This window comes from Salmo trutta, chromosome 13, assembly GCF_901001165.1.
Source record: "Salmo trutta chromosome 13, fSalTru1.1, whole genome shotgun sequence".
Taxonomy (NCBI): Eukaryota; Metazoa; Chordata; class Actinopteri; order Salmoniformes; family Salmonidae; genus Salmo; species Salmo trutta.
The window spans coordinates 75091028-75142293 of record NC_042969.1 but is presented as its reverse complement, the minus strand read 5'-3'; the positions used below and the strand labels follow the sequence as shown (position 1 = coordinate 75142293).

Below are 51266 nucleotides of genomic sequence, written 5' to 3'. Positions count from 1 at the left end.
AGCTTTTATCTCAATAACATGTTGTTGTCAACTTTGTCCACACGATGTCAGTATTGTCAGGAGGATATTCAAAATCGAATCGTATTTGTCACATGCCCCAAATACAACGGGTACTTAACCATGAAACGTTTGCTTACGAGCCCTTCCCAATGATGCAGGCAGGGGCGAAAATCTGATATCAACTTTGGAGGGGACAATTACATGAAATTTTCTCAAGAGCAATTCCTGAGGGGGACACCAAAAGTAGTGCTGTAACACATAGCCTACATTGTAATATGGTAAATGTATATTGAGGAACCAAAGAAGTAAGGTGTTTGCCGTACTCCTAACTACCGGTACCCAGAACTACACAACTAATCACAACAGCAATACCACTGCCTTTAACAAATCTTAGTTCAGTCACCAGTTTAAGTTGAGAGTGGGGGTATCCATGGCATTTTCCAATTATGTTCCTATTTTACAAGTCAAAAAAATTGAGAACCTTTCATAATGTTGCCAAACAAAGACTCAACAAACTTACCTGAGACTCCCTGTCTCTGCCAGTCTGTCCCTGCATATCTGTCCCCAACTCTGCTGTCTGTGTGCCATCTGTTGCCTGCTCTGCCTAATGACATCATTGTGAAACATTTCCATTAGAATTTCATTTCTTTCTTATGAACATTTTATCAACTAGTCTTTGAGATATTAGGCTACTAGGGTTCTTACTATGCGTTTTGGTGTATTGAAAAATACTCTGATGTCCGTCTTTTATTTTTCTGCCATTTTTCTACCTGGCTGGCTGGCTGGTTTACACACACACACAATGTGTAGGTTATTTACAGGCTTCTATCATCTTCAATCATTCAATTTGGGCTTCGATCTAAAAGGTAACTAGCAAATGTGAAACGGATTAAAATGACAAGAGTTGACAGCTGTATGAGTTCACCATTTACACAACATATGCTGCAACCTTTTGTAATTGTAATAGTTTGTTTCATATTGGCTGGCTTCCAACAATAGCTGAATTTGCAAAGCTAGCGAGCACCAATTCAGTTTCAGTGGTGTTTGCTATAATCTTTGCTACCCGGGTTAAATAAAGGTGAAATAAAATAAATAAATAAGTTTCCTTGCGACAATTTAGCTTTTGCAACGAGACCATTAAATATATTTAAGACAATGGTAGAAGAGAGTGTAGTTCTGTTCAGTTTGGACTTCAGTTTATCGCTAACCTTATCACAGGGACTTTGAAGCACTAACTTACATCATCTGCATGCTGAACTTGGAATAAATTGACAATAGCAAAGATTCCATCTTTGACGACGCCACATAAATGGAATAGGTACTAGCTAGCTTAATAGTTAATATTTGCGCGCTAGCTCTGCATATTCAGCTAGTGTGTGTGCGCGATTGACTGGATTAACCTCACGTCAGTTACGTGCATTGAGTGCCTTTCAGACAGTAGATACAACCTCTCTGTTACCTAGCAAGCTAAGGAACTGGCAGTGGATCAAACCATTATGAGGCAAAGGGTGGGGGGGTCGCAATCTTTTGAAACTTAAAAACGCGCTATTAAGTGTCTATAATCAGCACAATTGCTTTCATTGCGTATTATTAATATTATTTAAATTACATAGTTATGTTTCAGTGATATATTGGGGGGGACAAATCATATTTTTCCCAGGATGGGGGGTCGTGTCCCCCCGTCCCCCCCGGGATTTCCGCCCCTGGATGCAGGGTAAAAAATTACGATGTAGTGTATGTGAATGTGTGTGGAATAAATTACACAAGAATGGAGCTATATACAGGGAATACCAATACCAGATCAATGTGGAGCTATATACAGGGAATACCAATACCAGATCAATGTGCTTGGGTATGAGATATTTGAGGTAGATATGTACATGAAAGCAGGGTTAAGTGACAAGGCATCAGGATAGATAATACGAGTAAAATAAAGAACAGAGCAACAGCATCATATGATGAGTGTAAAAGTATATGTGTGTGCGTGTGTTTGTGTTGATGCTGGTATGCGCGAGTGCGCGTGTGTATGCATATGTAGTGTATGTGAATGTGTGTGAATTTGTGTGTGTGAGTTTGTGTGTGTTCATTTCTAACAACTTCCCAGCATTCTCTTCTACCCTTGAGGTTCTTGCTGCTTTTCTTCTCCCCCTCTCACCTGTCTTCACTTCCCTCCTTTCTTCATCAGCCAGGGGGATCACCTCTTCTACATCATCATCATCAAAATCATTGACTGATTTTTAGGACTAGTATAAGTAGATACATGTGGCGGGAAAATGAACGCGCCAGCTGTTTCTCTGCAAAATCATTCCTATTTTGATGCAATGGTGTAACTTTTTTTAAAATCAAAACATCATATCGGTTGATCGCCATAGAATAATGTTGATGACAGGTTAACCTGGCGGTCCTCCACGTCTCACGCCACAATTGTGGAGATGCGAGACAAAAGAAGAGGGATGCAATCGAATGCATTGCGAAGGTTTTCCGGGAGACGGCGCAGCGAGCCATTACATTTCAGTAGCATATGAAACCGGGAGGCTAGGACAGCACAGTGGCTAGGACAGCACAGTGGAGTCAGCCGGCAGGACGCAGGACAGCCAGCACGACAGCACAGCCAGCACGACAGCACATCGCGACGGAGTCTACAAGAGTACAACTTCTGATTGAGACTACCGGGTAAGATGATCCGAGATAAACGACCAGCAAGCAATATGTTAGTTAGTCAGTTTAGCTACTTAGCGTGTTCCCACGATTTTGTCTTGAATAGGTACAATTGTAAACAAAGGCTTCGCGTTTTGTAATAACGACGTTATTAAGGTAGATTCCGCGAGAAAAAAAACACGTTTATTACCGCATATTTAGCTTTACAAGCTGTAACTTTAACTGTTATACCGGTAGTATTGATGCAGAAATCTAGACGCTACTATAGTGCATGTGTTCGCTATAACAAGATTATCTAGCTACAGTTAGCCAGTTCGCTAGCTACCAAATCATTCCTTCCCTTGCAGCTGGTCAGCATAGAAATGTAGCCGAGGCGAACAGACAAACGGTCACAATGCGTCAACGTTGTTTTAATTAGTGCAATCATCATGAAACAGTATCTCCTCTCCAGTAGCCTACTACAATGCAGCAGTAAGCACTACAGGAGTTGTACAGACGAGTTTCACCACTTTAACATACTGTACATACAGGCTGGTTACATATAAAACATTTATACATTGAAAAGCAAAAAGATTTTGGAGGCAGTTTAGTTTACCACGTTTTGAACTCCCTATGTCCACATATAAACCTTATAATGAACATGACTTGACAGAACATCTCAGTCATGTAGGCAATTTCTGAGAGGTGATTGAGGATTCTGATTGAGGATTCTGATTGAGGATTCTGATTCTGATTGAGGATTCTGATTGAGGCTTCTGATTGAGGATTCTGATTGAGGATTCTGATTGAGGATTCTGATTTCCTCATTGAGGATTCTGATTGAGGATTCTGATTGAGGATTCGGATTGAGGATTCTGATTTCCTCATTGAGGATTCTGATTGAGGATTCTGATTGAGGATTCTGATTCTGATTGAGGATTCTGATTGAGGCTTCTGATTGAGGATTCTGATTGAGGATTCTGATTGAGGCTTCTGATTGAGAATTCTGATTGAGGATTCTGATTTCCTCATTGAGGATTCTGATTGAGGATTCTGATTGAGGATTCTGATTGAGGATTCTGATTTCCTCATTGAGGATTCTGATTGAGGATTCTGATTGAGGCTTCTGATTGAGGATTCTGATTGAGGATTCTGATTGAGGATTCTGATTTCCTCATTGAGGATTCTGATTGAGGATTCTGATTGAGGATTCTGATTGAGGATTCTGATTTCCTCATTGAGGATTCTGATTGAGGATTCTGATTGAGGATTCTGATTGAGGATTCGGATTGAGGATTCTGATTCTGATTGAGGATTCTGATTGAGGCTTCTGATTGAGGATTCTGATTGAGGATTCTGATTTCCTCATTGAGGATTCTGATTGAGGATTCTGATTGAGGATTCGGATTGAGGCACCCTTTTACCTCATCTAGCCATGCTCTTATTTTTAGTCTGTCTAATAGCAGGGTTGCGTTGTGTATAACTGACCTAAATGGTAGGTTTTTTACATTTTCTTTCTTCCTTTCCCTCCCTGATGGTTCCTAGATCCATGCTCTCTCATATGTCTATTCATAGAAGGCAGGATGTATAGTGGAAAATGGTACAAACTTGTTTACCATTGTGTGCAGCAACGTTTTTTCTATTTCTTCTATTGGTTTAGAGGCGTGTTATAGGCATGTTTGTTTCATGATGTTGCTTGTCTTTGTTGTGTCTATTTAGACAGCAGGAATGGGGCAAGGTGTGGGTGGCTGACTGACAGGGAGACGGACCAATCACATGTCAGGATGCTGGCTAGAAACCTCTTCATCCTCCTGGTGGTGGTGGGGGCAGCGCTGGCCATCGTGAGCCTCAGCCTCCAATTCTGTAAGTTTGTGTACTGTCTCTACCTCTGCCATTATTTGTGGTTGTAATTTGTGTACGAGCACTTGGTGTGTATATCCAGGTGTGTTTGTGTATGATCACGTGGTGTGTGTGTGTATTATATCTGGCCACTTGTGTTTTGTTCTCCAAGGGACCCAGTGACATGGAAACAAAGACACGTCCTCTAGAGACATTCTCTATGTAGACTAGACCTGTCCACTATGATACCCTGATATACTTTTAAGTGTTCTTCCTATGACGTGTCTGCTGTGGAATGGCAGGCGCTGCCGGTAGAAATGGCCTCCGCCACCGTTAGGTCATTGTACACCATCTCCCCTATGCATAGTCCAGATACAGTGTCCTCGATGCCAGTGAGTACAAGGAAACCGGCCCTGTCGATTAGATACGGAAGACTCTTACTGTCGGTGGAGGGGAAGAAGAGTTCTTTAGCTGTTATGTGAAAAGAATATCATTCAAATGTAGGCTAGACTGGAGGATATTATTGAGCTGCAAAAGTAACACCCATATTTGGTGGAAAAAATCCTAGTCCCAGATTATGTTGATTATTCTGGGTTCCTGAAACCCATGTCAGACTGTGATGAAGTGTTTTTCACTAGTATTAGTTCTTATCTGGACAAACATGTATTATCAGCTCAAATATGGACTCAATATCCATCTTGCTCTCCCTCCCTCCCTCCAGCACACACACACACACACACACACACACACACACACACACACACACACACACACACACACACACACACACACACACACACACACACACACACACACACACACCGGATTACTGTGCAACCCAGTGCTGCAGAGATAGCGTTTTGGGCTGTGCATTTGCCAGAAAATCCCCCCGGCTCCGTCCCAACGCCCCTTTTAGGCTCCTTCCCCCTGTATTACTTATTGAACTGTGGCCATATAGTACAGTACAGCTACACAGGTTCAATATGTAAACTCATATTATAACATATATGTGAAATATGCTGTGCAGTGCATACCTTTCTCTCTCACTCTGTACCCTGCTTTCTACCCTCAAGTCTTTACAGGTTGGAATTCTGAAGAGGTTGGAATTCTGTGACTGTGAGTGTGTGTCTTAACTGCATTGAGAATGTGTGAACTCTGGAACCCTGCTGCCATAACTCCTCTCCATCTCTCTCTCCCTCAAAGGCAGATGTGTCTCTGAGGGGGATTGTAGGCTGAAGTAACTTTAATGCCACTACTTAAAACCATTCTCCGCTCCTGCCCTCCAATCTTCTCCTTTAGCAAAAACAAAAGGCAATAAAACATTAAATCCCACTGTAATTGTTACCATAGTGTGTGTACACGCGTGTGGTGTGTGTGTGTGTGCAAGCCACTCATGCACATGCATATGCTAGGCTTTTTACGGGTCCCTTACTTTGTCATTGAGCATGTGTCTTGACTCTTGATGTAGTTGTCAATCACTTGAGAGAACATGATATTTACGTAATCAAAGTATGGTCTGTGTTCGCGTCCTCTCCTTCCCTGTCATGTGATCTGTAGGTTGTCTGTGTGTTGGAGAGAGGCTGTCATAACTTATTCATCAGCCTGCAGGTCATTATCCTCTAGTACAGCCAAGGAGCCAGGGGAAGGCCCAGTGGGACACCAGCGCTTCATGTTTCATTGATTGTCATCCCTCTTTCTCCACCACTTTTCCTCCCTCTCATCTCTCTCTTTTTCTATTTTAGTCTCTGACTCTTATCTTTCTGTTTTGGTCTGTTCTTTCATATGCTACTTCTCTCACTGTTCCTCTTCCTCCTGCCGTCCCTGACTCACTCCCTCCATATTTCTTTTCTTTATTTGAACATTGGGGAAACAAGCCAGTGTATTGAAGCATGGCTTTCAATTTGTTTTCTGAAACCTGATTGATTATGGTGTGTGATCCAGACAGACGATGACAGATGGTTTGCCGTGACTCTGACACTGCCTGGACTGGGGTCACCATGGCAGCAGAGGCGTGACAACTGTTTGACAAGCGGCCGGGAGTCCCACAGGAAGAGAGGTGTGATGCATAGCGAAACAGAGGATGGAGAAGGAGGGGAACAAAAACAGCTGGAGAGAGAGATAGAAGAGAAGAACGACAGGAGACGACAGAAGAGGGAATGGAAGAGGAGATAAAGTCATGGAGAGAGGGGGACGCGATAACATCAGCAGTGATATAGGAAAGTATAGACTACAGGAATATAGGAAAGTATAGACTACAGGAATATAGGAAAGTATAGACTACAGGAGTATAGGAAAGTATAGACTACAGGAATATAGGAAAGTATAGACTACAGGAATATAGGAAAGTATGGACTACAGGAATATAGGAAAATATGGACTACAGGAATATAGGAAAGTATAGACTACAGGAATATAGGAAAGTATAGACAACAGGAATATAGGAAAGTATAGACTACAGGAATATAGGAAAGTATAGACTACAGGAATATAGGAAAGTATAGACTACAGGAATATAGGAAAGTATAGATACAGGAATATAGGAAAGTATAGACTACAGGAATATAGGAAAGTATAGACAACAGGAATATAGGAAAGTATAGACTACAGGAATATAGGAAAGTATAGACTACAGGAATATAGGAAAGTATAGACTACAGGAAAATAGGAAAGTATAGACTACAGGAATATAGGAAAGTATAGACTACAGGAATATAGGAAAGTATAGACTACAGGAATATAGGAAAGTATAGACTACAGGAATATAGGAAAGTATAGACTACAGGAATATAGGAAAGTATAGACTACAGGAATATAGGAAAGTATAGATACAGGAATATAGGAAAGTATAGAGACTACAGGAATATAGGAAAGTATAGACTACAGGAATATAGGAAAGTATAGACAACAGGAATATAGGAAAGTATAGACTACAGGAATATAGAAAAGTATAGACTACAGGAATATAGGAAAGTATAGACTACAGGAATATAGGAAAGTATAGACTACAGGAATATAGGAAAGTATAGACTACAGGAATATAGGAAAGTATAGACTACAGGAGTATAGGAAAGTATAGACTACAGGAATATAGGAAAGTATAGACTACAGGAATATAGGAAAGTATGGACTACAGGAATATAGGAAAATATGGACTACAGGAATATAGGAAAGTATAGACTACAGGAATATAGGAAAGTATAGACAACAGGAATATAGGAAAGTATAGACTACAGGAATATAGGAAAGTATAGACTACAGGAATATAGGAAAGTATAGACTACAGGAATATAGGAAAGTATAGATACAGGAATATAGGAAAGTATAGACTACAGGAATATAGGAAAGTATAGACAACAGGAATATAGGAAAGTATAGACTACAGGAATATAGGAAAGTATAGACTACAGGAATATAGGAAAGTATAGACTACAGGAAAATAGGAAAGTATAGACTACAGGAATATAGGAAAGTATAGACTACAGGAATATAGGAAAGTATAGACTACAGGAATATAGGAAAGTATAGACTACAGGAATATAGGAAAGTATAGACTACAGGAATATAGGAAAGTATAGACTACAGGAATATAGGAAAGTATAGATACAGGAATATAGGAAAGTATAGAGACTACAGGAATATAGGAAAGTATAGACTACAGGAATATAGGAAAGTATAGACTACAGGAATATAGGAAAGTATGGACTACAGGAATATAGGAAAGTATAGACAACAGGAATATAGGAAAGTATAGACTACAGGAATATAGGAAAGTATGGACTACAGGAATATAGGAAAGTATAGACTACAGGAATATAGGAAAGTATGGACTACAGGAATATAGGAAAGTATAGACTACAGGAGTATAGGAAAGTATAGACAACAGGAATATAGGAAAGTATAGACTACAGGAATATAGGAAAGTATAGATACAGGAATATAGGAAAGTATAGACTACAGGAATATAGGAAAGTATAGATACAGGAATATAGGAAAGTATAGATACAGGAATTTAGGAAAGTATAGACAACAGGAATGTATGAAAGTATAGATATAGGAAAGTATGTGGTATTGGTGGTATTGGTGGTGGCAGTAGTGTGTGGTATTGGTTGTGGCAGTAGTGTGTGGTATTGGTCGTGTCAGTAGTGTGTGGTGTTGGTCTTGGCAGTAGTGTGTGGTATTGGTCGTGGCAGTAGTGTGTGGTGCTGGTCGTGGCAGTAGTGTGTGGTATTGGTCGTGGCAGTAGTGTGTGGTGCTGGTCGTGGCAGTAGTGTGTGGTATTGGTCGTGGCATTAGTGTGTGGTGTTGGTCTTGGCAGTAGTGTGTGGTATTGGTTGTGGCAGTGGTGTTGGTCTTGGCAGTAGTGTGTGGTATTGGTCGTGGCAGTAGTGTTGGTCTTGGCAGTAGTGTGTGGTATTGGTCGTGGCAGTGGTGTTGGTCTTGGCAGTAGTGTGTGGTATTGGTCGTGGCAGTAGTGTGTGGTATTGGTTGTGGCAGTTGTGTGTGGTGCTGGTCGTGGCAGTAGTGTGTGGTATTGCTCGTGGCAGTAGTGTGTGGTGTTGGTCGTGGCAGTAGTGTGTGGTGTTGGTCGTGTCAGTAGTGTGTGGCGTTGGTCGTGGCAGTAGTGTGTGGTGCTGGTCGTGGCAGTAGTGTGTGGTATTAGTCTTGGCAGTGGTATTGGTCGTGGCAGTAGTGTGTGGTATTGGTCGTGACAGTGGTGTTGGTCTTGGCAGTAGTGTGTGGTATTAGTCGTGGCAGTGGTGTTGGTTGTGGCAGTAGTGTGTGGTGTTGGTCGTAGCAGTAGTGTGTGGTATTGGTCGTGGCAGTAGTGTGTGGTGCTGGTCGTAGCAGTAGTGTGTGGTATTGGTCGTGGCAGTAGTGTGTGGTGTTAGTTGTGGCAGAAGTGTGTGGTATTGGTCGTGGCAGTAGTGTGTGGTGTTGGTCGTGGCAGTAGTGTGTGGTATTGGTTGTGGCAGTAGTGTGTGATATTGGTTGTTGTGTTAGTTGTGGCAGTAGTTTGTGGTATTGGTCGTGGCAGTAGTGTGTGGTATTGGTCGTGGCAGTAGTGTGTGGTATTGGTCGTGGCAGTAGTGTGTGGTATTGGTCGTGGCAGTAGTGTGTGGTGTTCGTTGTGGCAGAAGTGTGTGGTATTGGTCGAGGCAGTAGTGTGTGGTGTTGGTCGTGGCAGTAGTGTGTGGTATTGGTTGTGGCAGTAGTGTGTGATATTGGTCGTGGTGTTAGTTGTGGCAGTAGTTTGTGGTATTGGTCGTGGCAGTAGTGTGTGGTATTGGTCGTGGCAGTAGTGTGTTTTGTTGGTCGTGGATGTAGTGTGTGGTTTTGGTCGTGGCAGTAGTGTGTGGTATTGGTCGTGGCAGTAGTGTGTGGTGTTCATCGTGGCAGTAGTGTGTGGTGTTGGTTGTGGCAGTAGTGTGTGATATTGGTCGTGGCAGTAGTGTGTGGTGTTGGTCGTGGCTGTAGTGTGTGGTATTGGTCGTGGCAGTAGTGTGTGGTGCTGGTCGTGGCAGTAGTGTGTGGTGTTGGTCGTGGCTGTAGTGTGTGGTGTTCGTCATGGCAGTAGTGTGTGATATTGGTTGTGGCAGTAGTGTGTGGTATTGGTCGTGGCAGTAGTGTGTGATATTGGCCGTGGTGTTAGTTGTGGCAGAAGTGTGTGGTATTGGTCGTGGCAGTAGTGTGTGGTATTGGTTGTGGCAGTAGTGTGTGATATTGGCCGTGGTGTTAGTTGTGGCAGAAGTGTGTGGTATTGGTCGTGACAGTAGTGTGTGGTTTTGGTCTTGGCAGTTGTGTGTGGTGTTGGTCGTGGCAGTAGTGTGTGGTGCTGGTCGTGGCAGTAGTGTGTGGTGTTCGTGTTGGCAGTAGTGTGTGGTGTTGGTCGTGGCAGCAGTGTGTGGTGTTGGTCGTGGCAGTAGTGTGTGGTGTTGGTCGTGGCAGTAGTGTGTGGTATTCGTCTTGGCAGTAGTGTGTGGTGTTGGTCGTGGCAGTAGTGTGTGGTGTTGGTCGTGGCAGTAGTGTGTGGTGTTGGTCGTGGCAGTAGTGTGTGGTGTTGGTCGTGGCAGTAGTGTGTGGTATTCGTCGTGGCAGTGGTGTGTGGTATTATAAAAGTATGTTTTGTAATGTTAATTTGAAATGCATGCAGTCCAAGTCTAGTAGGCTGAGAGGAATTGCAGTTTGTGAACTAACACCTTGCTGATACTGACTATGACTGAGATGTGATAGTGCCACCTAGCTATCTTAAAATGATTTTCTCCTCTGAATTGCAGTATATCTGGTGTTGTTTTAGCACGGTATCACTAACACTGGGGCTTAATTAAATGTGTGGGTTGAGCATTAGGATGCTACTCTTCTCCAGGATGGATGGCTTTGCCTGCCAAGGCCACACATTATGTTTATTCTAGATACCTTTCTCCCTCTTTCTCTCCCTCCCTCTTTCTCTATCCCTCACCATTTGGAAACGGCCCTGTTTTATTTCTCTGGTGGGAGAGTTGGAGGGGAGGAAGAGAAGGAGGAAGGTCATTCACGGTCCATCCTGTGTGTTTAAGGTTTACTGTAGCAGCTGACTCTTTACCACAGTACAGGCTAGTAAAACACTGAGGTGTAAGGCTGGAAGGAAGCTCTCACCTTTTTCAACTCTCAGCCAATGCATACAGTCAGAACTACCTGCTCTTCCCCTAATTACTGGCCCTGCTGTACGTTTCTTTATGTACGTTTCTTAAGGCTAGCTAGTTGTTACTTAGACATGGCCCCCTGATGTCGTGTACGTACTGTAGGCTTGCATGTGTGTTGCTTTGGTACCCTGTGTGTGTGTGTGTGTGTGTGTGTGTGTGTGTGTGTGTGTGTGTGTGTGTGTGTGTGTGTGTGTGTGTGTGTGTGTGTGTGTGTGTTCATGCTCCAAGCTTGAACACAACTCTGTGTGTTTGCGGGTGTGTGAGTTGGCGTTGATGACCTGGGATTGTGTGGCTTGCGTGTTTCTTCAGTATGTGTGCTCTTACATAGTCTGGGCAGTCCGTTACAAGACCAGGGCAGTGAGCAGGCCTGTAATAGGGCCATGGGTCTGCCTAGTGCGCTGTCATGTGTGTTTGTCGGTGAGTGTGTGTGTGCGGGGAGAGGGGACCAGTTCAGTGAATGGGTTCCAGTGTGTGTCTTCCCCTCTACCCAGTGAGCAGATCTCAGAATACACTTCCTCCTCCTTTCTCTCATCAACGGTGAGTCTATACTGATACTAACTGACTGCCTATACTGATGCTAACCGATCAGTGAGTCTATACTGATACTAACTGACCGGTGAGTCTATACTGATTTTAACTGACTGTCTATACTGGTGCTAACCGACCAGAGAGTCTATACTGATACTAACTGACCAGTGAGTCTATACTGATACTAACTGACTGTCTATACTGATGCTAACTGACTGTCTATACTGATGCTAACCGATCAGTGAGTCTATACTGATACTAACCGACCAGAGAGTCTATACTGATACTAACTGACCGGTGAGTCTATACTGATACTAACTGACTGGTGAGTCTATACTGATGCTAACTGACTGGTGAGTCTATACTGATACTAACTGACTGTCTATACTGATGCTAACCAATCAGTGACTCTATACTGATGCTAACCGATCAGTGAGTCTATACTGATACTAACTGACTGTCTATACTGATGCTAACCAATCAGTGACTCTATACTGATGCTAACCGATCAGTGAGTCTATAGTGATACTAACTGACCGGTGAGTCTATACTGATACTAACTGACTGTCTATACTGATGCTAACTGACTGTCTATACTGATGCTAACCGATCAGTGAGTCTATACTGATACTAACCGACCAGAGAGTCTATACTGATACTAACTGACCGGTGAGTCTATACTGATACTAACTGACTGGTGAGTCTATACTGATGCTAACTGACTGGTGAGTCTATACTGATACTAACTGACTGTCTATACTGATGCTAACCAATCAGTGACTCTATACTGATGCTAACCGATCAGTGAGTCTATACTGATACTAACTGACTGTCTATACTGATGCTAACCAATCAGTGACTCTATACTGATGCTAACCGATCAGTGAGTCTATAGTGATACTAACTGACCGGTGAGTCTATACTGATACTAACTGACTGTCTATACTGATGCTAACTGACTGTCTATACTGGTGCTAACCGACCAGAGAGTCTATACTGATACTAACTGAGTGTCTATACTGATGCTAACCGACCAGAGAGTCTATACTGATACTAACTGACCGGTGAGTCTATAGTGATACTAACTGACTGTCTATACTGATGCTAACCAATCAGTGACTCTATACTGATGCTAACCAATCAGTGAGTCTATACTGATACTAACTGACCGGTGAGTCTATAGTGATACTAACTGACCGATGAGTCTATACTGATGCTAACTGACTGTCTATACTGATGCTAACCGATCAGTGAGTCTATACTGAGGCTAACTGACCAGTGAGTCTATACTGATGTTAACTGACCAGTGAGTCTATACTGATGCTAACTGACCAGTGAGTCTATACTGATGTTAACTGACAGTCTATACTGGTGCTGACTGACCAGTGAGTCTATACTGATGCTAACTGACTGTCTATACTGATGCTAACCGATCAGTAAGTCTATACTGAGGCTAACTGACTGTCTATACTGATGCTAACTGACTGTCTTTACTGATGCTAACGATCAGTGAGTCTATACCGATGCTAACTGACTGTCTATACTGATGCTAACTGCCTGGTGAGTCTATACTGATGTTAATTGATCGTCTATACTGATGCTAACTGACTATATATACTGATGCTAACTGACCAGTGAGTCTATACTGATGCTAACTGACTATATATACTGATGCTAACTGACCAGTGAGTCTATACTAGAGGTTCGACCGATTATGATTTTTCAACGCCGATGCCGATTATTGGAGGGCCAAAAAACCTCGATACCGATTAATCGGTCGATTTAAAAAAATATATATTTATTTGTAATAATGACAATTACAACAATACTGAAGGAACACTTATTTTAACTTAATATAATACATAAATAAAATCAATTTAGCCTCAAATAAATAATGAAACATGTTCAATTTGATTTAAATAATGCAAAAACAAAGTGTTGGAGAAGAAAGTAAAAGTGCAATATGTGCCATGTAAAAAAGCTAACATTTAAGTTCCTTGCTCAGAACATGTGAACATATGAAAGCTGGTGGTTCCTTTTAACATGAGTCTTCAATATTCCCAGGTAAGATGTTTTAGGTTGTAGTTATTATAGGAATTATAGGAATATTTCTCTCTATACGATTTGTATTTCATATACCTTTGACTATTGGATGTTCTTATAGGCACTTTAGTATTGCCAGTGTAACAGTTTAGCTTCCGTCCCTCTCCTCGCTCCTACCTGGGCTCGAACCAGGAACACATCGACAACAGCCACCCTCGAAGCAGCGTTACCCATGTAGAGGAAGGGAAAAAACTACTCCAAGTCTCAGAGCGAGTGACGTTTGAAACGCTATTAGCGCGCACCCGGCTAACTAGCTAGCCATTTCACATGGGTTACACCAGCCTAATCTCGGGAGTTGATAGGCTTGAAGTCATAAACAGCGCAATGCGTGAAGCATTGCGAATGGCTGCTGGCAAAATGCACGAAAGTGCTGTTTGAATGAACGCTTATGAGCCTGCTGGTGCCTACCATCGCTCAGTCAGACTGCTCTATCAAATCGTAGACTTAATTATAACATAATAACACACAGAAACACGAGCCTTAGGTCATTAATATGGTCAAATCCGGAAACTATCATCACGAAAACAAAACGTTATTCCTGTTACATTGCACAACCTTCAGTGTTATGTCATAATTACGTAAAATTCTGACAAATTACCCAAAGTGTTGCATATACCCTGACTGCGTGCAATGAACGCAAAATGACACAATTTCACCTGGTTAATATTGCCTGCTAACCTGGAATTAATTTAGCTAAATATGCAGGTTTAAAAATATATACTTCTGTGTATTGATTTTAAGAAAGGCATTGATGTTTATGGTTAGGTACAGTCGTGCAACGATTGTGCTTTTTTCGCAAATGCGCTTTTGTTAAATCATCCCCGTTTGGTGAAGTCGGCTGTCTTTGTTAGGAAGAAATAGTCTTCACAGTTCGCAACGAGCCAGGCGGCCCAAACTGCTGCATATACCCTGACTCTGTTTGCAAGAGAAGTGACACATTTTCCCTAGTTAAAATGAATTAATGTTAGCAGGCAATATTAACTAAATATGCAGGTTTAAAAATATATACTTGTGTATTGATTTTAAGAAAGGCATTGATGTTTATGGTTGGAGCAACGTGTACCTAAGCGATTATATGCAACGCAGGACAGGCTAGATTAACTAGTGATTATGATTGATTGATTGTTTTTTATAAGATAAGTTTAATGCTAGCTAGCAACTTACCTTAGCTTCTTACTGCATTTGCGTAACCTCGTGGAGTGCAATGTAAAGCAGGTGGTTAGAGCGTTGGACTAGTTAACCGTAAGGTTGCAAGATTGAATCCCTGAGCTGACAAGGTAAAAATCTGTCTTTCTGCCCCTGAATAAGGCAGTTAACCCACCGTTCCTAGGTCGTCATTGAAAATAAGAATGTGTTCTTAACTGACTTGCCTAGTTAAATAATGGTCTAAAAAAAAAAATTCTGCCAAATCGGCGTCCAACAATACCGATTTCCAATTGTTATGAAAACTTGAAATCGGCCCCAATTAATCGGCCATTCCGATTAATCGGTCGACCTCTAGTCTATACTGATGCTAACTGACTGTCTATACTGATGCTAACTGACTGTCTATACTGATGCTAACTGATTAGTGAGTCTATACTGATGCTAACTGACCGGTTAGTCTATACAAATCAAATCAAATTGTATATGTCATGGTTAGTAGATGTTAATGCGAGTGTAGTGAAATGCTTGTGCTTCTAGTTCCGACCATGCAGTAATATCTAACAAGTAATCTAACAATTTCACAACAACTACCTTATACACCCAAGTGTAAAGGAATGAATAAGAATATGTACATAAAAATATACTGCTCCAAAAAATAAAGGGAACACTTAAACAACACATCCTAGATCTGAATGAAAGAAATAATCTTATGAAATACTTTTTTCTTTACATAGTTGAATGTGCTGACAACAAAATCACACAAAAATAATCAATGGAAATCCAATTTATCAACCCATGGAGGTCTGGATTTGGAGTCACACTCAAAAGTAAAGTGGAAAACCACACTACAGGCTGATCCAACTTTGATGTAATGTCCTTAAAACAAGTCAAAATGAGGCTCAGTAGTGTGTGTGGCCTCCACGTGCCTGTATGACCTCCCTACAACGCCAGGCATGCTCCTGATGAGGTGGCGGATGGTCTCCTGAGGGATCTCCTCCCAGACCTGGACTAAAGCATCCGCCAACTCCTGGACAGTCTGTGGTGCAACGTGGCATTGGTGGATGGAGCGAGACATGATGTCCCAGATGTGCTCAATTGGATTCAGGTCTGGGGAACGGGCGGGCCAGTCCATAGCATCAATGCCTTCCTCTTGCAGGAACTGCTGACACACTCCAGCCACATGAGGTCTAGCATTGTCTTGCATTAGGAGGAACCCAGGGCCAACCGCACCAGCATATGGTCTCACAAGGGGTCTGAGGATCTCATCTCGGTACCTAATGGCAGTCAGGCTACCTCTGGCGAGCACATGGAGGGCTGTGCGGCCCCCCAAAGAAATGCCACCCCACACCATGACTGACCCACCGCCAAACCGGTCATGCTGGAGGATATTGCAGGCAGCAGAACGTTCTCCACGGCGTCTCCAGACTGTCACGTCTGTCACGTGCTCAGTGTGAACCTGCTTTCATCTGTGAAGAGCACAGGGCGCCAGTGGCGAATTTGCCAATCTTGGTGTTCTCTGGCAATTGCCAAACGTCCTGCACGGTGTTGGGCTGTAAGCACAACCCCCACCTGTGGACGTCGGGCCCTCATACCACCCTCATGGAGTCTGTTTCTGACCGTTTGAGCATTAACTGACTGTCTATACTGATGCTAACCGACCAGTGAGTCTATACTGATGTTAACTGACTGTCTATACTGATGCTAACTGACCGTCTATGCTGATGCTATCTGACCAGTGAGTCTATACTGATGTTAACTGACCAGTGAGTCTATACTGATGCTAACTGACCAGTGAGTCTATACTGATGTTAACTGACAGTCTATACTGGTGCTGACTGACCAGTGAGTCTATACTGATGCTAACTGACTGGTGAGTCTATACTGATGCTGACTGACCAGTGAGTCTATACTGATGCTAACTGACTGGCCTGTGTTTCTGAAGGGGACTGCAGTAGTTCCCACACCGCTCTCTCCCATTGGGCCGCCTGGCCTTGGAGTCACAGGTCAATGGTTGTCAAGGCAACCCTGGGTTATTGGTGAGGGGTTTTGTACAGGGTTCTACTGCTGTTCACATGTAGATGAACTGGGCTGAGTTTTGGCTGAGGAGGAGGCTGGGGTCATGATGGGCTGAGTCTGGGCTGAGGGGAGGCTGGGCTGAGGCTGGACTGAGGAGGAGGCTGGGGTAATGATGGGCTGAGGCTGGGCTGAGGGGAGGCTGGGCTGAGGGGCGGGGAGGCTGGACTGAGGAGGAGGCTGGGCTGAAGTTGGAGACATGATTGGCTGAGGCTGGGCTGAGGAGGAGGCTGGGCTGAGGCTGAAGCTGGAGTCATGATGGGCTGAGGCTGGGGACATGCTGGGCTGAAGCTGGGGTATGATGGGCTGAAACTGGGCTGAGGAGAGGGCTGGGCTGAGGCTGAAGCTGGAGACATGATGGGCTGAGGCTGGGGTCATGCTGGGCTGAAGCTGGGGAATGATGGGCTGAAACTGGGCTGAGGAGAGGGCTGGGCTAAGGCTGAAGCTGGAGACATGATGGGCTGAAGCTGGGGACATGAGGTGCAGAGGCTGGGCTAGCGCTGAGGCTGGACTGAGGAGGAGGCTGGGGACATGATGGGCTGAGGCTGGGTTGAGGAGGAGGCTGGGCTGAAGTTGGAGACATGATGGGCTGAGGCTGGGCTGAGGAGGAGGCTGGGCTGAGGCTGAAGCTGGAGACATGATGGGCTGAGGCTGGGGACATGCTGGGCTAAAGCTGGGGTCATGATGGGCAGAGGCTGGGCTGGGGCTAAAACTGGAGACATGATGGGCTGAGACTGGGCTGAGGAGGAGGCTGGGCTGAGGCTGAAGCTGGAGACATGATGGGCTGAGGCTGGGGACATGCTGGGCTAAAGCTGGGGTCATGATGGGCTGAGGCTGGGCTGGGGCTAAAACTGGAGACATGATGGGCTGAGACTGGGCTGAGGAGGAGGCTGGGCTGAGGCTGAAGCTGGAGACATGATGGGTTGAGGCTGGGCTGAGGAGGAGGCTGGGGCCATGATGGGCTAAGGCTGTGGACATGCTGGGCTGAAGCTGGGCTCATGATGGGCTGAGGAGGAGGCTGGGGACAGGATGGGCTGAGGCTGGACTGAGGAGGAGGCTGGGAACATGATGGGCTGAGGGGGAGGCTGGGCTGAGGCTGGGCTGAGGGGAGGTTAATAGACTTTATAGACCTTAATAAAGGAGAGTCCTTTGAGAAATGGATGTCAGTGGTGTGTGTCTCTCTCGCTATACTTCTCTCTCGCTCTCTTTCTCTCACTCAATCCTTCATTCTCTGCTATTTCATTCAGTCTCTCTCTCCCTCACAATCTGTCAAACATTGAGGAATTGGCCCATTAAAGTAATTTGAAAATGTTTATACTCCCCCCTCTCTTCTCTCTCCAGTCCACCTAATCCCCACTACACCCATGGGTGAGGAGCGGCCCCCCCAGGGTCAAGGCCAGGGCCAAGGGAAGAGCAGGAAGAGAGTGATCCCTGTCCCCAACACAGAGGCTCCTGAACCAGACCCTATCGCTGAGGCTTATGGCTACTGCAACACCCCCAACCACTCTGAACAGGCCTGGGAGGGTGAGACACGCACACACACAGTCTAATCTGCTGTTCCATTGGTAACTGGGAAGAAAGAGCAATGTTTCAGTCCTTTGCAGTCTGCTAACATGTTAGCCATTGGCTCAACCAATCAGTGAAGATAGGTCAAAGCGGAGGTTTTATAACAGAACCTTAGGGAGTCAGTCAGCAGGTAACAAGGAAGACTTAGCCATGTGGAAAATACGGGACGTTTAGATGTGTGTACTAGAGGTCAACCGATTATGATTTTTCAACGCCGATACCGATACCGGTTATTGGAGGACCAAAACATTTGTAATAATGACAATTATTTGTAATAATGACAATTACAACAATACTGAATGAACAATGAACACTTTTATTTTAACTTAATATAATACATAAATAACATAAATGTAGTCTCAAATAAATAATGAAACATGTTCAATTTGTTTTAAATAATGCAAAAACAAAGTGTTGGAGAAGAAAGTAAAAGTGCAATATGTGCCATGTAAGAAAGCTAACGTTTGAGTTCCTTGCTCAGAACATGAGAACATATGAAAGCTGATGGTTCCTTTTAACACGAGTCTTCAATATTCCCAGGTAAGAAGTTTTAGGTTGTAGTTATTATAGGAATTATAGGACTATTTCTCTCTATACGATTTGTATTTCATATACCTTTGACTATTGGATGTTCTAATAGGTACTTTAGTATTGCCAGCCTAACCTCGGGAGTTGATAGGCTTGAAGTCATAAACAGCGCAATGCTTGAAGCATTGCGAAGAGCTGCTGGCAAATGCAGGAAGGTGCTGTTTGAATGAATGCTTACGAGCCTGCTGGTGCCTACCACCGCTCAGTCAGACTGCTCTATCAAATCATAGACTTATTTATAATATAATAACACACAGAAATACGAGCCTTAGGTCATTAATATGGTCGAATCCGGAAACTATCATCTTGAAAACAAAACGTTTATTCTTTCAGTGAAATATGGAACCGTTCCATATTTTATCTAACGGGTGGCATCCCTAAGTCTAAATATTCTTGTTACATTGCACAACCTTCAATGTTATGTCATAATTATGTAAAATTCTGGCCAATTAGTTCGCAACGAGTCAGGCGGCCCAAACTGTTGCATATACCCTGACTCTGCGTGCAATGAACACAAGAGCAGTGACACAATTTCCCTAGTTAATATTGCCTGCTAACATTAATTTATTTTAACTAAATATGCAGGTTAAAAAATATATACTTCTGTGTATTGATTTAAAAAAAGGCATTGATTTTTATGGTTAGGTACAGTCGTGCAACGATTGTGCTTTTTTTGCAAATGCGCTTTTGTTAAATCATCCCCGCTTGGCGAAGTTGGCTGTCTTTGTTAGGAAGAAATAGTCTTCCCCCATTTCGCAACGAGCCAGGCGGCCCAAACTGCTGCATATACCCTGACTCTGTTGCACAGAACCCAAGAGAAGTGACACAATTTCCCTAGTTAAAATAAATTCATGTTAGTAAGCAATATTAACTAAGTATGCAGGTTTAAAAATATATACTTGTGTATTGATTTTAAGAAAGGCATTGATGTTTATGGTTACGTACACATTGGTGCAACGACAGTGCTTTTTTCGCGAATGCGCTTGTTAAATCACCCGTTTGGCGAAGTAGGCTGTGATTCAATGATAAATTAACAGGCACCGCATCGATTATATGCAATGCAGGACACGTTAGATAAACTAGTAATATCATCAACCATGTGTAGTTAACTAGTGATTATGTTAAGATTGATTGTTTTTTATAAGATAAGTTTAATGCTAGCTAGCAACTTACCTTGGCTTCTTGCTGCACTCACGTAACAGGTGGTCAGCCTGCCACGCAGTCTCCTCGTGGAGTGCAATGTAATCGGCCATAATCGGTGTCCATGTTATGAAAACTTGAAATCAGCCCTAATTAATCGGCCATTCCGATTAATTGGTCGACCTCTAGTGTGTACACCAGATGTTTTGGGTTATGTAAAGATAATTGATAGGCTGGGGTTGGGTCATAGTTTGCTAGAGGATAAAGGGTCATGGATAGAGAGGATAAAGGGTCATGGTTAGAGAGGATAAAGGGTCATGGTTAGAGGATAGAGAGGATAAAGGGTCATGGTTAGAGGATAGAGAGGATGAAGGGTCTTGGTTAGAGGATAGAGAGGATGAAGGGTCATGGTTAGAGGATAGAGAGGATAAAGTGTCATGGTTAGAGGATAGAGAGGATAAAGGGTCATGGTTAGAGGATAGAGAGGATAAAGTGTCATGGTTAGAGGATAGAGAGGATGAAGGGTCATGGTTAGAGGATAGAGAGGATAAAGGGTCATGGTTAGAGGATAGAGAGGATAAAGTGTCATGGTTAGAGGATAGAGAGGATAAAGGGTCATTGTTAGAGGATAGAGAGGATGAAGGGTCATGGTTAGAGGATAGAGAGGATGAAGGGTCATGGTTAGAGGATAGAGAGGATGAAGGGTCATGGTTAGAGGATAGAGAGGATGAAGGGTCATGGTTAGAGGATAGAGAGGATGAAGGGTCATGGTTAGAGGATAGAGAGGATGAAGGGTCATGGTTAGAGGATAGAGAGGATAAAGGGTTATGGTTAGAGGATAGAGAGGATAAAGTGTCATGGTTAGAGGATAGAGAGGATGAAGGGTCATGGTTAGAGGATAGAGAGGATAAAGGGTCATGGTTAGAGGATAGAGAGGATGAAGGGCCATGGTTAGAGGATAGAGAGGATAAAGTGTCATGGTTAGAGGATAGAGAGGATAAAGTGTCATGGTTAGAGGATAGAGAGGATGAAGGGTCATGGTTAGAGGATAGAGAGGATGAGGGGTCATGGTTAGAGGATACAGAGGATGAAGGGTCATTGTTAGAGGATAGAGAGGATGAAGGGTCATGGTTAGAGTATAGAGAGGATAAAGGGTCATGGTTAGAGGATAGAGAGGATAAAGGGTCATGGTTAGAGGATAGAGAGGATGAAGGGTCATGGTTAGAGGATAGAGAGGATAAAGTGTCATGGTTAGAGGATAGAGAGGATGAGGGGTCATGGTTAGAGGATACAGAGGATGAAGGGTCATTGTTAGAGGATAGAGAGGATGAAGGGTCATGGTTAGAGGATAGAGAGGATGAAGGGTCATGGTTAGAGGATAGAGAGGATGAAGGGTCATGGTTAGAGGATAGAGAGGATGAAGGGTCATGGTTAGAGGATAGAGAGGATAAAGGGTCATGGTTAGAGGATAGAGAGGATAAAGTGTCATGGTTAGAGGATAGAGAGGATGAAGGGTCATGGTTAGAGGATAGAGAGGATGAAGGGTCATGGTTAGAGGATAGAGAGGATGAAGGGTCATGGTTAGAGGATAGAGAGGATAAAGGGTCATGGTTAGAGGATAGAGATGATAAAGGGTCTTGGTTAGAGGATAGAGAGGATGAAGGGTCATGGTTAGAGGATAGAGAGGATAAAGGGTCATGGTTAGAGGATAGAGAGGATAAAGGGTCATGGTTAGAGGATAGAGAGGATAAAGGTTCATGGTTAGAGGATAGAGAGGATAAAGTGTCATGGTTAGAGGATAGAGAGGATGAAGGGTCATGGTTAGAGGATAGAGAGGATGAAGGGTCATGGTTAGAGGATAAAGTGTCATGGTTAGAGGATAGAGAGGATAAAGGGTCATGGTTAGAGGATAGAGAGGATAAAGGTTCATGGTTAGAGGATAGAGAGGATAAAGTGTCATGGTTAGAGGATAGAGAGGATAAAGTGTCATGGTTAGAGGATAGAGAGGATGAAGGGTCATTGTTAGAGGATAGAGAGGATAAAGTGTCATGGTTAGAGGATAGAGAGGATGAAGGGTCATGGTTAGAGAGGATGAAGGGTCATGGTTAGAGGATAGAGAGGATGAAGGGTCATGGTTAGAGGATAGAGAGGATGAAGGGTCATGGTTAGAGGATAGAGAGGATGAAGGGTCATGGTTAGAGGATAGAGAGGATGAAGGGTCATGGTTAGAGGATAGAGAGGATAAAGGGTCATGGTTAGAGGATAGAGAGGATGAAGGGTCATGGTTAGAGGATAGAGAGGATGAAGGGTCATGGTTAGAGGATAGAGAGGATGAAGGGTCATGGTTAGAGGATAAAGTGTCATGGTTAGAGGATAGAGAGGATAAAGGGTCATGGTTAGAGGATAGAGAGGATGAGGGGTCATGGTTAGAGGATAAAGGGTCATGGTTAGAGGATAGAGAGGATGAAGGGTCTTGGTTAGAGGATAGAGAGGATGAAGGGTCATGGTTAGAGGATAGAGAGGATGAAGGGTCATGGTTAGAGGATAGAGAGGATAAAGGGTCATGGTTAGAGGATAGAGAGGATGAGGGGTCATGGTTAGAGGATAGAGAGGATAAAGGGTCATGGTTAGAGGATAGAGAGGATGAAGTGTCATGGTTAGAGGATAGAGAGGATGAAGGGTCATGGTTAGAGGATAGAGAGGATAAAGGGTCATGGTTAGAGGATAGAGAGGATGAAGGGTCATGGTTAGAGGATAGAGAGGATAAAGGGTCATGGTTAGAGGATAGAGAGGATGAAGGGTCATGGTTAGAGGATAGAGAGGATGAAGGGTCATGGTTAGAGGATAGAGAGGATGAAGGGTCATGGTTAGAGGATAGAGAGGATGAAGGGCCATGGTTAGAGGATAGAGAGGATAAAGGGTCATGGTTAGAGGATAGAGAGGATGACCGGTATGTAGAGGAGAGGGATGAAGGGTCATGGTTAGAGGATAGAGAGGATGAAGGGTCATGGTTAGAGGATAGAGAGGATGAAGGGTCATGGTTAGAGGATAGAGAGGATGAGGGGTCTTGGTTAGAGTATAGAGAGGATAAAGGGTCATGGTTAGAGGATAGAGAGGATGAAGGGTCATGGTTAGAGGATAGAGAGGATGAAGGGTCATGGTTAGAGGATAGAGAGGATGAAGGGTCATGGTTAGAGGATAGAGAGGATGAAGGGTCATGGTTAGAGGATAGAGAGGATGAGGGGTCTTGGTTAGAGGATAGAGAGGATGAAGGGTCATGGTTAGAGGATAGAGAGGATGAAGGGTCATGGTTAGAGGATAGAGAGGATGAAGGGTCATGGTTAGAGGATAGAGAGGATAAAGGGTCATGGTTAGAGGATAGAGAGGATAAAGGGTCATGGTTAGAGGATAGAGAGGATAAAGGTTCATGGTTAGAGGATAGAGAGGATAAAGGTTCATGGTTAGAGGATAGAGAGGATGAGGGGTCATGGTTAGAGGATAGAGAGGATAAAGGGTCATGGTTAGTTGATGGTGATGTTGATGATGATGATGGTGGTGATGGTGATGATGGTGATGATTTTAGTGATGTTGATGGTGGTGATGATGATGATTTTAGTGATGCTGGTGGTGATGATGATGGTGGTGGTGATGGTGGTGATGATGATGATGATGATGGGGATGATGATGGTGATGATGGTGTTGATGGTGATGGTGGTGATGATGATGATTTTAGTGATGATGGTGGTGGTGATGGTGATGATGATGATTTTGGTGATGATGGTGATGATGGTGGTGGTGATGGTGATGATGGTGGTGGTGATGATGGTGATGATGATGATGGTGGTGATGGTGATGATGATGGTGGTGGTAATGGTGATGATGGTGGTGGTGGTGATGGTGATGATGGTGGTGGTGATGGTGATGATGGTGATGGTGGTGATGATGGTGATGGTGAATATACATGGTTCTCTCCCCTCCCAGGACACAGCCCTGCGGACTACAAGCTGCTGTCTATCCAGGTGATGATTCGCCATGGCGACCGTTACCCCCTTTACGCCATCCCCAAAACCAAGCGGCCTGCCATCGACTGCACCCTGTCCCCAAAGAGGTGAGAGCAACGCCCACTGACTGAACATCCAACCAAACCAAGGGAATGATGATGCAACAAACAGTCTGGAGTTTCCTATTGTTCATTATTCATTCATTAAGGCCTTCTGTTAAATAAAGATGGCCTCCTGAATTAACTGAGTCTCTAGTGTAAATGTTAGCTATTCCCTCCAGCTCCACAGTTCCCATTAGATCATTGTGAATACAGGGCAGAAAAGCATGACACATAGACATATGATTCAGACACACTTCTCTCCTCAACAGATCTAGCTGGCAGGAACCATCCATAATAATCACATTTCTCTTGTCAACAGCTCATTCCCCCCCCAAAAAATGCAGTTTTGGCTGCATCAGAAAATGATACCACTTTGTCTTGTGAAATGAACCCTCTCCCCTCTCTTACCCCCTAGTATTTTCTAGTTAGCACATCAGTGAAAAACATAAGCAATAATTGCTATGAAGAAGAGGGGAATGTGAGAAGAGAATATGAGCTGTTGTTAGTTGAAGTGATTAGCTGTGGTTATGCAGTGTGGGATTTGGAGCTACAAGATGTTCAGTCTCACTGCTCCCTCTGGGATTGTCTGCTATGTAATTATCTGGAGTGTCAGGGAGGTCCTGCTTGGGGCCAGAGGTTTGCTTTCGCTGGTGCCCAGTCTCAGACCTAGGAGCATCGGAGTGGTCAGACTACACTGAGACACTCTCTCCTTATTTCAGTGTGACTATGTTGACTGTCTAACAGTCATTCTGTCTCTCCTTTTATCTGTCTCATTTTCTCCATCTTGTTTTCCCTCCATCTCTTTCTCTCTCTGGTAGACTGTCATTGTTATCATTATTGTGATGGGTGTGTTTACTGCATCTGTTTCCTGCTACTCTCTGATGCACACACACACACACACACACACACACACACACACACACACACACACACACACACACACACACACACACACACACACACACATTTTGATATTTGACATTTCTCTCTTTCGTGTTCTCTCATCTTCCCATATTATTTTCTCTCTGTGTATTACTGTCTTATTATCTGTTCACCTCCCCCTCTCATCCACCTGTCATCCTGTCTGTCATCCCACTGTTCAGCTCCCCCTCTCATCCACCTGTCATCCTGTCTGACATCCCACTGTTCACCTCCCCCTCTCATCCACCTGTCATCCTGTCTGTCATCCCACTGTCACCTCCCCCTCTCATCCACCTGTCATCCTGTCTGTCATCCCACTGTTCACCTCCCCCTCTCATCCACCTGTCATCCTGTCTGTCATCCCACTGTTCACCTCCCCCTCTCATCCACCTGTCATCCTGTCTGTCATCCCACTGTTCAGCTCCCCCTCTCATCCACCTGTCATCCTGTCTGTCATCCCACTGTTCACCTCCCCCTCTCATCCACCTGTCATCCCACTGTCACCTCCCCCTCTCATCCACTTGTCATCCTGTCTGTCATCCCACTGTCACCTCCCCCTCTCATCCACCTGTCATCCTGTCTGTCATCCCACTGTTCACCTCCCCCTCTCATCCACCTGTCATCCTGTCTGTCATCCCACTGTCACCTCCCCCTCTCATCCACCTGTCATCCTGTCTGTCATCCCACTGTCACCTCCCCTTCTCATCCACCTGTCATCCTGTCTGTCATCCCACTGTCACCTCCCCCTCTCATCCACCTGTCATCCTGTCTGTCATCCCACTGTCACCTCCCCCTCTCATCCACCTGTCATCCTGTCTGTCATCCCACTGTCACCTCCCCCTCTCATCCACCTGTCATCCTGTCTGACATCCCACTTTTCACCTCCCCTTCTCATCCACCTGTCATCCTGTCTGTCATCCCACTGTTCAGCTCCCCCTCTCATCTACCTGTCATCCTGTCTGTCATCCCACTGTTCACCTCCCCCTCTCATCCACCTGTCATCCTGTCTGTCATCCCACTGTCACCTCCCCTTCTCATTCACCTGTCATCCTGTCTGTCATCCCACTGTTCACCTCCCCCTCTCATCCACCTGTCATCCTGTCTGTCACCCCACTGTCACCTCCCCCTCTCATCCACCTGTCATCCTGTCTGTCATCCCACTGTTCACCTCCCCCTCTTATCCACCTGTCATCCTGTCTGTCACCCCACTGTTACCTCCCCCTCTCATCTACCTGTCATCCTGTCTGTCATCCCACTGTCACCTCCCCCTCTCATCCACCTGTCATCCTGTCTGTCATCCCACTGTCACCTCCCCCTCTCATCCACCTGTCATCCTGTCTGTCATCCCACTGTCACCTCCCCCTCTCATCCACCTGTCATCCTGTCTGTCATCCCACTGTCACCTCCCCCTCTCATCCACCTGTCATCCTGTCTGACATCCCACTTTTCACCTCCCCTTCTCATCCACCTGTCATCCTGTCTGTCATCCCACTGTTCAGCTCCCCCTCTCATCTACCTGTCATCCTGTCTGTCATCCCACTGTTCACCTCCCCCTCTCATCCACCTGTCATCCTGTCTGTCACCCCACTGTCACCTCCCCCTCTAATCCACCTGTCATCCTGTCTGTCATCCCACTGTTCACCTCCCCCTCTCATCCACCTGTCATCCTGTCTGTCACCCCACTGTTACCTCCCCCTCTCATCTACCTGTCATCCTGTCTGTCATCCCACTGTTCACCTCCCCCTCTCATCCATCTTTCATCCTGTCTGTCATCCCACTGCTCTGCTCTGTCTCTCATCCACCTGTCATCCTGTCTGTCATCCCACTCTCACCTCCCCCTCTCATCCACCTCCACCTGTCATCCTGTCTGTCATCCCACTGCTCTGCTCTGTCTCTCATCATGCAGATGGCAATTTCTGAAAATATATTATTTATAGAAAGGGAAGTCATTGCTGTGGCTCTTGCCTCAGTCAAAAGTGTGTGTGTGTGTGTGAGGGCACTGTCTACTTTGATTGGCACAACAGAGTGATCCCTGGTGACTTGCATAACCTTGGATCTTGGCATGTCATTCTGAACATATGGCCGATAAATTCCTCCCCATTTCTCTTTTTGGGATATCTTAGTCTCTGGCCATTTGCAAAATTCAACATGGGCATTTCATTCTGAGCTGATGGGTCTTGCAGAGGAAGAGTCAGTAATCTGAGTCATCTGTGGTCACTGGGCCTGCCCTTCACAGAGCTGAGAGGACTGGTGAATATGTCTGCTATGAAGCCAAACCTCCAACGTAATTACACATCTTCGCTAATGTGTGGCATGTCATAAGAAGGCATAACCTAAACCACATGAGCACTCAGGTATTCTGAGTTTGTATATATACTCTCTGCCTTTCTGTCTCTCTTCTTCCTCTTTTCCTCAGTGCTCCCCCCTCTCTCTCTCTCTCTCTCTCTCTCTCTCTCTCTCTCTTTCTCTCTGTCTCTCTGTGTGTGTGTGTGTGTGTGTGTGTGTGTGTGTGTGTGTGTGTGTGTGTGTGTGTGTGTGTGTGTGTGTGTGTGTGTGTGTGTGTGTGTGTGACTGGTCCAGTATTCAATGCCATCTGGCTCTCCACACTGACATTCCACGCCAAGTCAGAGCTGAAAGGGAGGGAGGAGAGAGAAACAGAGATGCAGGGCAAGACAGTCGAGCGTAGAGAGTGGGAAGAGAGAGAGGGTGAGACAGAGAGAGAGAAATAGAGAGTGAGACACAGAGAGAGAGAAATAGAAAGAGTGAGACATAGAGAGAGAGAAATAGAAAGAGTGAGACATAGAGAGAGAAAGCGAGAGTGTGACACAGAGAGAGAGAAAGCAAGAGTGTGAGACAGAGAGAGAGAGAGAAATAGAAAGAGTGAGAAATAGAGAGAGTGAGACATAGAGAGAGAGAAATAGAAAGAGTGAGAAATAGAGTGAGACATAGAGAGAGTGAGACATAGAGAGAGAGAAATAGAGAGAGTGAGACATAGAGAGAGCGAAAGTGAGAGTGTGAAACAGAGAGAGAGAAAGAGAGAGAAATAGAGAGAGTGAGACATAGAGAGAGTGAGACATAGAGAGAGAGAAATAGAGAGAGAGAGAGAAATAGAGAGAGTGAGAAATAGAGAGAGTGAGACATAGAGAGAGAGAGAAATAGAGAGAGTGAGAAATAGAGAGAGTGAGTCATAGAGAGAGTGAGACAGAGCAAGTGAGACATGGAGAGAGAGAGAAATAGAGAGAGTGAGGGATAGAGGGAGGGAGACTTGGGGAGGATGAGATGTGGCCCTCCTGAGAGAAGAGTTCAGTTTTGCTTGTGCTGCAATAGATGCACCAGAAGTGTGTGTTTGAGCAGGCTGTGTTGTCTCTGGGGCGTGTGTGGATTATGTGTGTGTGCTTGAGAGAGAGAGAAGAGAGAGAAACAGAGCGAGAGAAGAGAGGTAGAGAGAGAGAGGAGAGAGAGAGAGAGAAGAGAGAGAGAGAGAAGAGAGGTAGAGAGAGAGTGAAACGGAGAGAGAGAGAGAAGAGAGTGAGAGAGGAGAGAGAAACAGAGAGAGAAGAGAGAGAAAGAAGAGGTTTAGAGAGAGAGAAACAGAGAGAAAGAGAGAAGAGAGGTAGAGAGAGAGAGAAACGGAGAGAGAGAGAGAAGAGAGAAACAGAGAGAGAGAAGAAAGAGAAAGAAGAGAGGTTTAGAGAGAAACAGAGAGAGAGAGAAGAGAGGTAGAGAGAGAGAGAAACGGAGAGAGAGAGAGAGAAGAGAAAAACAGAGAGAGAAACAGAGAGAGAGAAGAGAGAGAAAGAAGAGAGGTTTAGAGAGAGAGAAACAGAGAGAGAGAGAGGCTATTTCTAAAGGTCTACAATCTGGGTCTGTTTTTATTTTGACCAGTGTGTAATTATGGGGGTCTATTCTGCACTAGCATATGGGTTATATGCAGGATCCTAGGGGGCAGATGGAGCGTGTGTCTGTGTGTGCGTGTGTGTGTGTCTGTGCGTGTGTGTCTGTGCGTGCGCGTGTGTCTGTGTGTGTGTGTGTCTGCGTGTGTGTGTGTCTGTGTGTGAGCGTGTGTCTGTGTGTGTGTGTGCATGTGTGTGTGTGAGTTGGCACTAGCATGCAGAGTCGACCCACTGTCTCGATCTGTCTGCGGTTTCTCCAGCTGGAAACTATTCACCCTCCTTAGCCTGCCTCCTGCATCTCTGTTCATCTCTCTCCCCCCTTCCAGGAAACCCTCCCACCCCCAGCTGAATTCTTTCATTGGTCACATGGCCCAGGGGGGGCGTGGCCGCTGGGAGGGGACTCTCAGCTCGTTGCCCCGCCTCCCTAACCACAGCACCTGTGAGATGGGTGAGCTCACTCAGACAGGTAACCAACCAATCAGTCACATTAAAAATGCGTGATGAACCAACCAGTCACCTTCCAGATGGACTGGGTTTAGATCTGAAGTGTTCAACCAATCTCTGTCTTCCCCGTCTTCAGGTGTGGTGCAGCACTTACGCAATGGCCAGCTCCTTCGCCTAGCCTACAAGCGTCACAAACTCCTCCCGCCCAATTGGTCGACCAAGCAGGTGTGGGTGGAGACTACGGGCAGGAGCCGCACCCTCCAGAGCGGGATGGCTCTTCTGTATGGGTTCCTGCCAGACTTTGACTGGAGCCGTCTGACAGTCCACCACCAGTGGAGCACGTTGTTCTGTGGCTCAGCCTGCGACTGTCCTGCTAGGAACCGTTATCTGGAGGAGGAGCAGAGGAGACAGTACCGCCTCAGAGCGGCAGACACTGAACTGGAGAGGACCTACGCAGACATGGCCCGTACGCTAGGTCTGCCCCCGCGCCAGCTCAGAGCTGCCAACCCTATAGACTCTCTGCTGTGCCACCTGTGCCACGGCCTGTCCTTCCCCTGTGTGGCAGCAGGAAGTGCTCTCAGCAGTGGGGGCTGTCTGACTCTGGCCCAGTTCGCTGTGATCCGGAGGCAGCAGTTAGAGGACGAGGTGGACAGGAGGAGGGTGGGACTGTATCGCCGCTACGCCGTGCTCGCCACGCACCCCTACCTCAACCGCACCGCCAATCGGATGGAGCGCTTCGCCAAGGCCAACGCTCCGGGTCGAAAACCCCGTGCTGGAGGAGAGGAGGCGTTCACCCTGTCCTCGGCTCACGACGTCACTGTTGCGCCATTACTAAGCGCCCTGGGCTTGGAGGATGCGCTCTTCCCGAGGTTTGCGGCGAGGGTTGTGTTTGAGTTGTGGAGGAGTCCGCCCGCAACGCAGGGACAACATAAGGGGCAAGGCCAGGGCCTGGTTAAGGCTGATTGGTTGAAAGGGGAGAGGTCAAAGGGTGGTAATTGGGGAAACATGTTTGTGAGGGTTCTGTACAACGGAGAGGATGTGACTTTCCATACCACCTTCTGTCGCTCACATGGCCGCAACGCCGCACAGCCGCTATGCCCCCTGGGTAACTTCCTGTCGTTCGTCAAGAAAGACATGTTCAATGTCCTCAACGCCACGTCCTACCACAACGCCTGCTACCGACGGACAGGCTGACTGACAGATGGAAGGATAGAGAGAGAAAAGGAGGAGGAGAAGAGAATTAGTCAGAGAAGGGGGGAGTTATAATTTAGCTGATTTTGGAATTTGTTAATAGCTCTTTTCCCACTTTGATGGTAGTGTCCTTTTGACATTTTCTAGTCACAAACATTCCTAGAAAGCATAAATGCTGATCATGCATATCACTGCAAAAATACATATTTTCACCAGCAAATTCCTATACACAAACACAACTCCCGGCATACTTTATACATACTCTTCATGCCTTCTTGATCAGATGTCTTTGTCGATAAAGTTTGACTTCTAAACTGACAGCCTTGTGGTGTCGACAATCACACCCGGATACTTAACTTGCAATTATACACATTTCAACATTGACCTTTCGACAATTTTTTTGTTTTTGAAAAGTTTGTAAGGAAAAGAGGTGGAAGGACTCAGACACTTTATTCACACATTCCTGCATTCCAACTGGGAATGTTGAGATTCCGCTTTTCCAAAATTCCTGCATTGAAAGGGGAACGTTGAAACTGGAAACACTAATGCTGGATTAGTTCATATTAAATGTAAAAACTGCCATTTATAATTTGTCTTGATATTGTCTGACATTTTGATTAAAATGGTGCTGGAGACCAATAGAATTAGGGTCAGTTTTGCTGTACAATTAATTTATTTTAGTTTACTCAACCACATACTTTAAGCTGAAGTAGATTTCAATGTTAAGAATGAAGTCAATCCAACAATTTACGCTCAATGTTTACTGAATGATACAAATATTCTGCACCTTAGTGAAGGCTAGTTGTTATGGCACTTACATTCCACTGCTGCTGTGAGATGGTAATAACAGTTCATACATATGTCATCAGTAATTGTAATTTCTGTGGACATTTTTTTTAATGATGCTCATCAGTTTGAATAATTCTCATTTTTACTATAAAGCACATTACACAGTGAGCCACGAAGGAATAAAACGTGTTTCCTCACAACTGTCTCTGTATTGTGTGAAAACATATGTTCTGAATTCCCCAAGTCTCATAGACTAGACATAGTAAACATAAATCCAGGACAAATCACTATGATATGTTAGGTTTGGTATGGTAACATGAGATAGAAGGTTACTTAGGCAACAACGAAAGGTGGATAGTTGGGCGTATAATGCAAATGTCCAGCAACCCAAAGGTTACGTGTTTGAATCTCATCACGGGCAACTTTGCAACTACTTACTACTTTTTAGCTACTTTGCTATTTAGGATGTTAGCTAACCCTTCTCCTAACCTTAACCCCTAACCCTAACGTTAGCATTAGCCGTCTAGATAACGTTAGCTGCAACAAATTGGAATTCATAACATTTTCAAGTATTGTGGTGGCAGCATCATGTTATGGGTATGCTTATAATTGGCAGGGACTGGGGAGTTTGTCAGGATCAAAAGTTAGAGTAAAACCCGCCTCAGTCTTCTGAAAACCTGATCCTGGGATGGAGTTGTATTTTTCAGCAAGACAATTACACAAATTGTAATGCCAAAGACACCAGGATGGCTTTCCAAGAGGTGTTGTGTGTTCCTGTGTGGTCTAGTCTCAGTCCTGACTTAAACTTGCCTGAAAATCACAGATAAGGTTTGAATATTGCTGTCCATCAATGATTTCCAACCAAATTTAATGAGCTTGAGCAATTTTTACAAAAATTGGTCCTCTACTCTGCCAATTAATCCACACATAAAACGGTCAACCGAATCGTTTCTAGTAATCTCTCCTCCTTCCAGGCTTTTTCTTCTCTTGACTTTATATTGCGATTGGCAATTTCATAAATTAGGTGCATTACTGCCACTGACCTCGTTCGTCTTTCAGTCACCCACGTGGGTATAACCAATGAGGAGATGGCACGTGGGTACCTGCTTCTATAAACCAATGAGGAGATGGGAGAGGCAGGACTTGCAGCGCGATCTGCGTCAGAAATAGAACTGATTTCTATTTTAGCCCTTGGCAACGCAGACGCTCGTGGGTGCGCACGAGCAGTGGGTGCAATAATTGAATAACAGATTTCTAAATTTATTTTGCATTGCTCGTGCACGCGACCCGAGCGGTGTAGTCAGCCTGTAAGAGTTGTGCAAAGTTGGTAGAATCTTAATGAAAATGTTTCACAGCTGTATTGGCTGCCAAAGGTGCTTCTACCAAGTATTAACTCAGGGGGTGTAGACTTATCCAATTATCCAAGTTTGTTTTACTTTGAAAATGTATAGGTTGTATAGATCAGTATGACAAAAAATATAATTTAACCCCTTTTTAGTTTACATTTTAAGGCAGTACAATGTGAAATATGTTCAAGAGGATGTAGACTTTATATAGCCACTAAGTAGAAATCAACATAGATTTTGAATATTGATATCCCTGCTCTCAACTGTCAGATAAGAAGGAAGGTATGCCCCCTGGTGGTGAGTAGCTATGTTAGGTAGATGCTGCTACAGCCACTGGGACTCAAGATCCTGAGGGCCAGTGTCTACACAGTGTCTACTCGTATTCAGCTCAATTTCGGTCATTGATGTCCAGTCTCCACAAGTCTTGGTCATATAGCAGATTACAATGCCATGATGAAACCATTAGTTATCGTAGTGCTTGACAACTTGAGTTGAGAAGCTCTTCTGTAATGCAACAGAGTTGCCTGTACCTCCTGAAATATCAAACAACTATTTCCACACAGAGAACACCATACTTGGCTATCATTGCATTTTAACATTATTAGGTGGAGATGGAGTGTCATTCCTCTGTAAACCAGTGTCTAGACCTGTCAACTCTGGACCTCCAAGCCACTTACACTGCTTTTTTAAGTTGTTCCTCTTTAATCAGGGACTGATTTAGACCTTGGACACCAGGTCTTTGCAATTCATTTTCAGGTAAAACAAAACCAGCAGGCTCCAGACCTCATAGGGTAAGAGTTGAATACCCCTGGTCTAGACCATAGGCTTAGATAGATAACTCTAGTGCCAACAAGCCTGTTTTAGCATGGGCAGCGCCACTTTGAAGAAGTCAACTGTGTGGGGCTTCCTAAGGGTTAAGGAAGGATCACATAATTCCCTCCAGGTCATCAGTAGGGATCAGCAGGTGGCAGTAAATCACCAACCTTGGCTTCCTACCTGTTCCAACAACACACTCCAGGTGGCAGTATGCACCCTTTCAGTTTGTTTACCAACTCATAGAAGTAGTAGAAGAAGAACAATTACTACTTCAAAATGGACATACATTTTGATGGTGCTGCCTGTGCTTTCAGAGATGCTATAATTGGAATGATACAAAGATGTGTTGTCTATCTAAGTCTATGGCCTCCCTAGACCCTTCAAACTCAACTGGACCTCGATGCCAGTTCTACTGCATTTTTTCATTGTTCCCCTCTAATCAGGGACTGGTTTAGACCTGGGACACCAGGTGTATGCAAATAAATATCAGGTAGAACAGAAAACCAGCAGGCTCCGGAACCTCGTAGGGCAAGAGTTGAACACCCCTGGTCTAGACACATTTTCATGGTCATGTACAACTCTAGCACTAGATGGCAGTATACCTTCACTAATGGCTGCCTGGACCGTGCCCCATCCACCAGAATCACAGGAATAGTTTGTCATGAGTACCGCAGGGCTTAACGCACAATCAATATATTTTCTGTATGTATACAAACTAAAGCGTTTACTCCCTAGCCCAGACCAGTAATGTGTCATCTCGATGAATAACATCCTCTGGCGATGACAAAACATCAATTCCACAGGCTCGTTTTCTAAACTGCCCTCGTAAACCTGTCCCACTATCCACTTCCAGAACTTGCAGAAAAATAACAATATTGACTGCAAAATGCAATAACATGGCAGGGTTGCCATCAACATCAACATAGGTTGTTTCTTGACAAAGCGGGGAATATGGAATGTAATGAATGCATTTTGCCCCTACCCTTCTAAAACAGCCAGATATTGTCTAAAGTAGTATGAATCATGAATGCGTTTGTTCTATTTATGAAATGTATTGACACTGATACTAACAACATTTTAGTTTTCACATCAATATAAATGTGTAGGAGTTGGATATAGAAGCTAATTGTCATCCTTAGTGCCGGGGCAGTAACATGATACACTCACTATCTGTCTTTTTGCTAGCCATTCCATTACATCACACATTAGTCATTGGACAAAGGTGTCATCTGTAGGGGGTCTGAACATTAACAGGCATCTCTTGAGGTTTTGGAAGCATAGGGATCTTATCTTTAGTATCAGCGAGAAATAAAACATTAAAAAGGTTCAATTGATACACACTTATATAGGGTTAGGGTTCCCACACTGCCATATCTCCATGTTACAGCATGTGTTTACTGAAAACAGACCAAAGTGGACTGCCTGTGGTAATTAGCTATCTGCGTCTCCGAACACCTGTTTGTAAACCGTAGAAGGACGCCACAAACATGTTGTCACTGAAAAATACTGTTAGCTGCAACTGTGTTAAAACCAGTTCAAAAAGTGTACAGTTATTTTGATGTGAAATGAAAGTAAAGGGATTTATGTTTCTAGAACCATACCGCAATTAAGAATCAATTCACGTTGGCTTCCAGAGCCAATTCACCTTTAAACAGAACATGGTCCTTAGACTAACGTTAGGCTCCTTTAGTCCATTATTGGGCTATATTTTTTCAAACAGCTTTTCTAGTATATCATTTCTATACTGTCTTGTTCACCTCTTCTCTTGGTCCTGCACTGACATCACTGTTATTGACTGTTATCTCCTCTCTTGACCAGGCTGTTTTCCTCTCACCCTGTCTGTTTCTCCCTACCCTCCAGCGTCTGTCTGATCCCCATACACTACCATACACTCTCTCTGATGTCATACTGTATATCAGGGCGAATCAGCAATTTCCTCCCACAACCCGAGAGCTCAAGCGGGTCTCGCTCAGTCTTTAATGTGTTGTACTGCCTGTGGCCACAACTAGCTCCGTCTCCTCTCTCTCTCTCTCTGTGTGTGTGTGTGTGTGTGTGTGTGTGTGTGTGTGTGTGCGTGCGTGCGCTCGCATGTCTGAACGCATGTTAGCTACTTGGCTTGTTTGTCGGAGACCACACCATTCCCACTTTACTCTTTAAACCACGCCAACACCTCCTGAATGTAGATGCCCAAACAAAGCTAGTGACCCTGAGTCAATCAGACACATAGAGAGGCTACTCTGTTGACATGGGAACCAGATAGAGGGAGAGTAATGTAGGGTGGGAGGGAGTGATTGACACTGCAGACAGAGGGAAAGTGGAGTGTTGAGTAAAAGAAAGAAAGAAGGAAGGAAGGAAGGAAGGAAGGAAGGAAGGAAGGAAAGAAAGGGTGGAGGGAGGGAGGGAGGTTGTGGTTATGGCAAACATGAGGCTGTCTTCAACCACTCTCCCAAACACAGATATAGCCACAGGTGTGGGAACAAAAGAGAGAAGGAGGGAGACAGAGAGATTGATTTCAAATTGTAGAGAAGAAGAAGGTTTTAAAAAGGGAAGACGTCTATTGGCATGGTGGAGCTGAGAGAAAGCCCCAGAGGAAGAGGTGGAAAGTGGAGGCAGTCATTGCTAGAACAGACTAAAGTGTGGAGGTAGTCACTACTAGAACAGACTAAAGTGTGGAGGTAGTCACTACTAGAACAGACTAAAGTGTGGAGGTAGTCACTACTAGAACAGACTAAAGTGTGGAGGTAGTCACTACTAGAACAGACTAAAGTGTGGAGGTAGTCACTACTAGAACAGACTAAAGTGTGGAGGTAGTCACTACTAGAACAGACTAAAGTGTGGAGGTAGCCACTACTAGAACAGACTAAAGTGTGGAGGTAGTCACTACCAGAACAGACTAAAGTGTGGAGGTAGTCACCACTAGAAGAGACTAAAGTGTGGAGGTAGTCACCACTAGAAGAGACTAAAGTGTGGAGGTAGTCACTTCTAGAAGAGACTAAAGTGTGGAGGTAGTCACTACTAGAACAGACTAAAGTGTGGAGGTAGTCACTACTAGAACAGACTAAAGTGTGGAGGTAGTCAACACTGGAACAGACTAAAGTGTGGAGATAGTCACTTCTAGAATAGAGTAAAGTGTGGAGGTAGTCACTGCTAGAACAGAGTAAAGTGTGGAGGTAGTCACTACTAGAACAGACTAAAGTGTGGAGGTAGTCAACACTGGAACAGACTAAAGTGTGGAGATAGTCACTTCTAGAATAGAGTAAAGTGTGGAGGTAGTCACTTCTAGAACAGACTAAAGTGTGGAGGTAGTCACTACTAGAACAGACTAAAGTGTGGAGGTAGTCACTGCTAGAACATAGTTAAGTGTGGAGGTAGTCACTACTAGAACAGAGTAAAGTGTGGAGATAGTCACTACTAGAACAGAGTACAGTGTGGAGGTAGTCACTACTAGAAAAGACTAAAGTGTGGAGGTAGTCACTACTAGAACAGAGTAAAGTGTGGAGGTAGTCACTACTGGAACAGACTAAAGTGTGGAGGTAGTCACTACTAGAACAGAGTACAGTGTGGAGGTAGTCACTACTAGAACAGACTAAAGTGTGGAGGTAGTCACTACTAGAACAGAATAAAGTGTAGAGGTAGTCACTTTAGAACAGAGTAAAGTGTGGAGGTAGTCACTACTAGAACAGACTAAAGTGTGGAGGTAGTCACTTTTAGAACAGAGTAAAGTGTGGAGGTAGTCACTACTAGAACAGAGTAAAATGTGGAGGTAGTCACTACTAGAACAGACTAAAGTGTGGAAGTAGTCACTACTAGAACAGAGTAAAGTGTGGAGGTAGTCACTACTAGAACAGAGTAAAGTGTGGAGGTAGTCACTACTAGAACAGAGTACAGTGTGGAGGTAGTCACTACTAGAACAGAGTACAGTGTGGAGGTAGTCAACACTGGAACAGACTAAAGTGTGGAGGTAGTCACTACTAGAACAGAATAAAGTGTGGAGGTAGTCACTACTAGAACAGACTAAAGTGTGGAGGTAGTCACTACTAGAACAGACTAAAGTGTGGAGGTAGTCACTACTAGAACAGACTAAAGTGTGGAGGTAGTCACTACTAGAACAGACTAAAGTGTGGAGGTAGTCACTACTAGAACAGACTAAAGTGTGGAGGTAGTCACTACTAGAACAGACTAAAGTGTGGAGGTAGTCACTACTAGAACAGACTAAAGTGTGGAGGTAGTCACTACTAGAACAGACTAAAGTGTGGAGGTAGCCACTACTAGAACAGACTAAAGTGTGGAGGTAGTCACTACCAGAACAGACTAAAGTGTGGAGGTAGTCACCACTAGAAGAGACTAAAGTGTGGAGGTAGTCACCACTAGAAGAGACTAAAGTGTGGAGGTAGTCACTTCTAGAAGAGACTAAAGTGTGGAGGTAGTCACTACTAGAACAGACTAAAGTGTGGAGGTAGTCACTACTAGAACAGACTAAAGTGTGGAGGTAGTCAACACTGGAACAGACTAAAGTGTGGAGATAGTCACTTCTAGAATAGAGTAAAGTGTGGAGGTAGTCACTGCTAGAACAGAGTAAAGTGTGGAGGTAGTCACTACTAGAACAGACTAAAGTGTGGAGGTAGTCAACACTGGAACAGACTAAAGTGTGGAGATAGTCACTTCTAGAATAGAGTAAAGTGTGGAGGTAGTCACTTCTAGAACAGACTAAAGTGTGGAAGTAGTCACTTTTAGAACAGACTAAAGTGTGGAGGTAGTCACTACTAGAACAGACTAAAGTGTGGAGGTAGTCACTACTAGAACAGACTAAAGTGTGGAGGTAGTCACTGCTAGAACAGACTAAAGTGTCGCGGTAGTCACTACTAGAACAGAGTAAAGTGTGGAGGTAGTCACTACTAGAACAGAGTAAAGTGTGGAGGTAGTCACTACTAGAACAGACTAAAGTGTGGAGGTAGTCACTACTAGAACAGACTAAAGTGTGGAGGTAGTCACTGCTAGAACAGACTAAAGTGTGGAGGTAGTCACTACTAGAACAGACTAAAGTGTGGAGGTAGTCACTGCTAGAACAGACTAAAGTGTGGAGGTAGTCACTACTAGAACAGACTAAAGTGTGGAGATAGTCACTACTAGAACAGAGTACAGTGTGGAGGTAGTCAACACTGGAACAGACTAAAGTGTGGAGGTAGTCACTACTAGAACAGACTAAAGTGTGGAGGTAGTCACTACTAGAACAGAGTAAAGTGTGGAGGTAGTCACTACTAGAACAGACTAAAGTGTGGAGGTGGTCAACACTAGAACAGACTAAAGTGTGGAAGTAGTAACAACTAGAACAGTGTTAAGTGTTAAGGGAGTCAGTTGTATTAGAACAAACTAAAGTGTGGAGGTCGTCACTGCTAGAACATAGTTAAGTGTGGAAGTAGTCATTACTAGAACATAGTTAAGTGTGGAGGTAGTCACTACTAGAACAGAGTAAAGTGTGGAGGTAGTCACTGCTAGAACAGACTAAAGTGTGGAGGTAGTCACTACTAGAAGAGACTAAAGTGTGGAGGTAGTCACTACTAGAACAGACTAAAGTGTGGAGGTAGTCACTACTAGAACAGAGTAAAGTGTGGAGGTAGTCACTGCTAGAACAGACTAAAGTGTGGAGGTAGTCACTACTAGAACAGACTAAAGTGTGGAGGTAGTCACTACTAGAACAGAGTAAAGTGTGGAGGTAGTCACTACTAGAACAGAGTAAAGTGTGGAAGTAGTCACTACTAGAACAGAGTAAAGTGTGGAGGTAGTCACTACTAGAACAGACTAAAGTGTGGAGATAGTCACTACTAGAACAGAGTACAGTGTGGAGGTAGTCAACACTGGAACAGACTAAAGTGTGGAGGTAGTCACTACTAGAACAGACTAAAGTGTGGAGGTAGTCACTACTAGAACAGAGTAAAGTGTGGAGGTAGTCACTACTAGAACAGACTAAAGTGTGGAGGTGGTCAACACTAGAACAGACTAAAGTGTGGAAGTAGTAACAACTAGAACAGTGTTAAGTGTTAAGGGAGTCAGTTGTATTAGAACAAACTAAAGTGTGGAGGTCGTCACTGCTAGAACATAGTTAAGTGTGGAAGTAGTCATTACTAGAACATAGTTAAGTGTGGAGGTAGTCACTACTAGAACAGAGTAAAGTGTGGAGGTAGTCACTGCTAGAACAGACTAAAGTGTGGAGGTAGTCACTACTAGAAGAGACTAAAGTGTGGAGGTAGTCACTACTAGAACAGACTAAAGTGTGGAGGTAGTCACTACTAGAACAGAGTAAAGTGTGGAGGTAGTCACTGCTAGAACAGACTAAAGTGTGGAGGTAGTCACTACTAGAACAGACTAAAGTGTGGAGGTAGTCACTACTAGAACAGAGTAAAGTGTGGAGGTAGTCACTACTAGAACAGAGTAAAGTGTGGAAGTAGTCACTACTAGAACAGAGTAAAGTGTGGAGGTAGTCACTTCTAGAAGAGACTAAAGTGTGGAGGTAGTCACTACTAGAACAGATTAAAGTGTGGAGGTAGTCACTACTAGAACAGAGTAAAGTGTGGAGGTAGTCACTACTAGAACAGAGTACAGTGTGGAGGTAGTCACTACTAGAACAGAGTACAGTGTGGAGGTAGTCACTACTAGAACAGAGTACAGTGTGGAGGTAGTCACTACTAGAACAGAGTACAGTGTGGAGGTAGTCACTACTAGAACATACTAAAGTGTGGAGGTAGTCACTACTAGAACAGACTAAAGTGTGGAGGTAGTCACTACTAGAACAGACTAAAGTGTGGAGGTAGTCACCTCTAGAAGAGACTAAAGTGTGGAGGTAGTCACCTCTAGAAGAGACTAAAGTGTGGAGGTAGTCACTACTAGAACAGACTAAAGTGTGGAGGTAGTCACTACTAGAACAGACTAAAGTGTGGAAGTAGTAACAACTAGAACAGTGTTAAGTGTGGAGGTAATCACTACTAGAAGAGACTAAAGTGTGCAGGTAGTCAACACTGGAACAGACTAAAGTGTGGAGGTAGTCACTACTAGAACAGACTAAAGTGTGGAGGTAGTCACTACTAGAACAGAGTAAAGAGTGCAGGTAGTCACTACTAGAACAGAGTAAAGTGTGGAGGTAGTCACTACTAGAAGAGACTAAAGTGTGGAGGTAGTCACTACTAGAACAGACTAAAGTGTGGAGGTAGTCACTACTAGAACAGACTAAAGTGTGGAGGTAGTCACTACTAGAACAGACTAAAGTGTGGAGGTAGTCACTACTAGAACAGACTAAAGTGTGGAGGTAGTCACTGCTAGAACAGACTAAAGTGTGGAGGTAGTCACTACTAGAACAGACTAAAGTGTGGAGGTAGTCACTACTAGAACAGACTAAAGTGTGGAGGTAGTCACTGCTAGAACAGACTAAAGTGTGGAGGTAGTCACTACTAGAACAGACTAAAGTGTGGAGGTAGTCACTACTAGAACAGACTAAATTGTGGAGGTAGTCACTGCTAGAACAGACTAAAGTGTGGAGGTAGTCACTACTAGAACAGACTAAAGTGTGGAGGTAGTCACTACTAGAACAGACTAAAGTGTGGAGGTAGTCAACACTGGAACAGACTAAAGTGTGGAAGTAGTCACTTTTAGAACAGAGTAAAGTGTGGAGGTAGTCACCTCTAGAAGAGACTAAAGTGTGGAGGTAGTCACTTCTAGAAGAGACTAAAGTGTGGAAGTAGTCACTACTAGAACAGACTAAAGTGTGGAGGTAGTCACTACTAGAACAGACTAAAGTGTGGAGGTAGTCACTACTAGAACAGACTAAAGTGTGGAGGTAGTCACTACTAGAACAGACTAAAGTGTGGAGATAGTCACTACTAGAACAGACTAAAGTGTTTGTTCTAGCAGTTTGCTAGAACAAACCTCGCCTGGTTTACCAACTACTTCCCTGATAGAGTTCAGTGTGTCAAATCGGGGGGCCTGTTGTCCGGACCTCTGACAGTCTCTATGGGTGTGCCACAGGGTTCAATTCTCGGGCCGACTTTCTTCCCAGTATACATCAATGATGTTGCTCTTGCTGCTGGTGATTCTCTGATCCACCTCTATGCAGACGACACCATTCTGTATACTTCTGGCCCCTCTTTGGACACTGTGTTAACTAACCTCCAGACGAGCTTCAATGCCATACAACTCTCCTTCCGTGGCCTCCAACTGCTCTTAAATGCAAGTAAAACTAAATGCATGCTATTCAATCGATCACTGCCCGCACCTGCTCACCCGTTCAGCATCACTACTCTGGACGGCTCTGACTTAGAATATGTGGGCAACTACAAATACCTGGGTGTCTGGTTAGACTGTAAACTCTCCTTCCAGACTCACATTAAGCATCTCCAATCCAAAATTAAATCTAGAATCGGCTTCTTATATTGTAACAAAGCATCCTTCACTCATGCTTCCAAACATACCCTCGTAAAACTGACCATCCTACCGATCCTCGACTTCGGTGATGTCATCTATAATCCCAACACTCTACTCAACAAACTGGATGCAGTCTATCACAGTGCCATCCATTTTGTCACCAAAGCCCCATATACTACCCACCACTGCGACCTGTATACTCTCGTTGGTTGGCCCTCGCTTCATACTCGTCGCCAAACCCACTGGCTACAGGTTATCTACAAGTCTCTGTTTGGTAAAGCACCGCCTTATCTCAGCTCACTGGTCACCATAGCAGCACCCACTCGTAGCACACGCTCCAGCGGGTATATCTCACTGGTCACCCCCAAAGCCAATTCCTCCTTTGGTCGTCTTTCCTTCCAGTTCTCTGCTGCCAATGACTGGAACGAACTGCAAAAATCTCTGAAGCTGGAGACTCATATCTCCCTCACTAGCTTTAAGCACCAGCTGGGGGGGGGGGGGGGGGGGGGGGTACTGTCATGCCCTGACCTTAGACGTTTATTTTCCTCTAGTTTGGTTAGGTCAGGGTGTGATGTGGGGTGTCTTTCTAATGTGAGTCTGGAAGGAGAGTTTACAGTCTAACCAGACACCTAGGTATTTGTAGTTGTCCACGTATTCTAAGTCAGAGCCGTCCAGAGTAGTGATGCTGGACGGGTGAGTTTTTCCTAGCCACCATGCTTCTACATCTGCATTGCTTGCTGTTTGGGGTTTTACGCTGGGTTTCTGTATAGCACTTTGTGACATCGGCTGATGTAAAAAGGGCTTTATAAATGCATTTGATTGATTGATTAATTCAATAGCTAGAAGGTGCTGTTCTATAGTTAGAATGTTCTGTTCAATAGTTAGAAGGTGCTGTTCTATAGGTCGAAGTTGCTGTTCTCTAGTTAGAATGTTCTGTTCTATGTTTAGAATTTGCTGTTCAATGGTTAGAAGGTGTTGTTCTATAGTAAGAAGGTGCTGTTCTATAGTAAGAAGGTGCTGTTCTATAGTAAGAAGGTGCTGTTCTATAGTAAGAAGGTGCTGTTCTATAGTTAGAAGGTACAGTTCTATGGTTATAAGGTGCTGTTCTATGGCTAGAAGGTGCTGTTCTATAGATAGAAGGTGTTGTTGTATAGTTAGAAGGTGCTGTTCTATGGTTAGAAGGTGCTGTTCTATGGTTATAAGATGCTGTTCAATGGTTAAAAGGTGCTGTTCTATAGATAGGTGCTGTTCTATAGTTAGAAGGCCTTGACAGAGAATAGCTGAGCTGGGTTAAGTGGCTGAGTGATATTTGACGCACTGATACTTCTTGTGAGACTGTGACTTGTGTCGTGTACAACCATGCTGCTTTTAGTTTTGATGTATTTGTGTCTTGTTGACGTCATGTGCCTGTTTGTCTGAAACTGATATATTGATGTATTTGTGTCTTGTTGACGACATGCGCCTGTTTGTCTGAAACTGATATATTGATGTATTTGTGTCTTGTTGACGTCATGCGCCTGTTTGTCTGAAACTGATATATTGATGTATTTGTGTCTTGTTGACGTCATGTGCCTGTTTGTCTGAAACTGATATACTGATGTATTTGTGTCTTGTTGACGTCATGTGCCTGTTTGTCTGAAACTGATATATTGATGTATTTGTGTCTTGTTGACGTCATGTGCCTGTTTGTCTGAAACTGATATATTGATGTATTTGTGTCTTGTTGACGACATGTGCCTGTTTGGCTGAAACTGATATATTGATGTATTTGTGTCTTGTTGACGTCATGTGCCTGTTTGTCTGAAACTGATATACTGATGTATTTGTGTCTTGTTGACGTCATGTGCCTGTTTGTCTGAAACTGATATATTGATGTATTTGTGTCTTGTTGACGTCATGTGCCTGTTTGTCTGAAACTGATATATTGATGTATTTGTGTCTTGTTGACGACATGTGCCTGTTTGTCTGAAACTGATATATTGATGTATTTGTGTCTTGTTGACGACATGTGCCTGTTTGTCTGAAACGGATGTTTTGTTGGTACTGTCTTTTTCCAGGCTTCTCTTAAAAAATCGCTTTTTATCTCGAGACTAACCTGGTTAAATAAAGGTAGAATACAATAAATAAATACACTTCTTGTGTCACGCCCTGATCTGAAAGAGACGGTTTATTTCTCTATTTTGTTAGGTCAGGGTGTGGGGTGGGAATTCTATGTTTTGTATTTATTTGTTTTGGGCCGAGTATGGTTCCTAATCAGAGGCAGCTGTCTATCGTTGTCTCTGATTAGGAATCATACTTAGACAGCCTTTTCCCACCTGTGTTTGTGGGTAGTTGGAGAACGACACCCTGTTGTTCTCCGCTAACATCAAGCCGGTGACCCGATCCTGTAGGTTCATGCTCTACAACATTCGCAGAGTACGACCCTGCCTTACACAGGAAGCGGCGCAGGTCCTAATCCAGGCACTTGTCATCTCCCGTCTGGATTACTGCAACTCCCTGTTGGCGGGGCTCCCTGCCTGTGCCATTAAAACCTCTTACATCTAGATGTTCCGCTAGCGGAACGCCTCGCCAATATCCAATGATAGAGCGTGGCGTGAATTACAAACACCTCAGAAATCCCAAAACTTCAATTTTTCAAACATATGACTAGTTTACACCATTTTAAAGACAAGACTCTCCTTTATCTAACCACATTGTCCGATTTCAAAAAGGCTTTACAACGAAAGCAAAACATTAGATTATGTCAGCAGAGTACCCAGCCAGAAATAATCACACACCCATTTTTCAAGCTAGCATATAATGTCACAAAAACCAAAACCACAGCTAAATGCAGCACTAACCTTTGATGATCTTCATCAGATGACACTCCTAGGACATTATGTTATACGATATATGCATGTTTTGTTCAATCAAGTTCATATTTATATCAAAAAACAGCTTTTTACATTAGCATGTGACGTTCAGAATTAGCATACACACCGAAAACTTCCGGTGAATTTACTAAATTACTCACGATAAACGTTCACAAAAAACATAACAATTATTTTAAGAATTATAGATACAGAACTCCTTTATGCAATCGCGGTGTCCGATTTTAAAATAGCTTTTCGGTGAAAGCACATTTTGCAATATTTTGAGTAGATAGCCCGGCCATCATGGCTAGCTATTTTGACACCCACCAAGTTTGGCACTCACCAAACTCAGATTTACTATAAGAAAAATTGGATTACCTTTGCTGTTCTTCGTCAGAATGCACTCCCAGGACTTCTACTTCAACACCCAATGTTGTTTTGGTTCCAAATAATCCATAGTTATATCCAAATAGCTGCGTTTTGTTCTTGCGTTCAGGTCACTATCCGAAGGGTGACGCGCCAGCGCATATCGTGACAAAAAATGTCAAAATATTCCATTACCGTACTTCGAAGCATGTCAAACGCTGTTTAAAATCAATTTTTATGCGATTTTTCTTGTAAAATAGCGATAATATTCCGACAGGGAGACCTTGTTTTCGTTCAAACACTGAAAATAGAAAATGGAGTCTTCACATGCACGCGCATGTCATTGTTATCAGAACGACCACTTTCCAAAACCCCTACTGTTTTTCGCCCAGGGACTGCAGAGTCATCATTCCCCGTTCTGGCGCCTTCTGAGAGCCTATGGGAGCCTTAGAAAATGTCACGTTACAGCAGAGATCCTCTATTTTCGATAAAGAGGCTATAGAAGGACAAGAAATGGTCAGACAGGGCGCTTCCTGTATGGAATCTTCTCAGGTTTTGGCCTGCCATATGAGTTCTGTTATACTCACAGACACCATTCAAACAGTTTTAGAAACTTTAGGGTGTTTTCTATCCAAATCAAATAATTATATGCATATTCTAGTTTCTGGGCAGGTGTAATAACCAGATTAAATCGGGTACGTTTTTTATCCGGCCGTGAAAATACTGCCCCCTATCCTAAACAGGTTAAACCCCTACAACTCATCCAGAACGCCGCAGCCCGTCTGGTGTTCAACCTTCCCAAGTTCTCTCACGTCACCCCGCTCCTCTGCACACTCCATTGGCTTCCAGTTGAAGCTCGCATCTGCTACAAGACCATGGTGCTTGCCTACGGAGCTGTGAGGGGAACGGCACCTCCGTACCTTCAGGCTCTGATCAGGCCCTACACCCAAACAAGGGCACTGCGTTCATCCACCTCTGGCCTGCTGGCCCCCCTACCGCTGCGGAAGCACAGTTCCCGCTCAGCCCAGTCAAAACTGTTTGCTGCTCTGGCACCCCAATGGTGGAACAAGCTCCCTCACGACGCCAGGACAGCGGAGTCAATCACCACCTTCCGTAGATACCTGAAACCCCACCTCTTTAAGGAATACCTGGGATAGGATATAGTAACCTTCTAAACCCCCCCCCCAAAAAATATATATATATAGATGTACTATTGTAAAGTGGTTGTTCCACTGGATATCATAAGGTGAATGCACCAATTTGTAAGTCGCTCTGGATAAGAGCGTCTGCTAAATGACGTAAATGTAAATGTAGTTGTTTTCTGTTTTGTTATCTGTTACCTGACAGAACTGTGCGCTTTCGTTTTCCCTTTGTTATTTTTGTTCGAGTGTTTGGTTGATTCTAATAAAAGATCATGAACACGTGCCACGCTGCATCTTGGTCCTCTCTCTACGACAGCCGTTACATCTTGTCATTAGGGACAGATAGTTATCTGCATACAGTCTTTAGTGGTACCATGATGTAGAAAACACAAACCTGCCTGCCAAATCAAGAAATGTGATATTCATAGACACAGAGCTCAAGGTGACATCAGTGAAGGATTGGGTGGGAACGTGTGTGTTAGGCTAAGGGTCAGCTAATTGAGGGCCAAAGACTCTGTGTGTCCTGTCTGTCAGTGGATAGAACAAACCCTGCTGTGTTTTCTCAGATGTGAGACTTTATTAAGCTTTTACTTAAACAATCAACCTGAGATGAGGGAACCTGCAAGAGCTGGCTACTGGACTAGTGTGCGTGTGTGAATACGTGGCCCGTGCATATGTGTGCGAGTGTGTGTGTGTGTGTGTGTGTGTGTGTGTGTGTACTATGCATGCATGCATCCCTTTGTGTGTGTGTGTGTGTGTGTGTGTGTGTGTGTGTGTGTGTGTGTGTGTGTGTGTGTGTGTGTGTGTGTGTGTGTGTGTGTGTGTGTGTGTGTGTGTGTGTGTGTGTGTGTGTGTGTGTGTGATTTATTGGGGTTGGTGTTAGTGCTCATTAGCTAAAATTATCTGAATTTATGAGTGTCACTCTGCTCTAAGGTACAGAGTCTTAGCCCGGAGAGACAGAGCTGAGCTAATTGAGTTTGATTATTTCTGCCACCTTGCTCTATCAAGGGCTAATTCATCACAACACACACAGCAGCACTGTCTCTCTCTCTCTCTGTTACAAATATTTATTGAAAATGTGTGTGTCTGTTTCCAAGCATGTCTGTCTGTCTGTCTGTCTGTCTGTCTGTCTGTCTGTCTGTCTGTCTGCTGGTCTAAAATGGAGAGACAGACAGAGAGGGAGAGAGAAAGAGAGGGAGGGAGAGACAGACAGAGGGGGAGAGAAAGACAGACAGAGAGGGAGAGACAGACAGAGAGGGTGAGACAGACAGAGAGGGTGACACAGACAGAGAGGGAGGGACAGACAGACAGACAGACAGACAGACAGACAGACAGACAGACAGACAGACAGACAGACAGACAGAGAAGGAGAGACAGAGAGACAGACAGAGAGGGAGAGAGAGACAGACAGAGAGGGAGAGAGAGACAGACAGAGAGGGAGAGAGAGAAAGACAGGGAGGGAGAGGGAGACAGACAGGGAGGGAGAGGGAGACAGAGAGGATAGACAGACAGAGAGGGAGACACAGACAGAGAGGGAGAGACATACAGAAAGGGAGAAACAGACAGAGATTGAGAGAGAGACAGACAGAGAGGGAGGGAGAGAGAGACAGATAGAAAGGGAGAGAGAGACAGACATCGAGGGGGAGAGACAGACAGAGAGGGTGACACAGACAGAGAGGGTGACACAGAAGGGAGAGACAGACAGAGAGGGAGAGAGACAGAGAGGGACAGACAGACGGACAGACAGACAGACAGACAGACAGACAGACAGACAGACAGACAGACAGACAGACAGACAGAGAATTAGAGAGATAGACAGACAGAGAGGGGGAGACAGACAGAGAGGGGAGAGAGAGAGACAGACAGGGAGGGAGAGGGAGACAGAGAGGGGTAGACAGACAGAGATGGAGAGACAGACAGAGAGGGAGAGACAAACAGAGAGGGAGAAACAGACAGAGAGAAAGAGACAGACACAGAGGGAGAGAGAGACAGACAGAGAGGGAGGGAGAGAGAGACAGATAGAAAGGGAGAGAGAGACAGACATCGAGGGAGAGAGAGACAGAGAGGGAGAGACAGACAGAGAGGGAGAGACAGACAGATAAAGAGTGAAGCAGGGAGAGAAACAGACTGAGAGTGAGAGAAGCAGAATGATTCAGATAAAAGTCTGCCTCTCAGTGGTAAAATAGGTCAGGCCTGTCTGTGAGTCTCTGATCCCTAGGACACAGACACTACTCCCTGGAAAGACCTCTACACAGTACAGCATGGGGCTCAGAGAGAGGGAGAGGGAGAGAGAAGGGAGAGATCAAGAGGGGAGAGAGTGAGTATAGCCTTGCTTTTGAGAAAGGCTGCCGAAGGCAGACCTGGCTCTCAAGAGAACACAGGCTATGTGCACACTGCCCACAAAATGAGGTGGAAACTGAGCTGCACTTCCTAACCTCCTGCCAAATATATGACCATATTAGAGACACAATTTCCCTCACATCACATAGACCCACAAAGAATTAGAAAACAAATACAATTTTGATAAAGTCCCATATCTATTGGGTGAAGTATCACAGTGTTCCATCACAGCAGCAAGATTTGTGACCTTTTGCCACAGGAAAAGGGCAACCAGTGAAAAACAAAAACCATTGTAAATACAACCCATATTTATGTTTATTTATTTTCCCTTTTTGTACCTTAACTATTTGCACGTTGTTACAACACTGTATATATACATAATATGACATTTGAAATGTCTTTATTCTTTTGGAACTTGTGTGAGTGTAATGAATACTGAACATTTGTATTGTTTATTTCACTTTTGTTTACCCATTTCACTTGCTTTGGCAATGTATACATGTTTCCCATGCCAATAACACCCTTGAATTGAATTGAGTAGACATGGTGTGAGAGAGCAGTGGAAGAGCAGTCATATAGAAAGAGGAAGTATCTCCATTGCATAGTCCTCCCCTCCCCTCTGACCTTCTCCTCCAATGGAGTTTTGAAAAGTAGGTGAAGAGAGAGGAGAGGGGAGTATGCAATTGAGAGTCTCCCACAGAATGGAATGGATTGGAATGAAAGATACAAGCATTAATGATTGAAATGAATCCATCTGACCACATGTCAGATCATGTCATAATAAGAGATGAAGAGGCTTGTTTCTGTATTGGTCCTGGTTGAGGAGAAGAAAGGGTTAACCTCATCATGTCCCCTGTAACAACATGAATGATGACTTTAGCTCATGTCCTCACGTTCCTCCTGCGGAACACACAACTTTCTCTAGAGGCAATGCAGTCTTCCTGAAGCGTGGCCTTGTTTGGCTGCATTTCCATGTTTGCCATGTGTTCTGTTCCATTGTGTGGACCTGAGTCCCCACCACACCATCTGTCTGCCTGCCTGCCTGATTTGTCTCTGATTGAGCGAAGGTAAACAGCAGTTCTGGAATAGCAGCTAATCCATCACGTGGGTCACACCGAAATGATTCCCCTGGGGCTCTGCAAGGTGGTGTATCAGGTGGAAGGGTTCCACTTCCTGTCTTTCTCAGCAGGTTCCTGGCTGGGGAACAGAATCCCTGATGGCCCAGGGGTGGAACAGAACATGGGCTGAACACGGCTCTCTCTGTGACCTACCTGGTCTAGCACGACCACTCTGGGTCCTGTGTGTGTGTGTGTCTGTGTGTGTGTGTGTGTGTGTTTGGATTACTAGGACACACACACGCACACACATACAAACGCACATGGCTGGCACTGCCCTGTCAGAGGTACAGATTGTAAATCAAATCTCTCTCAGCTCCTACTGTGGTTAACCTTTATCACGCAGAGGAGAAACTCAGAGCGCCAGCTGGGAGACTCCTTGATTTCATTATTCTACAGAGACACAGGGACAGCAGGACCAGGTGAGGGCAGAACTGGAGAACAAGAGGGAGAGAGAGGGAGAGATGTAGAATGAAAGAGGGGGGGGCTTTGAATTTAATTGAGGAAGAGTGAGGGGAGGAAAGGAAAGAGAGAGGTAAGGAAGGAGAGAGAGAGGTAAGGAAGGAGAGAGAGAGTTAAGGAAGGAGAGAGAGAGATAAGGAAGAAGGGAGAGAGGTAAGGAAGGAGAGAGAGAGGTAAGGAAGGAGAGAGAGATGTAAGGAAGGAGAGAGAGAGATAAGGAAGGAGAGAGAGGTAAGGAAGGAGAGAGAGAGGTAAGGAAGGAGAGAGAGAGGTAAGGAAGGAGAGAGAGAGGTAAGGAAGGAGAGAGAGAGGTAAGGAAGGAGAGAGAGGTAAGGAAGGAGAGAGAGCGGTAAGGAAGGAGAGAGAGAGGTAAGGAAGGAAAGAGAGAGGTAAGGAAGGAGAGAGAGGTAAGGAAGGAGAGAGAGGTAAGGAAGGAGAGAGAGAGGTAAGGAAGGAGAGAGAGGTAAGGAAGGAGAGAGAGAGGTAAGGAAGGAGAGAGAGAGGTAAGGAAGGAAGGAGAGAGGTAAGGAAGGAGAGAGAGAGGTAAGGAAGGAGAGAGAGCGGTAAGGAAGGAGAGAGAGAGGTAAGGAAGGAAAGAGAGAGGTAAGGAAGGAGAGAGAGAGGTAAGGAAGGAGAGAGAGAGGTAAGGAAGGAGAGAGAGAGGTAAGGAAGGAGAGAGAGGTAAGGAAGGAGAGAGAGGTAAGGAAGGAGAGGAGCGGATAAGGAGGAGAGAGAGAGGGTAAGGAGGGAGAGAGAGAGGTAGGAAGGAAAGAGA

General features: G+C 44.4%; 1 protein-coding gene across 1 annotated transcript; it reads left to right on the top strand.

Annotated features, from left to right (window-relative positions):
• Positions 1-2506: 2506 nt before the first annotated feature.
• Positions 2507-31840, top strand: LOC115206530 (2-phosphoxylose phosphatase 1). The gene is made up of 6 exons (XM_029773631.1): positions 2507-2673; positions 4357-4500; positions 18348-18530; positions 24282-24408; positions 29543-29682; positions 29797-31840. Exons 2-6 carry the CDS (start codon positions 4422-4424, stop codon positions 30852-30854), a joined length of 1587 nt encoding a protein of 528 aa, XP_029629491.1. The 5' UTR covers positions 2507-2673; positions 4357-4421; the 3' UTR covers positions 30855-31840.
• Positions 31841-51266: the final 19426 nt, after the last annotated feature.

Bases quoted from the DNA above. Each gene is read 5' to 3' on its own strand.
- LOC115206530 (XM_029773631.1), top strand. From the start codon at position 4,422: ATGCTGGCTAGAAACCTCTTCATCCTCCTGGTGGTGGTGGGGGCAGCG. The intron at 18,531-24,281 runs GTGAGACACGCA...CTCCCCTCCCAG, and splicing joins CTCTGAACAGGCCTGGGAGG to GACACAGCCCTGCGGACTAC. The intron at 24,409-29,542 runs GTGAGAGCAACG...CCCCCCTTCCAG, and splicing joins TGCACCCTGTCCCCAAAGAG to GAAACCCTCCCACCCCCAGC.